At 41.5% G+C, this 68,189-nt stretch overlaps 1 protein-coding gene across 1 annotated transcript; it reads right to left on the reverse strand.

Annotated features, from left to right (window-relative positions):
* Positions 1-19,669: 19,669 nt before the first annotated feature.
* Positions 19,670-60,502, reverse strand: FAM91A1 (family with sequence similarity 91 member A1). The gene is made up of 24 exons (XM_066265718.1): positions 60,187-60,502; positions 54,042-54,126; positions 52,328-52,479; positions 50,631-50,688; positions 49,870-49,937; positions 49,231-49,344; positions 47,965-48,055; positions 47,519-47,581; positions 42,951-43,057; positions 40,912-40,950; positions 40,284-40,396; positions 39,812-39,927; positions 38,189-38,301; positions 37,775-37,861; positions 34,971-35,103; positions 32,731-32,879; positions 30,930-31,064; positions 30,677-30,790; positions 29,857-29,929; positions 27,992-28,141; positions 25,893-25,997; positions 25,293-25,416; positions 23,763-23,832; positions 19,670-22,540 (listed from the first exon to the last, which is right to left on the reverse strand). Exons 1-24 carry the CDS (start codon positions 60,256-60,258, stop codon positions 22,355-22,357), a joined length of 2,517 nt encoding a protein of 838 aa, XP_066121815.1. The 5' UTR covers positions 60,259-60,502; the 3' UTR covers positions 19,670-22,354.
* Positions 60,503-68,189: the final 7,687 nt, after the last annotated feature.

Genomic DNA, 68,189 nt, shown 5'->3' on the forward strand with positions numbered 1-68,189 from the left:
AGGAAATGGAAACTATAGGAAAATAACAAAATTGTAGAACTGAAAAGCATACTATCTACAATAAGAATTCACTAAGTGGGCTAAATAGTCCATTGACAATGACAGGAAACAGAAACTTAAAGAGCAACAAAAATGGTCTAATCTGAAAAACAGAAAAACATTTAGACAAAAAAAGAATAGAGACTGTGGACAATATTCAAAAGTATGAGGTACATGGAACCCAGTGAAGAGAGGAGAGAACAAGATGGAAAAATATCTGAAGAAATAATGGCTGAAAATTTTCCAAATTTGGTAAAAAAAAAATACAAAGAAAGCCAGAAAACTATTTATTTACAGATTTAAGAAGCTCAGCAAATAAACAGGATAAATACAAGAAAAATGCCACCAGTCACATCGTAGTCAAACTGCTGAAAGCTGAAGATAAGGAGGAAATGGGGAGGCAGGCAGAGATAACAATTACCTACTAGGGAAAAACAATCTGGCCCCCAGCTTCTCAGCAGAAGCCAGGAGGGAAATGGTGGTGGTGGTTCTCTTTTTTTCCGTGCGAGGCAGGGAGAGAGAGACTGAGAAACAGAAATAGTACGTGCCCTGGCTGGGGCTCGAACCAGCCACCTCTGTGCTTCGGGACAACACTCCAACCAAGCGAGCTATCCGGCCAGGGCTTAATTTTTTACTTTAATGTATTGGTTGATTTTTAGAGAGACGGAGAGAGGAGAGGGAGGAGGGAAGCATTCGTTTGTTGCCCCACTCAGCCTTGGCTGCTTCCCGTGTGTGCCGGACCAGGGGATCGAACCGCACCCTTGTCGTCGTTTCTGGATGATGCTCTTCACTGACTGAGGCAGTGATATTTTTAAAGATTTTTTTATTGATTGATTTGTTTTTGAGAGAGAGAGGAGGGAGGGAGAGAAAGAGAGAGAAATGGGGAGCGAGGAAGGAATGGGAACCATCAACTCATAGCTTCTCATGCATGCCTGGGGTTTGGAACTGGCAACCTCAGCATTTCAGGTCAACGCTTTACCCACTGCGCCACCACAGGTCAGGCGAAGTTGAATACATATATTAGGCACAGTAAGAGGTTCACAACAATAACTAATAACATAGAACAATTATAACAATATACTGTAATCAAAGTTATATGAATGTGACCTCTCTCTCTGTGTCAGAATGTAACCACCCCGTTATTGTGATGATGTGAGATGCTTCCGTGCCCACGTGATGAGATGGAGTGAGGTGAATGACATAGGCTTTGAGATGTAAGGTTAAGCTATTACCGACCATCTGACGATAGGTAACAAGCATTTTCCAGTTTCTCTTTGGTGCATCTGAATTGCCAGCATCATTACGCTTGTGCTTGGAGACCATTGTTGCGTAAAACAGTGGTTACTTGGACACAAGACAAGTCAACTTCATGATCTAGAGCAGTGGTCCCCAACCTTTTTTGGGCCACAGACCAGTTTAATGTCAGAAAATATTTTCACGGACAGGCCTTTAGGGTGGGACGGATAAATGTATCACGTGACCAAGACAAGCGTCAAGAGTGAGTCTTAGATGGATGTAACAGAGGGAATCTGGTCATTTTTTAAAAATAAAACATCGTTCAGACTTAAATATAAATAAAACGGAAATAATGTAAGTTATTTATTCTTTCTCTGCGGACCAGTACCAAATGGCCCACGGACCGGTACCGGGGGTTGGGGACCACTGACCTAGAGGACTAATGGGGCAGGGACCATACAGTGTGGAGACATTGGATAAAGGGCTGAATCCCATTCCGGCCCCGAGAGAGTTCATCACACAACTCAGAACGGTGCACAGTTTAAAACTGATGAATTGTTTATTTCCAGAATTTTCCATTTAATGTTTTCAGGCCTCCATGGGCTATGGGTCACTGAAACTGTGGATAACAGGGACTCCTGTAGTTAAAAATTCAGGATGAGCCCTGGCCGGTTGGCTCAGCGGTAGAGCGTCGGCCTGGTGTGCGGAGGACCCGGGTTCGATTCCCGGCCAAGGCACACAGGAGAAGCACCCATTTGCTTCTCCACCCCTCCGCTGCGCCTTCCTCTCTGTCTCTCTCTTCCCCTCCCGCAGCCAAGGCTCCATTGGAGCAAAGATGGCCCGGGCGCTGGGGATGGCTCTGTGGCCTCTGCCTCAGGCGCTAGAATGGCTCTGGTCGCAACATGGCGTCGCCCAGGATGGGCAGAGCATCGCCCCCTGGTGGGCAGAGCATCGCCCCATGGTGGGCGTGCCGGGTGGATCCCGGTCGGGCGCATGCGGGAGTCTGTCTGACCGTCTCTCCCTGTTTCCAGCTTCAGAAAAATGCAAAAAAAAAAAAAAAAAAAAATTCAGGATGAGATCATCCTGGATGGGCCGTAAATCCAATAACAAGTGTCCTTATATAAGAGAAGAGAAAGGTGATGTGGGACACAGAGGCAGAGACTGGAGCGATGCAGTCACACGGCAGGAAACCCTGGAGCCCCCAGACCCCAGCAGAGGCCGGGATACCCTCCCCTAGAGACTAGGACAGGGCACAGCCCCGTCAACACCTCGATGTCCAATCCCAGCTCCCCGACTATGAAAACAAATTGCTGTTGTTTTAAGCCACCAGTCTGTGCTAGTTACAACAGCCCCAGGAAATGAATACAAGGACCATATATATCACTCTCCAAGGCAATTTGGGCTGAAATGATCGTTTCTGGGAAGACTTCAGGTGCGGACAAAAATCATCACACGCTCCAAGCCAGTGATGAAAGGAAAAGCTGTGAGAGGAGACGGTGGCCCAGACCTGTGACAGGGACATGAAGGACAAAGGAGGCTCCTCGTGTCCTTCGTGTCCCTGCCAGGAGCGGAGTTAAGCTTCTTCATGGCTTTTCCCAACAGTATAAAGTAAGGGGCCAGTCTGTACTCCCCCATTTCCTGTGCCATCTCTGTGTACCGAGCCTTGAGATGCAGCGCGCCAGAGGTGAGCACAGGGGTGGACCAGACAAGCCTATGTCACAGGACTCATGGAGGTGAGGGGACTACACAGGGACAGAGGCAAGCAGACTGCGGCGTGGTAAGTGTTATGAGAGCCCACAGGTCGTGCTCCTGCCCCAGACGTGGGCAACCTGCAGGGAGGTGGCGGACAGCTTGCATGTGCGAACAAGAGGTCACAGTGCACAGGTAACCACAGCATGTGCAGAACATCTGCAGACAAGTGTGCAGGAATTCGCAGATGGTGGAGTACAAGGGCTGGCCCCTGGCAAGGTAGGGGTCTTGGATTAGGGAGGGAGGAAGGGAGAAGGAAAAAGGGAGAGGAAAAAGGAAGGAAGGAAAGCCCACCATATGAGACAGAGTCCCTCCATAGGAGCTGGTGAGAGGAAAGAACGGGGCAGAGGGGGCAGGGGCAGAGGCAGGAGAAACCGGGAAATGAGAGTGAAGTCCTCTTGCCCAGGGCCCCATGGTGAGTCAGTCAGGATACACGAGGGCCCAGGCCTCCTGAACATTCCTGCTATCTTCCAACTCTCATCCGCCACACATGGGCAGGAGGCTCTGCTCTACAGCGCCCTCACCTGGTGACCCCGGATGATAGGTGCTCTGCCATTGCAGCCTCATTTGTGACAGTGACAGGGGCAAGGCCAGAAACACACATGGCTGCTGCTCACATCTGATCAGCCAAAGTCCAGTGGCGGGGTCTTCACTTGAAGGAGGTGGGAAGTACAACCAGCCATGGCCAGAAGAGGAAATGGGACCTTCGGCACAGCCATGGCCGGAAGAGGAAATGGGACATTCGGCACAGCCATGGCCGGAAGAGGAAATGGGACATTCGGCACAGCCATGGCCGGAAGAGGAAATGGGACATTCGGCACAGCCATGGCCGGAAGAGGAAATGGGACATTCAGCACAACCATGGCCGGAAGAGGAAATGGGACATTTGGCACAACCTTATGGCCACCATTTTGGTGGAGCCACAGTTTGAACCCAGCCTCCTACATCCCAGCCCACACTCCCTGCTCTTACCCTCTCCTCCTCTCTGTCAAGTAATCATTTTTGGAGGAAAAATTGAAAACAAGGAAGAATTTATTATTTGGGCCGTTCATTCCAGGCTACTTACAAAATAGCCTAACTAAATGACTTGCAAATTTGGTCTTAGGTTGCTGTCAGGATCACCAATACATTGCCCCAAATAGCTGGCTGTCACTCAAACTCTGGATCTAATGCAGCCTATTTCCCCAAAGCAACCCCTATGGAATGTGTTGTGTCTTTATAAAACGATCCCTCAAATTCACCAAAACATATGAAGTCCTTTTAGGTCATTTTTTCTTTGCAGATATTCATTGGTTTAGATATTTCACCTGGATTTAAGAAAAGGAACAATGGCTACTCAGAATGTATTTATCTGGCACGTTTGTTCCCAAGCAAAAGGAAATCATCTCCATTTAAATCCTTTATAAGCCTGACTGGGCAGTGGCGCAGTGGATAGAGCATTGGACTGGGATGCGGAAGGACCCAGGTTCAAGGACCCGAGGTCGCCAGCTTGAGCGCGGGCTCATCTGGTTTGAGCAAAGCTCACCAGCTTGGATCCAAGGTCACTGGCTCGAGCAAGGGGTTACTTGGTCTGCTGAAGGCCCGCGGTCAAGGCACACATGAGAAAGCAATCAATGAACAACTAAGGTGTCGCAATGTGCAACGAAAAACTAATGATTGATGCTTTTCATCTCTTCGTTCCTGTCTGTCTGTCCCTGTCTATCCCTCTATCTGTCTCTGAAAAAAAAATCCTTTATAATTCTTTTTTTAAGGGGGATTGGGGAGAAGAACATCTTAATTTTAACAACAGAATTAACCCAATGTAGTTAATTAAAGCTGTTTAGGCGATAAACCACTACAGGAATACGCACATCTTACACTTACCTTACTTTGTTCCTATGAGAAATAGAGAATTTCTCAATAACCCTCTTCTCCAAAGATAAAGATATTTGTGGACAGGCAGGCTGCAGTTATCCACCATAGAGCTTTTAGGGACCAGTCACCAAATTTGCTTTTCTCAGCCTTCTTCAGAGTGGGACTTGGTAAACAGTTGCATTCCCAGAGTGACTGCCCTCGGAATGCCTTCTTTCACTGAGGGGGACATGGAGCCCCACCACGGCCTGAGGTCCCACCTTGAAGGCCTGGTTCAGTGCCATTCCACCCGACTTCCGCGGGGCACAGTGGGAGCAGCCGGATTTGATAATCACATGGATCAGATTGGGCAGGTGCCAGCTGTCACATTAGGCCACTCACCAACCCACTTTGACATTGGTTCCTCCTCTGTGGTGTGAGGATGCCACCATCATGAGGTTGTGGGTGGTGGGTGAAGGGGGTGACCATAAACCAATTCTGTTCTTTTAATTTTTTTATTTTCCAATTACAGTTGATACACAATATTGTATTAGGTTCAGGTGGACAGCCCAGTGATTAGACATTATATAACTGATGATCGCCCTTATATTTCCAGTACCCATCTGATACCATACAGAGTTGCTACAATGTTATTGACTATATTCCCTATGCTGTACTTTACATGTCCATGACTATTCTGTAACCAATTCATTTTATTCTTCTGAAAAGAAAATCTGTGCTGTCCTCACACAAGTTGAGGGTTCCAAGAGAAAGGAGGCTTAAACAGTGAAATACTGCCACCCCCAGGAAGAACAGTGCCGGCGACGGAAACTGAGTTCCTAAAGCTACTCAGGCCCTCAGCAGCTGGACCAGTACTTTAAATGCCAACATCTGGACTCTGAGCCCTAACACCAACACGCCAGGGACTTGGATGGTGACGTTTTAAATGCCAGCAATAAAAACATTGGCTTGTCTTTTTGTTTTTGTATTGGGGACGCAGCAGGCACAGAGATGCAGCCCTCAGATCCTGCTTCAACAGACTTGTTTTCTTGCAAAGAGGGTGGTTCTCTGGCTGCCTCCAGCTGTTAGCTCCTACCAGATGGGGCCCGGGCTGCTGTCTTGTCAGGGCAGCCCCCAGCCACTGACCGAATAAGGAGAAAGAACATCTAACAGAGAAAGAGCGAGGTGGCCACTCGTGAAGCGGCATAGACAGATTGGGACAAGCCCCCACAAAGGCCAGCTTTTTAAATGGCAACACCTACCACCACAGTGGCTTCTTTTGTGGGTGGTTTGTTGTCTCCAAAGGTTTTTAAAAAATCAATAAACAACATATGAAGAGGCCGGGAGGATGTTTTAGTGTAAACGATCAAATTCCACCCTACTCTTGGCAATCACCCATCAAAACCACAGGAGAATGAGAAACAATGAATCATTGATAAAACTAAGAGGTTTGTCACCAAACCACAGTACACGAAGATGGGAGGCAGATACGGGGGAGAGGCAGGTGGCTTGGCAGAGCCGACAAAGGGGAGGGAGTTCAGCAGAAAAGAGAGTTCATTATAAAGAGTACTGAGGTGAAACTGGATCCCTTTCTCACACCTTATACAAAAAGTACCCTCAGAATGGGTGCAAGACATGAGAGGGTGTAGGACCTGAAACCAGGAAACTTCTAAAGAAAATACAGGCAGGAAACTCTCTGACATTGGGCTCAGCAATCTCTTTTTGGCTATGTCTCTGCAGCCAAGGGCAACAAAAGCAAAAATGAGCAAGTGGGACTTGTTCAAACTAAGACTTTGCACAGCGAAGGAAACCCACAAAGCGAAAAGGCCACCTGCTGAATAGGAGAAAATATTCCCAAGTGATATTCCTAGAAGGGGTTAACATCCAAAGTATATGAGGCACTCATACAACTTAACACCAAATAAATAAATAAATCCAATTAAAAAATTGGCATAGCACCTGAATAGACATTTCTCCAAAAAGGACATACAGATGGTGAAGACACGAAAAGATGCTCAACGTCATGGATCATCAGGTAAATGCAAATGAAAACCATGAGGTATCACCTCACAGCTGTCAGAATGACTACAATCCAAAAAATAAATAAATAAAAAATTAACAAGTGTTGGTGAGAATGTGGAGAAAAGGGAACCCTCATGCACTGCTGGTGGGATTGTAAATTGGTGTAGCCAGTATGGAAAACAGCATGGAGCTTCCTCAAAAAAAATTTAAAACGGAGTTGCAATACAAGTCAGTAATACCACCTCTGGGTATTTATCTGAAGAAAACAAAAACAGGCCCTGGCCGGTTGGCTCAGTGGTAGAGCGTTGGCCTGGCGTGCGGGGGACCCAGGTTTGATTCCTGGCCAGGGCACACAGGAGAAGCGCCCATTTGCTTCTCCACCTCCCCCTCCTTCCTCTCTGTCTCTCTCTTCCCCTCCCGCAGCCAAGGCTCCATTGGAGCAAAGATGGCCCGGGTGCTGGGGATGGCTCCTTGGCCTCTGCCCCAGGCGCTAGAGTGGCTCTCGTTGCCGCAGGGCGACCCCCCCGGAGGGGCAGAGCATCACCCCCTGGTGGGCAGAGCTCGCCCCCTGGTGGGCGTGCCGGGTGGATCCCAGTTGGGCGCATGCGGGAGTCTGTCTGACTGTCTCTTCCCGTTTCCAGCTTCAGAAAAATACAAAAAAAAAAAAAAAAAAGAAAAAAGATAAAACAAAAACACTAGTTTGAAAAGATATATGCACCTCTGTGTTCAATGCAGCATTATTTACAACAGACAAGACAGGAGAGCAACCTGACTGTCCATCCAGAGATGAACGGATAAAGATGTGACATATATACATTGGCGTATCGCTCAGCCATAAAAAAGAATGAAATCTAGCCATTTACAACAACATGGATGAACCTAGAGGGTACTATGCTAAGTGAAATGTTATTAAAAGACAAATACAGAATGATTTCACTTATACGTGGATTCTAATAAAGCAAAACAAAAATGAATAAACAAGATGGAAACTGACTCACAGATACAGAGAACAAGCTGATGGTTGCCAAAAGGGAGGAGGTTGGGGAGATACCTGGTATGATATTTAAAAAGGAAAAAAAGCCTGACCTGTGGTGGCGCAGTGGATAAAGCGTCAACCTGGAAATGCTGAGGTCGCCGGTTCGAAACCCTGGGCTTGCCTGGTCAGAGCACATATGGAAGTTGATGCTTCCAGCTCCTCCCCCCTTCTCTCTCTCTCTGTCTCTCTATCCTCTCTCTTCCTCTCTAAAAATGAATAAATAAAATAAAATTTTAAAAAGGAAAAAAAGAATATTGAATTTTCCCCAAATTCCATCTCTTCTGCATTCAGCTAGGATAAGAAGAAACTGACTTGGAACGGCTAGGGGGCGGTGAGGGGCACAGGGTTGAAGAGAACCGTTGCGTTCGAGCTGGACACCACCTCCCATCCTGGCACCCAGGCCCGGCAGCCACGCCTGTGCCCAGGCAGGTGACCCACGGCTCCTTCTCCGGAGCCTCTCCTGAAGCCAGGAACAGCCACGTATCCCCACCGTCCCACTGCTGCTGACAGGTCACAGCGTGCAGACCCACAGAAAGCCCCCACAGTACAATTCAGAGGTTATAAATAAACAGGGAGATCTGTATTAGGGTATCAATTTCCCTCCATTTAATTTATAGATTCAATATAGATGAAAAATCCCTGCAAGCTTGTATGTAGACATTGACAAGCTAATTTAGAAACACCTATGGAAAGGCAGAGGAACTAAAAGAGCCGAAACAAACTCCAAAACAAAGAGTTGGAAGACTCACACTCACTAATTTCAATGTCGTATTAAAAGGCCAGACACATTCATCAGTGGAACAGAGCAGAGAGCCCGGAAATAGACACATGCAAATAACGTCAACTGACTGTTTCAAACAGTTTTAATGAAGTATAATTTATATAGGACAAAATTCACTTAAGTATACAACACAATGATTTTTTTGTACAACCATCACAACCCAATTCTGGAACATGTCCAGCACGCTGAAAAATGCTTTATGCCCATTAGAGTCACCCCCCATTGCCACCTCGGGCACCCACCCATCCACTCTGTCGTCAACGGATTTTTGATAAAGGCGCAATGACGTTTCAATAAAGAAAGAATAGATTTCTCAAAAATCAGTGCTTTATCAACTGGATGTCCATATGCACAAAGACACTTCGAAATGTACCTCACACCATATATTAGAATTAGCTCAAAATGGATCAAAGACCTAAACATAAAACCGTAACACTTTCAGATGAAAACAGCAAAGATCTGCATGACCCTGGGTTTGGTGATGAGTTTTTAGATAACAGCATCAAAAAAGCACAATTCATTAAAGAAAAAAAAACTAATAATCTAGATTTTTATCAAAATTTAAAACTTTTGTTCTTAAAAAGACACTATGAAGACAATGAAAAGCCAAGCCAGACTGGGGGAAAAAGTGTGTGAACATGTCCCTGTATCTGATCAATAACTTCTATTCAGAACCTACACTGAACTCCTACAACTGAACAACAAAACCCAGTTTTCTCAATATGGGCAGCAAAACTGAAGAGACACTTCACCAAAGGTCTATGGGCAAGCATATGAAAGATGGTCAACACCATTTTTCATTACAGGAATGAACATTCCAGTACCACTGCACAGGAACTCTCAGTCATTGCTGCTTAATGCAAAATGGCAGTCATTTTAGAAGACAGTCTGGCAGTTTCTCATTAAAAAAAAAGTCCCTTACGCAGACTCACAATCCCAATCCTAGGTATTCACCCACGCCAAACATATTATGTTTATATTAAAAACCTATACATGATATTAAATAACCAAACCATTATACATCCATACAATGAAGTACTCGGCAATGGAAAGGAACAAGTTACTGATTCACACCACATGGATAAGCTTAAAATATATTGTGGGCCCTGGCCAGCTAGCTCAGTGGGTTAGAGCAACATCCGGAAATGCCGAGGTTGCAGGTTCGATACCCGGTCAAGACACACATGGGAAGCAACCAATGAAGGCACAGCTGAGTGGAGCAGCAAGTGAATACCTCCTTCTCTCTATAAAATCAATTGGTAAAATAATTTAAATAATAAAATGTAGGCCTGACCTGTGGTGGCGCAGTGGATAAAGCGCCAACCTGGAAATGCTGAGGTCGCCCATTCAAAACCCTGGGCTTGCCTGGTCAAGGCACATGTGGGAGTTGATGCTTCCAGCTCCTCCCCTCCCCCTCTATCTCTCCTCTCTCTGTCTCTCTCTCTCTTCTCTCTAAAAATGAATAAACTTAAAAAAATAAAATAAAATAAAATGTATTGTGGTGTGCAAAAGAGGCCAGACTCAAAGACTATAAATTGTATAATTCCACCACTTATTTGACATTCTGGAAAAAAGCAAAACTATAGAAATGAAATGGATCATGGCTGCTGGGGGTGGGGAGCTGAGTGCAAAGGGGAATTTTTAGGGTGAGGGGCTGTTCTGTACAGCACCAATAATGGGCCCCGAACTATACACTGTAAAGTCCACACAGAGCGAATTTTAAACCAAATGGGATCCTAACTAGAATGCCGAGTGTGACAAACAAATGTTTTACAAATGTAGGACACAGCCTCAATGGAGGGCATGGGGAATAAAAGAAGCTGGACTAAGTTACCTGGAAAATGGTACTTTGAATAAATACTATCGCAAGGGTGCCACTTAAATATCCTGAAACCACTCTGTAAGGATTCTAGGGCTGAACACAGGAGCAAATAAACTGCAGATCAAAGAAACCAAGTTTCTCACTCTCGGAAAGAAGTTACAAATAAACAAGAAGATAAAACTAGAATGAACCTTGAGGTGCTAGATGAGTCAGTTTAACTTAATGTTTACTTAATAGATACACAGACAGATCTAGACATGACAGAGCGCTGTGCACCTGTATACTCGTGAGCACGTTTATATCTGAGCTCGACTCACTGCAGAGGCGTAGAGGCAGTGGCAACAAGCACCCCAACGCCCAGATCCTGGTTTCCAAGTACCATTCTCCAGTGAAAGGAACTGGGGAGATGACGTCAGAGTAATGGCGGAGTAGGAAGCGATACCGATAAATCTCCCCCAAAACTCAACAAGATCTTCAACCAGAAACAGAAAAACCTATACTTGGAGCCTCCAGATGCTTCGCAATACACCCGAAGGTATGGTCGAGTGAAAAATTGGCTAAATATATAACCAAACCCCGAAGGAAATAGGGAGTAAGAAATGCTCCGCCTTCCTCACTAACCTAAACAGGGCGGCTTTCTCTGGTAACTGTGAATATAGAAACTGAGGCGGGCAAAGGGGGTGAATAGATCCAGGCCGCGGCACAAACGGCCGGACCAGGCTGTGGCACGCAGATCCAAGCCGAGGAAAATCTGATCCTGTGGCAACCCGGGCAATACAAGCTAACACTCGCGCCAAACCCAAACAAAGAAAGACAAGCGGAACGGCCATTTTACCCGATCCTGGTCGGTGCGCAGTTAGTGGAAGAGAGATTTCTTCCTAAGCCCCGGAAGTGGGTACCCGTGTTGCCCCACGGAGAGGCAGGGTCAGAGGCCTTTCTGTGGGCCAAAAGCAGAATCTCTGGGCAGCCCCAGCGCCCTGGGAAAGCCGCGCATGGGAGGGAGCGAGAACTAATTCCAACGGTGGAGATTTTCCGTGCTGGAGGGTGTTTCACTCAGAGGGAAACGCGGCCAGCCTCATATCCTGGTGTGCGCACGCAGATAGGAAGTGAGCGATTCCTCCGAGTGCCTCGGCAGTGCGCGCCCGTGTTATCGCACAGAGGGGCAGAGTCAGGGGCCTTTGTGTGGGCAAAAGCGGGATCTCGGGCCGCCCCAGCGCCTTGCAAAAGCCACGCACGGGGACGGAGCGAGAGCAAATTCCAACGCTGTAACTTTTCCATGCGGTTGGGGGTTTCACTCAGAGCGTGAGACTGCTGGCCGGATATCCTGGTCTGCGCATGCAGATAGTGAATGAGAGTTTCCTCCAAGCGCCCCGGAAGTGGGCGCCTGCCTGTGTTACCGGACAGAGTGGCAGAGCCAGAGGTCTTTGAGTGGGCGGAAAGCCCGCCTGATTATGCTAGCAGCTCTGACTGACTGAGCCTTACCCAGAGCCCTGTGCTGAGTGGAAATAGAGTGGGGAGTTGCCAGCTCTTTGAGCCTCTTACTATCCAGGCAGAAGCAGCAGCAACCCCATAGCTGGATTATCAGGCTACTAGTTGAGGAAGGAAAGACTAGGAGAAAGGCTCCAGGAACACGGACTCTCTCACTGTCGGAGCCTATGAAAGCTAATGAGCCTTGACTCCCAACGAGACTAAAGCACAATACATGACATTGCCATAGAGACTTATCAACTGCAAACCTCTACCTGAGCGTGCCAAAGGGGCAGAACCCGGGGTACAGAGTCACCGACCAGGAAGAGGGAGAGAAAAGAAAAAGCAAGAAGATAACCTCTCAAAATCAAGAATAATCTGCAGACTTTATAACCTATCCCATTTTATTATATTTGTTCGTTTCTCTTATCTTCATTCTTGATACTTTTTTCTTCCTCCAATATGGCCGATTAACTCTCTGCCGGTCTTACTCTCTCCTCTCCTTGAACTACACTACCCATAAGTGTTACATCTCCCATTATCTTTTTTCTCCTCTTCCTTTCTCTCTCTGAGGGTTGCACTCCAAAACCCTTAACTCTCTCTCTCTCTCTCTCCTTTCTTTTTTCTTCTTTTAGTAGTTCCCTCTTTTTTTCTTTCTTTTCTCCCTCTATATTAGTTTCTTCCTTTCTCCTTTACATCTCCTCTCATTCAAACCTCAATAACAAACAAATTCTCTTATCTGGGACTCAAACTTATGTTTGTGGCATTTTGGGGGGTTTTTACTTCACCTTTTTAACTCACTAGCAGTGCTCCCATCCCTGGCTATTTTATCTAGTTCTTGTTCCACTAAATACAATAGTATTTTTTTAATTTGTCCCCCATTTTTCTGTTTTTCTCTTATTCCTCTCATCATAACTCTTAGACAACCAACACCTAAAAGCAAATCATTTTATTCTTGACCCAAATTTTTTCCTTATTTGCTTTTTGTGGGTCCATACCCCCCCTTTTTTTTTTCTTTTGCCCCTTTATTACTTTTCCCCAATTCAGGCCCTCCATCACAGGCATTGTTCGTTATAATTCACAGTTCACCACAAGATTTTCTCAAGAAAAAGGGGAGAGGAGAGGAAAAAAAGAGGGGGGGAATAATTTCCTTTTTAAAAAAATTTTTATTTTATTTTTCTTTATTTCATTATTTTTTTAAAAAAAAACAACTCTTTTTGATTTATTATTTTTTTTAACTTTTTATTCTTTATTAAATCTCATTAATACTATCAACAAAACCACCCTCAGATGCCATTAAGGAAGAGAAAATCGAATATCATGGATACAAAAGAAAGAGAGGTAACACAGCTAGATGAGGAAAAATCTATGGAGAAAAAATTTAATATATTGGAAACCTTGGAGCTAAATGACAGAGAATTCAAGATAGAAATCCTAAAAATCCTCCGAGATATACAAGAAAACACAGAAAGGCAATTTAGGGAGCTCAGAAAACAACTCAATGAACACAAAGAATATATGTCCAAAGAAATTGAAACTATAAAAACAAATCAAACAGATGAAAAACTCAATTCACGAGCTGAAAAACGAAGTAACAAGCTTAGCTAATAGAACAGGTCAGATAGAAGAGGGATTAGTGAAATAGAAGACAAGCAACTTGAGGCACAACAGAGAGAAGAAGAAAGAGACTCAAAAATTAAAAAAAAATGAGATAGCCCTACAAGAATTATCTGACTCCATCAAAAAGAATAACATAAGAATAATAGGTATATCAGAGGGAGAAGAGAGAGAAAATGGAATGGAGAACATACTCAAACAAATAATAGATGAGAACTTCCCAAGCCTGTGGAAAGAACTAAAGCCTCAAATTCAAGAAGCAAACAGAACACCGAGTTTTCTTAACCCCAACAAACCTACTCCAAGGCATATCATAATGAAATTGACACAAACCAACAGCAAATAAAAAATTCTCAAGGCAGCCAGGGAAAAGAAGAATACAACATATAGGAAGGCCCATTAGATTATCATCAGATTTCTCAGCAGAAACTCTACAAGCTAGAAGAGAGTGGACCCCAATATTTAAAGTCCTGAAAGAGAGGAACTTTCAGCCACGAATACTATACCCATCAAAGCTATCCTTCAAATATGAAGGAGAAATAAAAACATTCACAGATACAGAAAAGATGAGGGAATTTATCATCAGAAAACCCCCACTCCAGGAATTACTAAAGGGGGTTCTCCAATCAGATACAAAGAACAAAAAAAAAAAACAGAGCCACAAGTAAAAGCTCCAAGAAGAACACAATAAAACCAAATTTAAACTGTGACAACAACAAAAAGAAAGAGGGGGAGAAGATGGAGATTAACAGTAGCAAAGGAGGATGGAGTGCAAAAGTACTCACAAAATAGTTCGCTACAATGAACAGGGTAGGGACCCTTTTCATTACTCAAAGGTAACCACCATTGAAAAAACCACCACAGAAGCACATGAGATAAAAAAGATAGCAACAGAGGAAAGATGTATGGAATACAACCAAATAAAAACAAAAGATAGAAAAACGAAAGAGAAGGATCAAACAAGACACAAAACTAACAGAAAGCAAGATATAAAATGGCAATAGGGAACTCACAAGTATCAATAATTACACTAAATGTAAACGGATTAAACTCACCAATAAAAAGGCACAGAGTAGCAGAATGGATTAAAAAAGAAAATCCAACTGTATGCTGCCTACAGGAAACTCATCTAAGTAACAAGGATAAAAACAAATTCAAAGTAAAAGGCTGGAAAACAATACTCCAAGCAAATAACATCCAAAAAAAAGCAGGTGTAGCAATACTCATATCGGATAATGCTGACTACAAGACAGGAAAAGTACTCAGAGATAAAAATGGCCATTTCATAATGGCTAAGGGGACACTGAATCAAGAAGACATAACAATTCTTAAAATATATGCACCAAACCAAGGAGCACCAAAATATATAAGACAGCTACTTATTGATCTTAAAACAAAAACTGACAAAAATACAATCATACTTGGAGACCTCAATACACCGCTGACGGCTCTAGATCGGTCATCCAAACAGACAATTAACAAAGACATAGTGGCCTTAAACAAAACACTAGAGCACCTGGATATGATAGACATCTACAGGACATTTCATCCCAAGTGACTGAGTATACATTTTTTTCCAGTGTACATGGATCATTCTCAAGAATTGACCATATGTTGGGCCACAAAAACAACATCAGCAAATTCAGAAAAATCAAAGTTGTACCAAGCATATTTTCTGATCATAAGGCCTTGAAACTAGAATTCAACTGCAAAAAAGAGGAAAAAAATTCCACAAAAATGTGGAAACTAAACAACATACTTTTAAAAAATGAATGGGTCAAAGAAGAAATAAGTGCAGAGATCAAAAGATATATACAGACTAATGAAAATGACAATACGACATATCAGAATCTATGGGATGCAGCAAAAGCAGTGATAAGAGGGAAGTTCATATCACTTCAGGCATATATGAACAAACAAGAGAGAGCCCAAGTGAACCACTTAACTTCCCACCTTAAGGAACTAGAAAAAGAAGAACAAAGACAACCCAAAACCAGCCGAAGAAAGGAGATAATAAAAATCAGAGCAGAAATAAATGTATTAGAGAACAGAAAAACTATAGAAAAAATTAATAGAACAAGGAGCTGGTTCTTTGAAAAGATCAACAAAATTGACAAACCCTTGGCAAGACTTACCAAGGAAAAAAGAGAAAGAACTCATATAAACAAAATCCAAAATGAAAGAGGAGAAATCACCATGGACACCGTAGATATACAAAGAATTATTGTAGAATACTATGAAAAACTTTATGCCACTAAATTCAACAACCTAGAAGAAATGGATAAATTCCTAGAACAATACAACCTTCCTAGACTGAGTCAAGAAGAAGCAGAAAGCCTAAACAGACCTATCAGTAGAGAAGAAATAGAAAAAACCATTAAAAACCTCCCCAAAAATAAAAGTCCAGGCCCTGACGGCTATACCAGCGAATTTTATCAAACATTCAAAGAAGACTTGGTTCCTATTCTACTCAAAGTCTTCCAAAAAATTGAAGAAGAAGCAATACTTCCAAACACATTTTATGAGGCCAACATAACCCTCATACCAAAACCAGGCAAGGATGGCACAAAAAAAGAAAACTACAGACCAATATCTCTAATGAATACAGATGCTAAAATACTAAACAAAATACTAGCAAATCGAATACAACAACATATTAAAAAAATAATACATCATGATCAAGTGGGATTCATCCCAGAATCTCAAGGATGGTTCAACATACGTAAACCGGTTAACGTAATACACCATATCAACAAAACAAAGAACAAAAACCACATGATCTTATCAATAGACGCAGAAAAGGCTTTCGATAAAATACAACACAATTTTATGTTTAAGACTCTCAACAAAATGGGTATAGAAGGAAAATATCTCAACATGATAAAGGCCATATATGATAAACCATCAGCTAACATCATATTAAATGGCACTAAACTGAAGGCTTTCCTCCTTAAATCAGGAACAAGACAGGGTTGTCCACTCTCTCCACTTTTATTTAGTGTGGTACTAGAGGTTCTAGCCAGAGCAATCAGACAAGACAAAGAAATAAAAGGCATCCATATCGGAAAAGAAGAAGTAAAGGTATCACTTTTTGCAGATGATATGATTCTATACATCGAAAACCCCAAAGAATCCACAAAAAGACTACTAGAAACAATAAGCCAATACAGTAAGGTCGCAGGATACAAAATTAACATACAGAAGTCAATAGCCTTTCTATATGCCAACAATGAAATTGAGAATGAACTCAAAAGAATAATCCCCTTCACGATTGCAACAAAAAAAATAAAATACTTAGGAATAAACATAACAAAGAATGTAAAGGACTTATATAATGAAAACTATAAACCATTTTTAAGGGAAATTGAAAAAGATATAATGAGATGGAAGAATATACCTTGTTCTTGGCTAGGAAGAATAAATATAATCAAGATGGCTATATTACCCAAAGCAATATACAAATTTAATGCAATTCCCATCAAACTTCCAATGACGTTTTTTAAAGAAATAGAGCAAAAAATCATCAGATTTATATGGTACTATAAAAAACCCCGAATAACCAAAGCAATCCTAAAGAAAAAGAATGAAGCTGGGGGCATTACAATACCTAACTTCAAACTATATTATAGGGCCACGACAATCAAAACAGCATGGTATTGGCAGAAAAATAGACACTCAGACCAATGGAACAGAATAGAAAGTCCAGAAATAAAACCACATATATATAGTCAAATAATTTTTGATAAAGGGGCCAACAACACACAATGGAGAAAAGAAAGCCTCTTCAATAAATGGTGCTGGGAAAACTGGAAAGCCACATGCAAAAGAATGAAACTGGACTACAGTCTCTCCCCCTGTACAAAAATTAACTCAAAATGGATCAAAGATCTAAACATAAGACCTGAAACAATTAAATACATAGAAGAAGACATAGGTACTCAACTCATGGACCTGGGTTTTAAAGAGCATTTTATGAATTTGACTCCACAGGCAAGAGAAGTGAAGGCAAAAATTAATGAATGGGACTACATCAGACTAAGAAGTTTTTGCTCAGCAAGAGAAACTGATAACAAAATAAACAGAAAGCCAACTAAATGGGAAATGATATTTTCAAACAACAGCTCAGATAAGGGCCTAATATCCAAAATATCCAAAGAACTCATAAAACTCAACAACAAACAAACAAACAATCCCATAAAAAAATGGGAAGAGGATATGAACAGACACTTCTCCCAGGAAGAAATACAAATGGCCAACAGATATATGAAAACATGCTCATCTTCTTTAGCTATTAGAGAAATGCAAATCAAAACGGCAATGAGATACCACCTCACACCTGTTCGATTAGCTATTATTAGCAAGACAGGTAATAGCAAATGTTGGAGAGGCTGTGGAGAAAAAGGAACCCTCATCCACTGTTGGTGGGAATGTAAAGTAGTACAACCATTATGGAAGAAAGTATGGTGGTTCCTCAAAAAACTGAAAATAGAACTACCTTATGACCCAGCAATACCTCTACTGGGTATATACCCCCAAAACTCAGAAACATTGATATGTAAAGACACATGCAGCCCCATGTTTATTGCAGCATTGTTCACAGTGGCCAGGACATGGAAACAACCAAAAAGCCCGTCAATAGATGACTGGATAAAGAAGATGTGGCACATATACACTATGGAATACTACTCAGCCATAAGAAATGATGACATCGGAACATTTACAGCAAAATGGTGGGATCTTGATAACATGATACGAAGCGAAATAAGTAAATCAGAAAAAACCAGGAACTGCATTATTCCATACGTAGGTGGGACATAAAAGTGAAACTAAGAGACACTGATAAGTGTGGTGGTTACAGGGGGGAGGGGGGAATGGGAGAGGGAAAGGGGGAGGGGGAGGGGCACAAAGAAAACAAGATAGAAGGTGACAGAGGACAATCTGACTTTGGGTGATGGGTATGCAACATAATTGAACAAGATACCCTGGACTTGTTATCTTTGAATATATGTATCCTGATTTATTGATGTCACCCCATTAAAAAAATAAAATTATTAAAAAAAAAAAAAAAAGACTAAAAAAAAGACTAAAAAAAAAAAAAAGAAAGGAACTGGGGCCCCTTGAACAAACAGCTCATTCCTGGGCGGGCAGCCAGGCAGTATCAGTAGTGCTACAAAGAATATGGCTTAAAAAAACAGATGAGGGCGTATCGAAAGAATTTTGGAGCAGATCTCAAAGTGTTCCCAACAACCAAAGCAGAAACAATTTGCACAACCGAATAAAAATAGTACTGGATTTTAACCTAAAGTGTAAAATAAATAGGATCATATAAATGATCAAATAAACAAACAGAAGAAACAAATCTTTATGAAACAGGCTATATAAATTCTGCCCCCTCCCCTTGAGTGTGGGCGAGAGTTAGTGATTTGCTTCTGAAGAGAGACTATAGAAAGCAGAAAAAGGGCACCTTTAGTGGAAAAACCCAGCAGACACCACCTCTAACCAAAGGAGACACATCACCAGCAATGCCCAATGACATCATGTACCCCACGACAGGATACAGTGTGGAAGGGTACTATCACCTGTGTGCTATTTTTCAAGATAAAGCATCACCTCAAATCTAACCATGAGAAAACATCAGAAAAACCCACATTGAGGGACATCCTACAAAATAACCAAGCAGTAGCCTTCAGAGTGTCAAGGTCATGAAAGACGGAGAAACTGTCACAGATTGGAGACTACAGAAATATTAATGTTAAATAAATGCAATGTGGTATCTTGGACTAGATCCTGGAACAGAGAAACATTAGTAGAAAAATTATCAGAAAAACGAGTCTATAGTTTAGTAAATAGTATCATGAGTGTTAATTTCTCAGTTTTGACAGATGTGCCCTAGTTTACATAAAGTGTTAACATTAGGGGAACATCTCTGGACTATACTTGGAACATTTCTGTAAATGTGAAATTATTATAAAAAGCTTCTTTTTAAAAACACCTACAGGAAAGCCACAGCAGCATGGCATTTAAATTACAAAAGGGAATTAGAGAAGATTATACACACTTTCTCAGTAACTTGATCAACACCACAGTTTATTTGTAAACATATGATATGTGTCAATAATCAAATTGACAACACTTTAGACATTTCATTTTATCATATTAACATCAAACCAGAAAACAATCCACTGACTTTACAGTTTTGGTGCTTTAAAATCTTTAATACAAACTGTATTTGAAATACTGAACATAAAAGAGATGAATGGCAGAGAAAACTGAAAACATCAAATGAAAGAAACCAATATTCCAAAAAAATACAAAATCATTTTATTACATATTTTAAAAGAAATCAAGAAAATCAGATGATCATCTTTGTAATAAGGTAAGCTGCAGTTCTTCAGACCCATGTGAGGGTGAAATTTAATACCACACGAATTTCACGTCCTTTTTGATACCTTTTCTTTCTTAGTTTCTAAGGAATGTTTGCCATGAGTTAAGCTACATTAAGGGAGGAAAATATGGGAGGTAGCAAAAGCCAATGAAATTATTTTAAATATCTGCAAAAAAAATTGGATAAAAATTATTTCCCAAATCATCTTTGGCACCATAGTCTCTATTTTAAATTTACCTTATGTTGAAATGGGTCAACACAAGATTTACGAGATGCATCTTTACATGAGCTAACATATAAATGTCACAAAGCCAAATTCATAAAAAAAAGCAAAAAGCAGCATTCCCATTTCGCTAACAGCTCTAAAAATGTAGATTTCCCTCCTTAAAAGTGCGAGGTCTTCAGCTGGGAAACACAGAAGGCAGCGGAGTCGGCCATGTGTTTTTTTCAGAAACCTTCCCTAAAATTCATGATCATTATTAGGTTCTATTTCTTCCTCTGTTCTCTCTCAAAGTAATGTAACAGCAAATCACTCCCATATTTTACGTTTTAAATTCACCAACTGGGTTCACTGCCAATAACTACAAATGTATGATTATTAGTGTACGTGTCACTGCAATAGACTTAGATGGCTAATACAGGAATAAATAAAAATAACTAGTTATTTCAAACAAAGCAAATGAAAATGAGATTAAAGAGCCCTGATCAAATAAAATATTTACAACTTTCGGTTGAAAAACTGTAAAAGTTACATATATACCTAATAACACTAGGAATGTACAATATCAATCATTGAAAAAATAAATGAGTGATTCACAGTCATAAGAAATTATTTTAATATTAGTATGTATTCCTTTTATAGACAAACATTTATAACATACACTGGTTTCTACCTCATGTAAGAGCAAGTAGAAAACGAGACATCAACCACATTTCCCGCACAGCTCTGACTGCGCAGGTGGCCTCTCCCGGACAGTCAGCCGCAGGAAGGCCATGGTGTGGAGCGCATGGTTCTGTCAACAGTTTTTACGAAGGCATGTATTTCCAGAAGTATATTAAAATCCACAAGATCAGTTCTATAAATAGCAAAAATTACTCAGCAAAAATGTTTAGATTTTAACAGTCCTACATTTTCTAATGCTTTAAGTGTTTTAGATACATGTTGGACCAGTTAGCTTGGTTACAGTTTTAAACTAGCAAACCGTTATCCTATGAGAAGAGCTAAACTAAACCACAACACTGCACAAACTTCCCAAGGTAACTTGAAAAATCTAAAACGTAATTCCAATTATTCTAATTAACATTTGTGACACTAATGGGATCAATGATGCAAGAAAAATTTTGAAACTGCTCAATTTTTCTTCGTCATTTCCTCCCAAACTATTCACATAAATTTAAAATCCAAATTGCCTAAGAATATGTCTCAAAGTAGGCTTTTCACTAACATTTTGATCAGAAAATGTTGCCTTAATGCTTTTATTATATAATTCTAACCTAAAAATCACAATCCTTGGTTTGAGAACATCAAATTCAATTTTGTAACAATTCATCGGTAAAGCTATCGAACAAAAAACAAATCACGGAGAAAACGTGCAGCGGCCACATCTATGAGAATGGAAAATAAAATCCATTATTCCAGAAAGACTCTATGAAAATACAAAGCCCAAAGTGAGTAACAACAGAAGTCTACATAGAAACGTTGTTTAAAAATAGAATGTATTCCAAAGCTTCTCATGAGATGTCAATGAATAGTCAGTCTGGATGAAGACCTTCTAAATCACGGTGAAGGTGTACATAGCCATGCTGGTTAACAACCTTCAACAATGTTCACCTGACACTTCGTCCACAGCCGGGACAGGGACTCCTGGTGCCCATCACACCGTCTCTCAACACTGGATAGTTACTCCTTTACAGTTTTGCTACTTTAAGTACCAAGAAACCTTTGCAGAGAAAGAGTTCCGTCTCTTCCCATGATCCCCAAAAGGGTAGGTAACAAAATATAAAACTAAACAAGATTTATGTTTGATAAACTAACATATAAAATTATCATTGCAATATTCATAGTGACTGCTTATAAACATAACAGTCATCATAAAGCCTATAAAGTATATCCTCAGTTTTATAAAAGAAATGCAGATTGTCTCAAGGTAAAAAATACAGTGCAGGCTGCTAAAAAGCTCTTTGTTGCATCAGGTGCACGGATAAGGGACACGTGTCGTCAGAAAGCACGGGCACGGTCCCCTGACGTTCACCACCAGGCAAGTGGGCACTGCTCTGCAGCAGCAGGAGGCTTGTTAGTGGTGGGCACTATAAAGCTAATGTTAAGAAAGAAAAAGGCAGGAAGTGTGAGCAACAAAAGCTGTAACCAAATTATTGCAAGTTGAGACTGGCAATACGAAGTGAGGAAGGTGACCGTCCACTCCATTCTGACAAGACGCCATCTTTAAATATTAAGTTCTTTGCAGGAAGTGGAACTCCCAAATCGGCGTGGGGTGACTGGGAAGGCAAACTTGAAAAGTTGGCCTCTGTGTGAATGTCCAGCGTTGAAGCACCTTCCTGAAAGATCAAGAAACAAGACAATAGTTCTCTATTCAACACTCCACCAAAGCACTTAGTAAGCCGAGGAGAAAAACAGAAGTGTTGACGGAATGCCAAGCACTAACAGAGACGCAGAGAACTACCTCACACACCCCGATCATCAATGACAGGTACTACCACATGCAGAAACGACTAGTACGAGTTAGATTATGATCAGTGCTCTGAAATCCACAGAAAGAATAGGCTGTGAGACTACGGGATAAGCAAAGGTTCATTCTAAGACCATCTCTAAGCACTCTCACACGGCATTCAGCACCAGGACCCATCCACTGGCAGGCTCTCAAATTCACATGCTCAGCACAGACCTCTCCCCAGATCTCCAAGCTCAAACATGCACCTGACCTCTGCTCTCGGGAGCTACACACGTGCCTGCTGTTGCTCTGCACACCCAGTGCTTTCCTGACACCGGGCCTTTGTGCCTCCTAGCTCCGCCTGGAAGACTCTTTTCCTTCCTTTAGGCTTCAGATTATATTATCATCTCTACCTATTTAAAACAGCTCTACCTATATCAAATCTGTCAGATTTGAAAGTCTGGCTCTTTCAAAGTATTTACTGAAATCTGTAATCACTTTTGTCTTTCAACTTTACTGGACTAGTGTCTCACACAACACTGTAAGCTCCATTAGTGCTTTAGACATCAGTGTGCCCCCAGCATCTGGTAGGGGCTCTGGCAGAGTAGATGCATTTATTGAAAGAATGAATGAAACAAAGCTCCAAAATATTAATTTCATCATGCTGAATCAGATGTTCTGAACAGAAATACTCCATTCTAGAAGTTTATCTACAAATTCAGTCGAAGGTATCCTCTCTTTCTCTGGGGGCAGAGACACAAGAAAAAAGGCCAGCGCCCTGGCTCTCATGACCAGAGCAGACACTAGAGACTCCCTGCAGTTACTAACGGAGTACCAGACCCAAGAACCAGCCCCGTATGATGCATGGCCAGTAATAACAGATGCTCACACGCTTGTGCGGCACGAAGCTCTGGACAGAGCGGAGTCCAGGCCTAGACCCTGGAGACCTGGCTGACGAAATCGGGTGCAATCAGGTTACTTCCTGAACCTCGGGGTCTTCCCCTATTTCATGTCTTACTGCTGTGGAGACTCAGAACAAACATGGAAGTGTTCTGCACTTAAAGCTCTATTCTATACAAACACCATTTCGATCTTTTGGGTTTTGTTACCTGGAATGAGTGAACAAAGTTCAGGACTTGTAAGGAGAGTTTTCTACTGGAATGTAAGAGGTTTTGAAGGCTGAAATAAAAAGGGGAGGAAGTTTAAAACAAATATAATGGGGCAAGGACTAATATCTAAAAAGAGTTTTAGTAATTTAAATGCATTTATATATGTATATACATCCTGATTAACCACATTACAATTTTTATATCAACAAAATTTTTGACTCTTTTAATAATACAGAGTAACAGTAAATAAAAAAGACCATTTTGGCCTGACCAGGCGGTGGTGCTGTGGACAGAGCGTCAGACTGGGATGCTGAGGACCCAAGTTCGAGACCCCAAGGTCGCCAGCTTGAGCGCGGGCTCATCTGGTTTGAGCAAGGCTCACCAGCTTGAACCCAAGGTCGCTGGCTCAAGCAAGGGGTTACTTGGTCTGCTGAAGGCCCCCAGTCAAGGCACATATGAGAAAGCAATCAATGAGCAACTAAGGTGTCGCAATGTACAACAAAAAAGACCATTTTGAAATAAAACCTCATATAGAACCATATATAGAACCTCATATAGAACCTCATATAGAGTATAAAATTTACTCTTAAAAAAGTTTAAACTGTTAGCAAATATAAACATTAATTAAAAATATTTTTAAGTAAAAATTTATGCACTTTGAGGAATGGCAATTATGAAGTCTGACAGCTTTAACATACATTAACCCACCAAATATGTTTAAAATATGTAAATAGGTAGATAACGATTATAGTGGCAATCTTTAAAGTTGTCTATTATTTCCATTCTTTTATTCATGTCTGTTATTTTATTTGCAGAGGGTAGTTGTTAAAAATTACTTGTCAACTGCATACCTTTAATCTTCCGCTATAATCTACACTAAGACAAATGAATTATTTATTATCCAACTTTGTTTTCCTAAATAAGGAAGTCCAGCAGCTCTGTGGACATCCCTCCCCAAGCCCCCCACTACGACAGTCAGATTCAATGTCACCTTTCCCACTAACCCAGACAGTCTCAGAACTCATACGCCCCATCTCAGCAGCCACGACCAAGGGAGCAGAGGTGACAGAGGTGAAACCTACATGGCAGCTCTGACAAGCAATACATACTCATTTTAGAAACTGTAGGTATTGAACAAAATTTTGAAAACTACCCATAATTCCACCACATGACGTAACTACCATTTACATAACTTGAGTGTGTGTATTGAAAGAGAAGTCCACAAGAGAAAGTCTCCGCAGACATGTACATACTTAAAACAACCAGGTTCATACTCTCACACAAGCGTTCCCAGTTGACCACACCCTCACCAAATCTGAGTTCATTCTAATTAACCAAAACATGTGCCCAATTGGAGGTATTCAAGTTTAATTTTGAAAAATATAGCAAAACCCTTCAACTAACAAACTTTATTTAATCAAGAAATAAACAGAGGCAATTACTATGTTTATGTGTGAAAAGAAAGTCTAGAAACAAACTCTGACGTAAAGTCCCACAGAGCCAAAGACGACAGTGACTAGAAATCCTCACCTCTCTCTGCTGCAAAGGCCATGGGCAGCGATTTTCCTGCAAACCTTCCGGTTTAGTTCAGAACTAAACAGTGGAATTCCAAAGCACAGCTCGAGAGGAACCCAGTCTGCCTCTGCTGTGGCAGCTACAAGACATATACACTTATTAATCACAAGTCTTATGGATTAAGACTGGCCAGGGTTTGAGGTCCCCGGGTTTTCAGATTCCTCCCACCCACCAATGGGCTTAGAGGGCTCTGTGAGCTCCGGGTGGGGGGGTCTCAGTGAACCTCTGAAATAGGAAAGAATGTTTTTTGAGTATGAACAAGCTTCTGAGAAGGTACTAGTTTTCATCAGATGCTCAATGTGGTCTTTTACCCAAATTGCAAAGTATCTACAAGATGAGAGAATTAACCAAAATATTTTAACACAGGAAAAATGAAACAAGTCATTATTTTCAGGTCATATTATTCTAAATACATAAAAATGTTTCCTAGAATATTCTTAAAAGGCCCATTATGGATAATACAAGCAGACAAATAACAACTGAATGACTTTAACAAAAGAGTTAAACTTAAGAAATTGGTCTTAGATTAATTGCAAATAAGTTTTCAAATCTTACCAGAGTTTTGCTTAGTTGCCGAATCGATACTTGCTTCCTCAATGACCATTTCAAATGACTCTGTACTCCCATTTACATCTGAACCAGAAGCCAAATCAAGTTCGCCTTATAATTTAAGGAGAGACGCAATATTAAGATTTGAGTTGAAGCTGTCAATAACTCAGTCCTAACATAAAAGAGGATTTAGGCAACAGAAATGACAATGGAAAACAATGAATAGTCCTTAGTCTTAAAGTAGTTGTTCTCACCTGAGCGCAATCTTGTCCCCCAAGGGACAGTATGCAGTACAGTATTTGGAGACAGGTTTGACTGTCATGAACAGAAACGGGGATGATACTGATATCAGTGATGCTAAACATGCTGCAATGCACAGGGCAGTCCCGACAACCAAGAATTATCCAGCTCAAAACGTCAACAGTGTGCAGGTTGTGAGCCCCTAGCTAAGGAAATAAGGATTCAAAAGGCTGAGGAGAAGTTTAGCCTTTTAGTGGGAGCATTTCTATCGCACGGAAATATGTATTCTAACTCGATCCTCTTCACAATTCTTTTTGACTTCCCATATCTTTCAGCACGTGAGATGCTCCTACATCTCACCTACTTCTCTACTCTCATCTTCTACTAGTTCCCGATAAATCCCTTCTTTTGGCTAACTAACACAAGCCACTATATTTCCTGATGCCCTCTGCCTGAAAGGAGAATAGCCTTCTGCTATCCTCCAAATAAATAACAATCATCTTTTGTGTAGGTAACCCATTTTTCCAAATTCAGTTCAATCCACCTGCTCTAAAGGCCTTCTCTGACAGCTCAGCGGGCCGAGACAGGCCTCTCTGTGCTGCTTCAGCACTGTGACCTGACGTGGGCCCCATGGCAGTCCTTTGACACTGCACAGCGGCCGGTTCACAAGCCTGTCCCCTTGCCAGGGTATTATTCCTTAGGTCTTTACAAATCTAAATGTCTCCAGCACCTACGCAGATACCCGTAAATGTCTGTGGAATGAATGAAATAAAACATGAAACAAAACCTGCCAACCCTCAGCTTTCTTCTCCTGGAAAATGCCCTGTGATACCTGGTAGCCAACTGCTGAAAATTACTATTAGAAAAATAATAAATATAAAAACCTGCTATAAAAAAAGTTACCCAAATCCTCTGGCCAAAGGTAAACAAATCAGGAATGGATACCTAACTCAGCGGGAGTCCACCCAGTCCACTGGATGGCTAGCAACAGATAGTTCCGAATGACTTCAAACTAAGAAACTTTAGGAATACAGTCAATTCATGACAGACAACGGAACAGAAAGGCTTCCTTGAGTCACGGACCAGAGACGGCACCATGGCAACCACAGCCGCATACCAGCCAAAACTGTGGCAGAGCAAAAGCAATTAGTAAGCATGAAAAGGTGACTAGAAAACAAAATTTTAAATTTAAAAGAAGAAGACAGCTTAGGAAAATTAGCCATTGTCAACATGCAGGGTAGACTGGAGACAGAAAGCAGAATGAGGTTGAAGACTAAGAGGAAAAGGATTGCTTCAAGAACAATGACTCAGACCAGAATGGCAGTCACAGGGAATTAAAAAATAGAGAAGGAAAGAAATGGACACCAGAGACATTTCTAAAGACTAATTCACAGAACTTGGAAACAACTGGACAGAGTGGGCAAGGAGAAGGTCGACACAAGGATCGAATTTAGGCCTGGGCAACAAGACAAGGGTGCCTTTGACAGAGAGAAAGGAGGAGAAGGAAGAAGTGTTCATTCTATTTTGGAAATATCTTTGCAAAGAGATGAACATTCTTGAAAGAGATTAACAAAAGAACTTAGTTTAAAGCCCGTAAACAGACTCAACAGTCAAGGGCTACCACCTAATCACCATTCTGTGCCCCAATCCCAGGTCACCTTTTCGTCAGTTAGGCACTCAGTATTTTCTCTGAACAACTGATACTTGTCCAAATGATGTCACAGACTCTTTTCTCATACTTCAGTGAAGAAACATTATTAAATAATTCAACATCCCCACAAAGGTCTCCCTGCCTTTTAAATATTAAGATTGTGATCAACTCAATACCAATTACCTTCATTTAAAGAACCCAACTATAGGCTAACCTCTCTCATCAGAAGCATCACTGAGTTTCCTGTTTGCAAGTTGGCTCGAAGCATTCAACATGGTGACATATCCACAAAAGTGCCGCAAGTCCATTCTGTTCCTCAGTATTTGCAATGCTTTATGAACACCCATACTGACACGAGTAAACTCTAAGAACAGAAGTTGACATCAAATTATAAGCGAATAGCTTTATAAATACACAACATGAAAAACTTAAAATACACCTTTTTATTAATTCTTAGAACTTTTATATTTTAATCTATCAAGGCTGATTCCAATGAAGAATATCTGTGAACATAAAAGGATATAAACATCTATTTATAGCCTTCAGGGTGCATTTGTAATCTCAGAACAAATTACCCGCTAAGTAAGCAAACCTAGCCAGCCAGTCCAGAGACAAAGTCTCTAGGCTTTTCTTTGTGGTTCGATTCCACCTCAATTGCTTAAATACACACTGCACTTTAAAAATATTTAAGAAAAACAAAATTACTCTTATTGAAACTAAAGCTAACATACTTGAGATTACAGCCCTAATAAATTACTTATTTTCTCAAAATCTTATAAATATACTGATACATGAATTTACAAAAGAAAAAGATGCTCCATATCCAAATATGAAGATTTCGATTTTTTTATAATTCACACAATAATTTCCCAAAGCAAGAGATGAATCAGTTCTTGAACTTTTATAAATTTTAAGATCCTGTTGTCACCACCCTGTATCATCAGATAACAATTTTTCCCCCCACAGAATTTATAAAGTATCAAAGTTTAGTTGCAGACAAGTACTTATTTCTGAAAAGTGGCTATTTTTTAGAAGAGAATACTCTCCTCTCCAAATGTTGTACACACTTACTTACAACAGCCAAAAGGAGCACTCAATTCTGCATCCAGCCATGTGAACAGGACAAGCTCTATAGACCCTCAGCCTTTCCCCACTTTGGGGGCGGGGTTGGTGGCAACCACATTTTGAAAGAACAGTAAGTCCTTACATAAATTAACATCAGTTAAATTATTTGAACCATTCACTATTTTCCTGAAATCTAAGCAATATGGCTCTAAAAACCAGAAAAATTGATTACAGAACAGCATGGAGCAGGAAATAAAAGTGCTATCTAAATACATATTAGGTTTTGATCAGATAGTATTCCTTTTTTGAATATATATTTTCTTAATATTAGACAGAGAAAAGGTATTTTCTATATTAGACAAAAGAAAGAATGAATTCATTTTTATAGACTTTCTTTGCATCTTTATCAAATATTACACTGCACATCCAATTCTACAAAGAGGTAACATCAAACAGGGCTTTCTCCCCATGATTCTAATGAGTTTAATTTAGCTCAAAGTGCAATCCACTCAAATCCTCTCAAACAAAAAATAAGATTTAACAGGAAAAAAAAGCTGAAACAGGAATACACATGAGTGCTCTGTAAACTGAAGTAGGGTACAAACATTCGTTAGCATCCATCTCTAAAGTCACTAGAAAGTTCCTGAAAGAAAACCAGTGTGTAACACTGGAAAGAGGGAGACTGACTTTCTAAGAAAATTCTTCCCTGTGACCTGCTGCAAATAAAGAAACAATACAAGGAAACTAAAAGACTAACCACACAGAAAACCCAGTCTTCCACCTAGGTGGATGCCTGTGGTCCAAGACTGACCAGGATCCCTTCAAAGGTCCTGAGTCTTCCTCTACTCACAGGGAAAGGCACAGGACAGAAACCACCTTTCATCCACACTCCAAACACCGAATGGTAGGACGCTAAAAATTTTAAGCAGCTACTTCCTACTATGTTTTTCACTGAATTGGTGACAAACATTAATAATAAAAGAAGTCAAATAACTACAAATCAGAATGAGGTACCTCCTTGTAGTTCTGTCTCATCAAACGGAAACGGGATGTGGACAGTTTCTCCTGTCCCGTGCAAACCATATCCCTGAACGTGAAGAAACAGAAGTTGAAAGGTATACGAGAAACCTATATTTCTAGCAACAGATATTCAAACACTAAATAAGATTGTGCCATGTGGTACTATATTCCACATTAATACTCCATCAAAGTACTTTCAATAATTTTTTCTCCAGCAAGCAAAGACAATCTTAAGTCTGTATGAACCTAGAAGGCAATGTGTACGGGCTACACTGAAAAAAGGAGGCTAATTTAACAGGTAAATCAGGCGTTAGCCAGGTGGAGACTGAATGAGGTCACAGGGGGTAGGCAGTTCTGAGACAAAGTGGTGAAAACACCGGGCACACCACAGACTAGGAGGGTGCACCTCAAAAACCTGCACTGAATGATGTATATTCAAAATTACTTGTTGCAATATTATAATTATTACAAAATTGGAAGCAACTAACATACAATAGGGGACTGGTTAAATAAATTAATGTATATATTTTCAGCTGCAAAATAATCAAGAAAAAAGAGAAAGCGCTTTATAAACTAAAACAGAAAGAGCTCCCATCACTAAGTGGAAAAAGCATGGGACACATCAGCGTGCTGTTTCCACTGTCAGCACACAGCCAGACACAGGCCAGGACCGAACCCTGATCTGATTCTGTAAGTGTCAGCTTCACACATTTCAAATTACTGACATCTGACTGTGACTCAGCAGAAAGATATACATATTACAATCTGTCAAAGAAAAATCCAAAATGGATTGTTTCAAATAAAGTAACTGTACCTGAATCAAAACCGCTGAATGTGTTAAAGCATCATTCAACATTGTGAGCACATTTGATGTAGGAACCACCCCTGGGTCATGACCCCAAGATGTTATTAGTAATCGATCATAACCCTAGGGGAGAGAAATGAATAAAAGATAAAGTGGCATTTTAAAATATGGGGGAAAAATTAAGTTATCTGTAATACCACTCATCAATTTCTACCTTCCTCAAAAATAATTAAAACAAGAAAGCAGATCTCACACAACATACCTGGAAAATATCTGGCAGTTTTCGAAGTCTTGTACCTTTAGACAGAAGAAGAGATGGTGGTCCCTGCCCAGTGATATGGTAAATGTACAGTTTAAACCAGACAGAGCTGACTTCTGGGATAGCTGGGCCGATATGCTACAATCAGAAAGCAGGTGAGGTCAAGTTGTAATACCTATCTACGAAAGCCAAATTTCACAAGTGACCAAGAATAGTCATATTAACAGTTAATGCCTCATATAAATGCTAATTGCTACTATCCTTATAAAAATAACTTTTAAATGCTCTGTTCAAATAGCTTCAATTTTTATCCTAGAACTGAGAAAGCACATCTTATCACTGTCATTAAAAGAATGGGCTCTAGACCTGGCCAGCTGACTCAGTGGTAGAACGTCAGCCTGGTGTATGGAAGTCCCGGGTTTGCGTCCTGATCAGGAGAAGCGACCATCTACTTCTCTACCCCCCACCTCCCTTCCTGCAGCCTTGAGCAAAGTTGGCCCTAGGCCCTGAGGATGGCTCCACGGCCTCGCCTCAGGCACTAAAATAGCTTGGTTGCAGAGCAATGGAGCAGCAGCCCAGATGGGCAGAGTATCACCTGGTAGGGGGCTTGCTGGGTGGATCCTGGTCGGGGTGCATGTAGGAGTCTATCTCTGCTTCCCCACCTCTCATTTAATAGTAATAATGAAAGAAAATAGAGAATTGACTCTGAGATAGACCACTGAGGTTTGTATCTGGGCTTCATCCCCTCAGCCGTATCCCCTTTAATAAGGTTACTTAAGCTCTCTGTGCCCTCATTTTGCTCTTTTGTAAGGTAGCAAATAAAATATCTACAGTATAGGGACACTGTATGGTTGTTTAAAAAAAGTTTAAACAGTACTTGATATATAGGTAAGCTCTGAATCAAAATATTCATTATTACTATTACCATTAACCACACACAATTTCTCCCAAGAGGGACTATCCTCCCATTCATTTACAGCACAAGTTCCTGCTATCCCTGGAGACTGTGTTAAAGAACAGGAGGAAGTATGTGGTGGGATGTGATTGGAGGGGGCACAAAAAAAATTACTGAAAAAGGATGGTAAATGCAAACCTATAACCACTCTCGTTGAACAGAGGACAAATGTGGGGCGAGGGTGTGCTCCCTGAGGCACCTGGATCCGCAGAGGTGACAAAACCAGCCTTGCACAGAACCCCTTCCTTTCATCTACACCTTTAACCCTTGCAGGTCTAGGAAACCTGGCAGGATGCAACAATGCGCAGAGCAACACAATCCCCTCTTTAAAAATGGTGCAGACCACAACGTCCCTGCTGAGTATACAAATCAACACAACTGATTTATTTTTAAAAAGTAAAAGCCAGAGTCATTTTCACGAGTAAATTTTGAAGAGACCCAGAGTTCTACCTTTCCAGTACAATCTTTTCTTCTCCATTGATTTAGTATCATAGCCCCGTTTCTAAAACATTTCATTTCTCCTAATTAAATCTTATCCCTCAAAGTGATCCAGACTCCCTTCTTAGAGCATCCAAAAATGTTCTTTGATGGACTTCATTCAAGAAGGAAATTTTAATCTGCTGTGTCACAAGTCACTAGATGACACATAAATAAAATACCAATTATACCTCACAAATTGAATGTAACATCTTACAACAGCACAAAACACAATACTGCTCCCTTGAGTCTGCGATTTGAATCTGGTATCGGCACATGGAGAATGAACCCATCAGACTGTTAACCTCTTCTCCAGAGTGTCACCATGAGGGAGAAAATGCCAGCGCCGGCCTTCTCCCCGGGGGTCTGTACCTGAGGGGTGCAGCTGCTGACAGGCCGGATTTCGTTGGTGAGAGGAGCCATGGAAACGAGGAGTGTATAATTCTTGTTGAGAACTCTGCTGCAAGTTGCAGGGTCCAAACCAAGAAGGCTCTCGCAGCGTAAGAGATCCAGAGGAAAACCTGATGGTGACCAAGCACAGAGAATGAGACTGACAGTACGAAACAGAAATGTCCCAGACAAAATCCTGATTCGCTACCTCAAGTTTCAAGCCTTTTTTTTCAAAGGTAGACTTTTAAAAGTGCCAAATTCCCTAAGGGACCACTAAGACACTTTCATGACTTAAAGCTAACAGTCTTGATTCCTGGTCTAAAAAGATAACTGTCTACTGGTATTTCCTCAGGCCTTTACTTTCAGAGATACGGCTTTGCCATTCTTCCTCTCCGTCCCCAGACCGCTGGGGCAGTGGCGAGCTAAGAGAGCCCGAGTCTCCAGGACAGCCACGGCCTCCCGCCCCCGACTTCCGACCTCCACAGGAGCACCACGGCCAAGTCCTGAATTCAGCACAGGAGCAAGTTTCTTTCTCACCTAGAAATATGTGTCCTACAGTGCTGGCCCACACAGCATGAATTCACTCGGCACGCAACAGCTGTTAAGAATTCATCTTCTTATCCCTTCTAGAAAATACCAATCCTACTTACTAGCTAAAGAGATATTTAAGGTTGAAAGAAACTTCAGATAATAGTGTTAGCCTATTTTCTCTTTCAAGCAAGATGAATCTAAAAAAATACACGAGCTGCTGAGAGGGTCGAGAAGCCCTGAGCACAACCAGGGCCCGGATCTCAGTTTACCTTCAGTAAAAGACAAGACTGATTGCAAGGCTGGGGCAGAAGTATAAGGCAAGATTATTTTGCCAGGAAGTAAAAATTCACTCAAACAAAAATTTTTTTAAGATAAGAGACAGAAGCCAGCTTAAAGGAAATCCCACTGGCAAAGTCTTGAGACGATTGCAGCACAAAAATAATAAAGAGACAGGAACGACTAATTATAAACCACTGAAACAATAAGGATTCACAAATTCATACTGAGAATATAAAAGTATGCTTAGTCCCAACTGTCAAATACAGAAGTGCTAGAATTGGAAAAAAATAAAGAATGGTCCAGGCAGGAATCATCAATGGATGTCAAATCCAGGAAGAAGCACTGAGGAGGAGAAGGGACCTAAATCGTCCAAAAGTGTCTGACCAGACAGCTTACCAGCTGCAAGGTGGACGGAGAGACACAGAAAACACATGAACTGGTGACCAGTGGGGGGCAGAGGGAACCCATGTGCTGCCAGATGTCACTCCCTTAGGAGATCACATTACTTACGGTGATATCCTAGACGTGAATGCATAACCCCAACCTAATCACGAGGAAACAGCATGTATACCCAGGGTGAGAAACTTACTAGCAAAACCAACAAGAAGGGACTATATTCTCAAAAAATAGAAATGTCATAAAAGACAAAAAAAAAAAGGTTACGGATCTGAAAGAATGAGTGAAATGCCATGTTACAGTGGTGCTAAGAATTCATGAGGTCCTAAGATGCAACTCTCACCAATGTTCAAGGACATGAGCTAAATGCTCTCACTCCAGTGCTCAAGCCACCACACCTTTCAAAGAACACACTCCTGGGTGCCATTCCATAACGAAGCCTACCGAGTCAGAGGCTGAAATCCTGATACCATCAGCTGAACTAAACTCTGACAGTGCACTGTAGGCAACAGCCACACTGGAGCTCGCTCATAAGATGAAAATTGCTACTACTTTCTTTAACTCTTTACAAAGAGGTTATCTGTTCCCTTTATTTTTTAAAGTAAAATTCTTTACAGTAAATAAATATTCCAGCAGCATTTGAATAGGAAACTACTGTTTATTACTTTTATACAATGGAATCGTTCATTCTTGAAATTGGATGCCTCCTACATTAACTAAATTTTGGCATCTGTTCACCCTTCAGAACTGATGACTGTCCAACTACTTAAACAAGTTAATGCTCCAACCCTTTTTGTAGGTACTAGTTAAGTTTAAATACTACAAACATCAGTGGCACAGAGAGGAGTAAAAGCAAAATAAGGCAAGAAACAGCTGACAAGCAAAGAAATTCACAAAACAAGCCTCTAGCTGTAAATTTAGTATGTTTACACAGAATGTATTAAGTAGGTGACCTATTTAATTTCTTAGAAAGGTGTTCTGTAGGATCATGTCGAGATCAAGCACACATCCCGTACCATAATTGGGCTGGTCTGGCTGTGCAGTTTGTGCAGCTAGATCCTTATTATGACGAAGAAACAGTATCGTGTTTCTCAGAGTAAGTGCATGGTCAAAGTATCTCTGAGCTTCTCCTTCGCCAGTGCTCTGCACCTAAACCGGGAGAAAACAGAATGTCCAACAAACACGACTCGGAACACCATACATTCTAACACGTAACCATGTACTAGGGATATTAAGACATTAAAAGCCATTAAATCAAAAATTTGCCCAGGTAACACTGAAACAAATATTAATCTCGATCGCTACTGATTTTCCATTTGACTACATCTTTGAAGATTATAGAAATTAACAAATAAAACAATTATAGCAACCAAATAATGCTAAATCATACCATGACATAAATGTCCCATGCATGATTCATATAGGCCCTATGTTATAGAGTACTTAAAAACCTCTAAGAGTTATATCCCATCTCATCCAGTAAAGTATCCCAATCCACGGTCATCAGTTGTGCCTCTAATTATCATTACCCTCTTCACAATCTTGTATTTGGTTACAAAGGACAAGAGAGTATGTGATTCAACATGGTTGTTCACCATTGCTGAATATACAGCTTAAATCCATCCAACAAAGGTTTACTGAGTCCCTCTTACCTGCTCTGTGCTACGACTTGTCTAGGATGTGAGGCGAGAGTACTGAACAAAGTCCCTGCCTTCACTGCGCTTACATTTCTTTTTTTTTTTTTTTTTTTTTTTTGGTATTTTTCTGAAGCTGGAAACAGGGAGAGACAGTCAGACAGACTCCCGCATGCGCCCGACCGGGATCCACCCGGCACGCCCACCAGGGGCGACGCTCTGCCCACCAGGGGGCGATGCTCTGCCCCTCTGGGGCGTCGCTTTGCCGCGACCAGAGCCACTCTAGCGCCTGGGGCAGAGGCCAAGGAGCCATCCCCAGCGCCCAGGCCATCTTTGCTCCAATGGAGCCTTTGCTGCGGGAGGGGAAGAGAGAGACAGAGAGGAAGGAGGGGGGTGGGGGTGGAGAAGCAAATGGGCGCTTCTCCTATGTGCCCTGGCCGGGAATCGAACCCGGGTCCCCCCCGCACGCCAGGCTGACGCTCTACCGCTGAGCCAACCGGCCAGGGCCGCTTACATTTCAATGCCTGCTCTTCCGACCCCAAGTCAGTCATCTGTTTAACATGTAAAAACACATACATCCCAGAAACAACATTGAACATGGAAGGACAGGTTTGAAAGGGGAAGTAACTAAATTAGATTTGCATTAAACAAGATCAACCAATTAGTTTAATCAAGATAAGGTTCCTTAAAAAACAGCTAAGAAATGCCTGAGCAAGTGGTGGCACAGTGGACAGTGTCGATCTGGGACACTGAGGACTCAGGTTCAAAATCCTGAAGCCAATGCCTTGAGCATAATACAGTACAAAAATCAGGAAACAGATGAACTGGGGTGATCAAAATTAACATCACCAGCTTGGGCATGGGATCATAGACATGACCCCATGGTCATTGGCTGGACTTGGGTAAGGGGTCACTGATTTGGCTGGAGCCCCTGGTCAAGTCACTATGAGAAGAGATCAATGAACAACTAAAGTGCCACAACTACAAGCTGATGCTTCTCATCTCGCTCCCTTCTTATCTGTGTCTCTGCCTCTATCTCTCTGTCTCTATCTCAAAAAAAAAAAAAAGGCCAGGAAACCACTTTTAAAAACTAAACTTTGCCTGACCTATGGTGGTGCAGTGGATAAAGCATCGACCTGGAATGCTGAGGTCACTGGTTTGAAACCCTGGACTTGCCCGGTCATGGCACATATGGGAGTTGGTGCTTCCTGCTCCTCCCCCTTCTCCTTCTCTCTCTCTCTCTCCCTCTCCCCTCTCTAAAACAAATAAATAAAAATCTTTAAGAAATTTATTAAAAAAACAAAATCACTAAACTTCACACTAACAGGCTTTCCCAAGAAAGACTGTGTGGTAAGAAAGAATACAGATAGAGTAAAAGGGAAAAAAACGAGGGAAGCAGAACTGAAAATGTGTAAGAATATAATAAAAATGTACTGGCAAAAGATGATATACAACAGGAACAAGGGTTAACAAGATGTTAAAAGTATTGAGAGAAAAATGAAAATTTAAAAGTAAAAGAGATCAATTAATAACAAGGATCATCCCAAATCTACTTTTATGCTAAGAAAGTAAAAATCCTATGGAGAAGGAACAGTGAAAAACGTTACAGGGAAGTCTTTTTTTTTTTTTTTAAGATTAAAAGGAATTTATAAAATCATCAGAAATTCTCTAAACAGCCCACTTAATACACAGAGTTCATCACTAATGCACAAAAGGTCACAATTAGCACACAGATCAGGCACACAAACTGCTGGCACAAAAAGCAGAGGATAGAATAAAATACCCGGAGCATGAAGACCAGGAAGGAATCAGGACTGAGAGCTCAGGGCAGCCAGGCCGTCCTCACAGGAAGGGGAGGCAGTGGGGAAAAGTGCAGGGCAGGGCAGAGGTAGCTTAGAGCTGTGAGCACACGAAACACAGCTTATCCTTGTGTTGTGACTGATTCATTATTGTATTCGTTTCCACCTGAATAACTGTAAACCTACGTTTGCCCCACCCTTTATGGCTGAGGTCTTAGAGGGAATATAAACAGGATGCCCAGAACCAGAAACACGGTGACAGATTAAGACATATGCGAACAAAAGCTTCAAATGAAACTGTTTAAGAAATCTTCAAGAAACACACCAAAATTAACTAAAAAATAAATACAATGCCCTGACAGCCCATTATAAGCAATCTAAATTTACCTTTTCTAGTTCTACAAGAAAGCTGTCCAGAGACTCGTCTGAGAGTTTGCCAACCTCGAACATGGTGACTGCATGGCTTTTCAAGTTCTGCGATAAAGGAGCAACAACAAAAAATCTAAAATGCATCTTGGTGCCTTTTCCAAGTCATTCAAGTCCTAGTTCTCCCTTTTCATGCTGAGCACAGCATCTCATAGGTATATAAACAGAAGGGTGGGTGAGGTGAGAGGCTGAAGCTTCCAACCACAAAACCAACCATCCTAAACCGCTACTGCACTTCTGTAAGGAATATACAACAAAGACAGGTATGTTTTCAAGAATAAATCTAGTACTTAAGAAAGATACACAGGCATTGAACTATTTTATATCTAATCTTTACTTTACACATTTTTCTATTTAAACAAGAATCTGACTTACTGGTGAAAGATTGCCCATCATTAAAAAGGCAGTGAGTGTTGAGTCAAACAGAAATGCAATGCGCTTCGTATATCCCGTGGACAAACTCAAACTGCTCACACTGGCTGTGTCAGCTGAAAAACAAGTGCAATTTAAACTCAAGTAAATAAAAAGTATTCTTTGCTTATCATTTGGAATGAGAAAATATTTCATTTTGGCTTTATTTAATAACCAGAAAGTACATTATTAAGTCTAAGCAATATTGTCAACTTAAGAGGTCACAGTACTATCTCTAACATAAAGTAAAAAAAAAAGTATTTTAAATGCAGTCATTTTTGTAGTCAATTTTTTGAAAAGCAGTAATAAACCAAGATTTGGTAACTGTCAGATCAATAGGACTAACTACCTAACCTCCTCAGACAAGTCACCTGGCTGAGGCAGCAGAGCTGAACGGGAGCCCGTATGGGGCTCCTCCCCCCGACAGAAAACCACAGGCGGCCTCTGTATCCCGTCCGCACTGCCTCCCCTGTGCTTAGCCCGTGCAATGGCATTCCCTCACCAGCTAGCTCTTATTCAATCTTTGTCTAAATATATTATATCATCTTCTGATCAGGCGGTGGCACCGTGGATAGAGCACTGGACTGGGATGCAGAGGACCCAGGTTCGAGACCCCAAGATCGCCAGCTTCAGTGCAGGCTCATCTGGTGTGAGCAAAGCTCACCACCTTGACCCTGAGGTCGCTGGCTTGAGCAAGCGGTTACTTGGTCTGCTGAAGGCCTGTGGTCAAGGCACATATGAGAAAGCAATCAATGAACAACTAAGGTGTCACAACATGCAACGAAAAACTAATGATTGATGCTTCTCATCTCTCCGTTCTTGTCTGTCTGTCCCTGTCTATCCCTCTGACTCTGTCTCTGTAAAAAAAAAAAAAAAGGCCCTGGCCAGTTGGCTCAGTGGTAGAGCATCGGCCTGGAGTGCAGGAGTCACGGGTTCGATTCCCGGCCAAGGCACACAGGAGAAGCACCCATCTGCTTCTCCACCCATCCCCCTCTCCTTCCTCTCTGTCTCTCTCTTCCCCTCCTTGCAGCCAAGGCTCCATTGGAGCAAAGTTGGCCTGGGCGCTGAAAATGGCTCTATGGCCTCTGCCTCAGGCGCTAGAATGGCTCTGGTTGCAACAGAGCAACGCCCCAGATGGGCAGAGCATCACCCCCTGGTGGGCATGCCTGGTGGATTCTGATCGGGCACATGCGGGAGTCTGTCTGACTGCCTCCCCGTTTCCAACTTCAGAAAAATACAAAAATAAATAAATAAAAATAAAAATAAATAAATATCATCTTCCCCCTGAGGTTTCTCGAACCTCTCTAGGCAGTAAGGGGGCTCCTTCCTCTTGCTCCCCTCAGCACTGCAACATTTCTAGCATCTGTGGTTATACTGCCTTCTCTCCCCTTGACTTAATTCTTCTTGTCAATGTTACATACCCTTAAGACTCACACAGTGCCCAGCATATTAACTACTCAAAATTGCGATGGAATGAGTGGAATCTAGAACTATAAAATAACTAAGTCTAGAGAGTGCACTCTAGGAATGTACGTGCAACACATGCCACATCTGTAGAGAAACTCCAAATTAAACAGTGCTGCTAACCTTGATCTTCTTGACTATTTGTATCAGTGTCAGTCGCAGACGAAGCTTCTTGGATAGGACTCCTGCTCTCTCCACTGTCCCATGAGAGGAGCATCTTCTGTGGATCTAGGGTACTCCTGTTAGAAGAAGTCATTCGCTCTGTAAAAGTCATCTACGTGAGCTTATCTGAAAGCAGCTACTGAAATCAGTACTTCAAGTATGAACATCTACGAACAAGCCCAAAACTGAGATGTAGCCCCAAAGTGCTGTGCCCTCATAGAACACAGGTTCTTAATTAAGACCTCTGCTTATTTTTTCTGGGGAGAGGGTTCTTAGTTTGCTCAGATTTTAAAAAAAGATTCACCACACATACAAGATTTTTAAATATATAGGTTTCACCTCAAATGACAGGGTGAATAAGTAAAATTTCTGTACGTAAAAGTGTTTTTCCCAAAAGAAAGCTTGAATATCGCATACTAAATAAACAAGTTACTTTAATCTGTTTATGGATGGAACATTTCGCCATGATGAATGTAGCTGATCCAGATTTATTACTTGTCCCTTCTTATGAGCAAAGCCCAACCGGCAATACATTGACACAGCATTCTGAAAGAAACATACATAGGAAATGAGCATTTAAAGTAAACCAGACCTCAGAATCTTTGTAGACAAAATTATTATCACAGACTGGGCCTATCATGATCCTGAAACATTTTCACCCCATAAGCAGGAAAACAATTCTCCGTCGGCCCGTTCCTCCCTGTAGGTCTCACGAACGTGGAAGCAGGAAGCAGCCAGATCTCGCCTGGCCCTCTCCAGAGTTATTCCAGGGCAGAGCTGTTGCTTTAATCATCTCATTACAAGACGCCGACCAGCCTGCCTCTGGCTCTGCACAGAAGTGGGGGTGCTCCCTCTCGCTCCGTGGGTGGTACAGTGAGCCAGGGCCCTTAGTTTGCTCTCTTTATCCTGGAAGCACCCTTTACTGAGCACACTTCCTCTGACAGCTAAAACAATCTCATCGCCTCCGTCTCTTGGTAGTTTTTCAAGACAAAAGTCTATACTAAAATCCATTCAATATTTACATTGTAAATGAAAAAAAGAACAGTATAAAAATTACTTACCTTAACCAGGGATAAGTCTATCTCAAGGACATTTGCAAGCTGAAAAATAAAAAATTGTTTTACATTCTTAGAATCAGCATATTATATAGTTGCATAGACACTTTAACCATAATCAGCAAAATTTTAAATTATGAATAACTGAAAGACTGAATAAATTTTGAAATCAGAACTTTCTTCCTTCCACATCTTTAAGATGCTTAGAGCAGTACAAATCCAGGAAGTGAGCTTAACAGTTTAGGATTCCTTCCTCTTTAATTTTGTCTCATTTAAAATAAGAAAACCTCTAGAGCAATCAACAATCTACAGTCCTTTTGCTATATAGTCCCATGATTCTTAACGACAGGGATACAGTAGTCTGAGAAATGCAACATCAGCTGACTTTGTCGTCGTGAGACATCACAGAGCGCACTTACACAGACCCGGATGGTGCAGCCACAACTGTAATAGCAAGTGCTACACTTTACCCGGTGGGCAGCACAGTAGGTCTGCCTGCACCAGCAGCACCACAAACACGTGAGTAACTGAGTAACTGCAGGTTAAGCTGACAACTGGTTTTTCTTTCTGTAATGCAAGTGCCTGGATTAAGCTTTGATTTCAGAGGAACTCACTTCAATGAAGGCTACCAACCACAGGACTAGTTAGAGCAGGGTAGTAAACCTTTTTATACCTACCGCCCACTTCTGTATCTCTGTTAGTAGTAACTTTTTCTAACCACCCACCGGTTCCGCAGTAATGGTGATTTATAAAGTAGGGAAGTAACTTTACTTGATAAAATTTATAAAGCAGAGTTACAGCAAGTTAAAGCTTATAATAATAATTACTTACCAAGTACTTTATGTCGGTTTTTCATTAAGTTTGGCAGAATAAATCTTTATAAAACAACTTACTATAGTTAAATCTATCTTTTTATTTATACTTTGGTTGCTCCGCTACCACCCACCGTGAAAGCTGGAATGCCCACTAGTGGGCGGTAGGGACCAGGTTGACTACCATTGGGTTAGAGCAGGGGTCCCCAAACTGCAGCCCCAAGGCCATTTATCTGGCCCCCGCCGCACTTCCAGAAGGGGCACCTCTTTCATTGGTGGTCAGTGAGAGGAGCACATTGACCATCTCATTAGCCAAAAGAAGACCCATAGTTCCCACTGAAATACTGGTCAGTTTGACTTGTTCTTTATTTTAAATATTGTATTTGTTCCCGTTTTGTTTTTTTACTTTAAAATAAGGTATGTGCAGTGTGCATAGGGATTTGTTCAGTTTTTTTTTTATAGTCCAGCCCTCCAACAGTCTGAGGGACAGTGAACTGGCCCCGTGTAAAAAGTTTGGGGACCCCTGGGTTAGCCAGGCCACCTGCCCCGCCCCAGGTGCCTGTGTTTTAGATCTTGATTTCCAAAACTGACCATTGGGCTACATGCATTAGAGAGCTGAATATCAATAACTAGCATCTGGTCTACTCCTATCTTTCTGGACTTCCCATCCGCAGGAGTGCACACTCCAAGGCCTGTGAAGTAAGAAACTTGCTTTCTTCAAAGATTCCTAAGAGTTATGGCTGAAGGGCATCTGCAATTCTGATAAGAACCACAGGGTAGGTCCAGAGGTAGCTGGTTAGAAAGGGGGAAAGCACAGGGAGCACAGAGTGCCCCAGGCTTTTCCAGCCGACAGCATTACTATACTTGACTGAAACAAGACATTAATTCATTGTGCTCTGTATGACCTCAGGAAGGCCACCATGTCACTAGGCCACAGGAATTTTTCAGCTCCATTATAATCTCATGGGACCACTGCTATAAACCTGGTCCCTCCCTCATGTTGTTACACGGTCCAATACTGTAAAAATAAAGCCCTATAAAAACATATTTACCAAATTTTATACATGCAGAAAGTAACTTAAGAAAGTGACTTGAGGATATTAATAGTCCATGATCTACCCATGTATGGATTTTAAGAACATTTAACCACAACATTAAATACTTGTACCTATTCTAAACAAACCTAACTTATCACCTTGAGGTTAAAGTCTTGACAGGTGTCGGTACACTCACCTCTGCAACATTAGTATGCTCATCTATCGAAACAAATATCTTATAGAGTAGTGTTTCAAAATAATCACCTTGCACTCGATTCATCACAAAACCTTCAAGAGGAGGAACTAAAATAAACAAAATACTTTTCTCAGTAATACAATTTTAGAAAACAAGAAAGTATAATTCAAGTATCTATTCAAAAAGAGAAACCTCTAACTTAAAAGACTGAATTCAGTTTTTGATTTATTTTATCCACTCAATAGGAAGTTTTTGAGGACTCCCAAAGGTGAGGTCATATACAACCCTGCCCACACAGGACTCAGACTGGACGGAGGGTAGAGCACACATCCCACAGAGAGTAATTCGATCCGCAGAGCCAGAGGAAGTGCCGGAGGACATGGGCTTGGTAGGAAGGCAAGGGGGCAGCGGGCTGCTTCAGAATCGGAAGGCATCAGTGGGGACAGGGCCACAGCAGAAAAGCAAAGGGCTGACTTACTGGGCTACACAAAACCCAGGCGGGTGGCAAGCACCGGCTCTCTGCCTTTGTCCTATCATCCCCACTCCATCCGGGGGGGGAGGAAAATTCCTCTGCGTGACTGCCACCCATTTTTTACCAGCAATCACTGGTACACGGTGCCATTCGGGCTTTCTAGTCTGTATCCTCCTCAGTGGGAAGGTCAAGACCTTTTGCAGCACAAGAGACTGCCCAGGCTTTGCTCTCCACTTGACAGTTTATTCATACTCACTTGTTTCCATCTCTTCGGTCCAGATGCTCTAATCCAATTTAATAGACCACTCTGCCCAGATGATAACAGAGGCACTAGGCTTGCCTGACCAGGCGGTGGCACAGTGGCTAGAGCACTGGCCTGGGACACTGAGGAGCCAGGTTCAAAACCCCGAGGTCACTGGCTTGAGCGTCGGCTCATCCAGCTTGAGTACGGGATCATAAACATGACCCCATGGTCACTGGCTTGAGCCCAAGGGTCACTAGCTTGAATGAAACCCAAGGTTGCTGGCTTGAGCCCAAGGTCACTGGCTTGGCAGGAACCCCCCAGTAAGCTTCTGATCTCTCTCTCTCTTCCTGTCTGTCCCCATTTCTTTCTCTCTCTCTCTCTCTCTCTCTCTCTCTCTCGATAAAGGGGGGAAAAATAGAGGCACCATGCTTTCCTTTGCCATTCTGCCCTGCGGGCACATTTCCCATGAAAATATTCTGAGAAGGCCGCATGCATCAACCATAGCAGAATTTGGGTATTCCTGTGTCCCCTGACCCTAATATCATCTAATTGTACCCCAATCCTAAATTATTCCCAACAGAGACAAATCAGACAAAATGAAGGCACTGTGAAAACCCAGTGTACATTTCAGGATAGGTTATTCACCTCAGATAGGGATCTTATTTTCTAAGTTGGTGCTACCTACATTTTCAGTCACCCACGTATTTTTAAGGGCCAAAGGTTTCTTTTTATTTTTTCTTTAATTTTTCCTTACTGATTTGAGAGAGAAACACTGATTTGTTGTCCCACTTATTTATGCATTCATTGGTTGATTCTTTTATGTGCCCCAAACGGAGATCAAACCCGTAATCTTGTCATATCGGGGCCACGCTCTAAGCACCCAGCCAGGGCTCAAAGGTTTCTTTCTAGAAATATTTTAGAATTCTCACATTTGATATGATTAATTCTTTTCCTACACGGTCAGTTTTATAATAATAGTAATAACACTTATTGAGTGCTAGACTACTGCCAGGTACAGCACTTTGCATATACAGTTTCACTCAATCCTCTTAACCCCACGATTGTTCACTACTCCACCTGTATTTTAGAGATGAGTAAACCACGGCACCAAGAGGTTAGAAACATACAGCTCACAATTAGACAAGAAGAACGAGGCAACTCTACACAAAGATATAATTCCCAATACATATTAAATTAAAAAAAAAAAAAGTATGAACTAGAGTACACCATCTGTAGAAAAATAAAACCCCACACAAAATGATATTTATACACATTCCTGTGTGCTTCGGTATGCTTTCGGAAGAAGATACAAAAACTGACCAGTGGCTGCTGAGAGGAAAACTAGACAGCGAGGGTCAGTGTGAGAGGCAGATGTTTTTGTAGATTCAGAATTTTGTATCATTACTGCCTACATAAAAAATGTTAGTAAAAATAAAGATATAAAGAAAAAATACCTAGGAATAGCTAAGAAATTTATAAAGACACAAGGAAGGCCTAGCTTTAACAAATACTAAAGGTTACCCTAAGTCACTGTAGTAAAAATAATACGGTCTAAGAATAAAAATACATAAATAAATAAATAAATGTATGAGAATCAATCAAATGTAGAGGAAAATTCAATGTACAACAAAAGTTATGCTTTCATTCAAAGGTAATGTTACTGAAAAAACATGCTGGCATTTCTCCAAATATTACTGATTATTCAAACTGAAGGAAAGAAAATTGGACCTTTATTTTACATCAAATATGAAAATAAATTCAAAATTACAGGGTAAATATATATGACAGAAGTTTTTAAGAATTTTTAGACTATTTATACATCCTAGAGAAAATCTATCCAAGCACAACAGAAATCTAGAAGCCAGAAAGGGCAGACATAGAACGTGTAAGTATTAAGTGTGATGATGGAATAAATAGATTTTACTTAGCCATAGGGCCTTCATGACTATTCTCTTTAAAGTGGTCCTCTCCCCACATTTATCTGTTCCACCTCCCACAGTAGTTGTTTCTGTTGAAATGAATCTGGACTGCTTCCTTTGAAATCACCTTCAGGTGTCTTCTGTACTGAATTTGATGGCTTCCATGTTATCGAACTGCTTTCCTTTCAGTGGGTTATTCCCATCTGGGGAGCAGCCAGAGGAGCATGGTGACAGCAGTTATAATATTTGGGTTTTGTCTGTGCCACCAAACATGCCAGGTACCGTGTGAAGCATGGCAGAATGACACTGCAGCAGAGAAGCCTCACTCAGCCCCTCTCTGAGGCTGCCTCCCAATCTCAGTGCTAATGTGAGTCAATGTTCCAACTACCAAAATGGGCTGAAACAAACTCATCAAAGACCAATCTTTATAGGTGGATCTTAACTGAGTCAATGTCAGTTTATCAAATGAAAGTAGGGACCAGAGTAATATTTTGTATTTCCCATGGTGACGGGAAACCACTACCATCTCTGTCTTCTAGAAATCAATTCCTTGTCAAAACCTTTCAAATTTTAAAACCAGTATTTTATTTGTTATAGCATTCACTATACCAACCAGATTTAGTATTTCATTTAGTTTTGTAGCTGTCTCCCAAGCTTAAAACAGAATTCATGTCTATATGTGGCTCCAAAATGCATTACCAAAGAATCACAGACACCTGCTAACACAAATAAAATAAACATCAGGACACACTACAGCAGGCTAGCCAGTCAAACTTCAATACTGACATGACAGAGTATTTTTGTAATAAGCCCTATCACCAGCCAACTGTTAATAGTAAGGCCATCACCTGGAATTTGTTTTTTAATACTTTATATTTGATTATACAAATATTAAATATCTTAGTATGGTAAAAGATACCACAAACAACAATAGCTAAAATGTCTGCTGGAATACATACTTGTAACACATAATCTAAATATAACTAGTTTTTCTACAAATTGGTAATCTAACCTACAGAAAAAAAGCTCCAGCCTGACCAGGCGGTGGTGCAGTGGATAGAGCGTCTGACTGGGATACAGAGGACCCAGGTTTGAGACCCTGAGCTCGCCAGCTTAAGTGCGAGCTCATCTGGTTTGAGCAAAGCTCACCAGCTTGGACCCAAGGTCGCTGGCTCGAGCAAGGGGTTACTCAGTCTGTTGCAGCCCCATGGCACATATGAGAAAGCAATCAATGAACAACTAAGGTGTCACAATGAAAAACTAATGATTGATGCTTCTCATCTCTCTCCATTCCTGTCTGTCCCTATCTATCCCTCTCTATGACTCTGTAAATAAATAAATAATAATAAAAAATTCATTCTCTGTTCAAAAATTGTAGCAAATCACTGGAAATTATCTAAATGACCAGCAACAGGGAAATAATTTAATGAACTGATATACCCTTAATTGCAAAAGAAAATACACAAGGGCCTTATTATTAATTTAACTTGGAGAGGTGGGTGAGGTATGAAGAGAGGAGGAGATGAAGACAAAAAGGACAGAAGTGACATGAAACATAAGGCACAGATAAGTGGGAATGAAGAATACACAATTCTATGATGTTACTGAATACATGTGAAAACTGTGATGCCCTGAACAAGGACTAAAAGGTGACATAAACTTATAAAAACAATAATTTGATGCAGGATTATAAGAAATTTATCTCAGATTTCTATTATTTTAACATTGTGTGCACATCAAATAATATAAAAACAAAAATAAGGAATAGAAGTAAAACTACCATACTATGTTACAGAGTAATGAGAAAAAAGTATCTTTCTTTAGAAAATTCTAACATCAAAAATCCTAGAATGATTTGTGTCTCACACTTTGGAGTGATAAACAGTCCCCAGAACCATTCAAAAAACACTGAAAAGTATCAGCACATACTTACCTGCTATACAACTGTCATCAGATATTGGTACATCCAGATAAATAAATCCTTTGTTATATAAACCTACAGAAGCAAATGTAGTCTTTTAGATGGAATACTGAACTTTTTTTAAAAATCTGATTTCTGATTTTCTGTAGTAAAGATTCATACAACTGAATGCCCCGTGAAAGAGAAAAAAGTAAAATAGAAGAATATTTTTAAATCTCAGCTTCCCTCATTGCTCAGAACCACAAAATTTTTGACTCATTTATATATATAAATTGCTAGTGGCTGTGACTTTTTACAGCCACAGTGGAAAAGAATGGACTATGGTCACATTTCACACAATAACATGCCTCTAGGATATATTTCTATTTTTACCTAATTAACAAATAATTGCTATTAATTGTTGATGGCTGAAAACAAGTTTTTATGTTGACAAAAAACCATTTCTACTAACCACTTACTATGTACTACATTGTAATCTAGTGATCCAGAGAGCTGAGGGCCTGCGTCAATGATCTTATCGACAGCGCATTTCTCGGGCAAAGAGCATATCTAAGAAAAGGAAAACATTTTCAATTAAGTTCTGTCCAAATTAACTAATTCATCTCTCCTCAAATCTATTCATGTTTAAACCAATGATTAGATGTCATCTGTTGAATGAACTACATATTTTTTTCATTTAGCACTCCAGAATACTAAAAAAAAAAAATCTATGCACATAATGATCATCAATTAAGGTGCCCAAAGATGCTACCTACAGAACTCAGAGAACACAGTAACTATAAATAACAATACTCGATGATAAGTAATAAATGTTCATTAATGAACAATAATTACACACCTCTGAGTTGGAATCTGATCCACTGTGACACTGAACCTCTCCAATATAAAGCGGACTGAAACACCACATGATTATTAAGAAGCTCACTATCTTACGACGTAGTGTGACAGCTCTGTTGGGAAGTACTTATACTGAAGCAAAACTGCTAAGTGTCCCACTCACCCGCTGCACGTCCTCTGGGATAAAGTAAAATGCGAACAAACAGCAAGTCCACTCACTCTCTCACAATCCTGCAGCCACACAGAGCTAGGACCAGTCCTAGGGCCCTTGTCTGTCACCCACCTTTCCTGTATCAAAGCTCTTCTAAAATATGTAGGGCTTGTACCAAATGCGGTCTGACCGCTGAGAGTGCCGCTTCCCTTCGTTGACTCTCTCGCCCTCCCACAGCCGACCATGTGAGCAGAGCAGTTCAGCACAGAGACTCGGAGGACAGGTTCCGGAGGAAGTCCGCGCTGAAAACCGGGACCTCTCCACTGCTACGCTGTGAGACATCACTCCATCTCTTTGGGCTCACCTTCCTCATCCGTGGGGAAACAACACCTCTCGGCTTGTTATGAGCATCAACTGAGACGACACCGATGCGCTGGGAGAGCACTGCGGGCACCCAGCACATGGCACATGCTCAGAAGTGCCAGCCAATAGGACCATCTGTTCGCCTGAAACTGGCTCCCCAATTAAAATCCCCCATCACTGCACATGTACCAAGTCAAGTCCTCCTCATTATTAAAGAGGATCTCGGGAACCCACCAATAAACTAACTAAACTAAGATCATTTAAAATGTTGAATTTGTTTGTCTTCAGGAAAAGCAGTGTTACTTTTTTAAAAACTGAGAGAACTATGACTAAAAATAATTTTTAAAACAGAAATACTTTTTAAGATAACTACCTTTATGTCATCTTCTGTGATATAGCCAGCCTGCACCACCCACCACGCCTCTATGCCAATCTCCACCGGCTTCACTGGCAAAAGATCACGGGCCGTTTTCCTTCGGAAAAATTTCTGCAAGAGCACAATCCGCAGTCAGTCTAAATTTACTACTTTGTCTTCTACCAATCCTATAGGACTGTTTCTAACAGGCTATTACCTCTTTAAATTCTCATTTTTCAAAATCTGTTATTTTACATATACTAAATAGAGAAAGTCAAACTCAAAGACTAATCATTCAACCTGGATCTAAATCCAGCAACCAAAACGAGACCCAAGATATGGAGATGCATTCAGCAAAGTGCACTCATTTCCCCACCATGTAAGCCCTGGAGCAGAATGGGCAAGAAAACGGACCAGTGGACCAAAATTAATTTTTAAAAATAAACTACACGTTTTATGCCTTCAGTTGTTTTAATTAAATAATCACTTAAGTTATAGTCTAGCTCTAGAGAATACCAAGGAGTTTTTGTATTGTTTCTGTATTAAGCATATTTTATTAGATCAGAGAAATTACAATTCATTATTTCTAACACTTAAAAAATCAATTCAGCTGAGATGAGGCGGATGAGAAACGAGGAAGGGGAACGGCTGGCTTACTTTCGATGATCTGCACTGATTCATCAGATCGATGTACTGGTTTCTTCCGATGCCAAGGAGCCTTAGACCTGCAAGGAAGGGCCTTTCCTTTAAAAACTCTGACTGCATCTTGAAATGTGAGTACACTCACAGTCTTTTAGGAACAAACCCTTGGCTTTGGTTCATCTTTTGATTACTGGCAGGCAATATCCAATTAAAAAGAATTCTTGAAACAAAATATAAAAAAAAAAAACAGAAGAATTCAAGCTAACACTTTTGACAATGCTAAATGAAAAAATTTTTCAAAAGCAGAAGTCCTCCCAATTTTAGGAAGTCTAAGTGCACTTGTCAGTAAAAGTTTTTTCTTATACAACAGAACTATGTCACATTTCAAATATATACTTCATTAAAATAAACATAATAAAACCACCAAATTTTGTTAGTAACAACTGAATCATACTGAAAAAATATTGTGTTACAGGTTTTCTTCCCTTACTTGGTACACACCACAGCTCAAGTATCAGAAAGAACTTCATTCTCGGCAAATATATAGACTAGTTCTATTTTCCTGATTCTAACACTCCAAGATAGTCCTCCTTAGACATTTAGACTGAATCTTACACTTGGTTTGTATCACTTGATAAAATCCCCATTCACAATGATACTTGCTGTTCTCATCTTTTGAGTTTCAGGTTAAAACACACATTACGATACCAACACAATAGCATGCATGCACAAAGACACACTAAACATTACCTCCTTCCTCATAATTTAATACTTACAGTCGGCAGCAGTAAAATTGGGCAAAGAATCATAACTTTTTTCACTGTTCATGATGTCCTTTTTAAAGAAAAAAAAATTTTGAAATGCAAAACGTCCTTAGATAAAAATATGTATAAATACATATTTCTATAGCCAAACAGAGAAACAATTATTATTTCATGCAGCACTGAGAACAGAGTTTGCGACCTAAAGCATGCATGCCACATAGTGACACTTCACACGTGGTCTCACGCTAGTAACTGAAGATGAGACTTTCAGGTGTGGGTTTCTCACAGCACTCTGTGAGTCCCAGAGCTGCCCTGAAGCTTCTGGCCCGTGGAATCCGTGCAGGGATACCTCTCTGAGAGCTCAGGACTTCAGCCTCTCCAAACTTCATACCTGCTCCTAGACTCCTGCCCCAAGAAGAGGCCGGCCAAATGTGTGAGAGCCCCATCAACACGCACCTAAGACATGCACTACCAGCAAAGTGTTTAACCACTTAGTCATCTTGCTCTCAGGAGTCTCAATCGGCTGCAGAGTTAAACTCAGTATCCAGCATCTGCCAATTCCCATCTGTTTTTCCACTAATAAGCCAAACTGTTTACTGTGGAGATAAGACCCATGGTCAACTCAAAAGCGATACCCAATTACGTAGGACAAAAACCAGGCAGCAGCAAGCAGATGGACATAACTGAAAGCTGGCTAATGGGACAAAACCTCCCTCTGTTATCTCCCCCAAACTTGCGGACAACACCAGAGAAACAGTCCGGAAGACAGCACCCACGGCTGCACTTCTGACTAGCAGCCACCTGCATTGTGCCCTCTGGTTCTCAGGAGAGGGCTGGCAGAAACCTGGGCTGTCGGGCTCAAGCGTTACCCCGTTTCCTCCAAACTCGGGACACCGCAGACAGGGGACTGCAGCATGCCCACGAATAAGGGGCTTATGGGGATAAGCAAAGGGAGCTCGTGTAAAGGAAGCCACATGATAAAGGAGCCAGCCTTACTGCTCCTACAGGATCCCAAGTCCTTTAGTTCTAGGCTTCTCTCTGTTCTTAGAGTGGCCAGTGAGCACAGAACAGGAGCGCTCAAACAGAAGCAGCCAACGAATACTAGATAAAAACTGCCACTCTTTACATAAAGCTCAGTTTTAAAAAGTATGTAACTGGTATTACAGTTATTCAACAGAGGCCTTAAATCTGCTTTAGGGGAAAAGGCTAACAACTGAAAGTTAATAATTATAGAAAGATTAGCAGCCAGGGCAACTAAAACAGTTCTTTTTCTGACACATGTAATGTTAGGTCTATATTATCATTTATTGTTGCTACAGTTAGTAAACAGCTAAATACATTAAGTTTCTCTGAGCTGAATGTTCAATTCTGTCACCGACACTTTTAACCTTATCTATGCATTAAAAGCAATAAATCTTATACAGACTTTGCTAACAAATGATTGATTAATGTTATAAAAGCATAGAGTAAACAAGGCTGTCAAGAACACAATAAAAATAGATTATTTCCCACTGTAAAAATATTGATAACTACAACTACTTGTACAAGTGTAGCTAAAACAGTTAACTTGTAACCATCAGATCCTTTTACACTATAAACTCAGAAACAACACCCACTGTTGTTGAGAGCTACAGTGGTCACCATCTGCAAAGTGTCCCTGACATGTCGTCCCACCCACTCCCAAAGGTTCAGGTTCACTGTGAACTCACCTCCATAATCCCAGTATAATAGGAAAATGGTGTTATCCTCAGACCCTTGACCATAATGTCCGATAAATGGTAAGGGTACAGCATGAGATGGTCTCGGCTGTACTTGAGAAGGTCCTCATAGTATTTGCGTTCATCTTTCTTGACATGTTTAACTGGGGAAAGAAGGAAATTCTCCAGGTTTTCTCAGGGGTCTTACACTTACATATAATTACAAATGCAATGAGAAAAACTTTAAAAAAATATTAATCAAAATTTAATATTAATTAAAAAGAAAAGTATATAAATTGGAAGAGAACAAATAAAATAAGTTGGAACAAAGAAACAATTATATCACAAGAAACAGACTTCAGAATAAAGTAAAATGTATAATAGAACAGATAAGCAGAGAAATATTTCTAACCAAATCAAAAAGCTAAGAAAGCAACCATGGAATGTCTCCCCAAAAGGTATAAAACATAAGCTATAATTCATCCATTCCCTACTATGTTACTTTATAAGACAGCCGCAGGGAGTGGTAGTTTTCTATAAAACCAAGTTTATTTTTAAAAATTACTGGCTGGTTTTTGTGATTTAAATGTAAAAAGACATCTGACTTCCATGGAATAAACTTAAAAAAAATCTCTCTCTGAAATACTATGCTTGAAAACAAGAGTAGCAGCACATGGGAAGGAACACCAGCAGGACAACAGAACCAGCGCTCAGCAACCTCATTAGGCAACAGTCAAATAGCAACAGTACTGAAATTTCTTTTGAGAGCCAAATTTCTTAAACTATATAGGTAGGTACATTGTTATTAACTTAAGTAGGGTGCTCCTAAGCTGGCCAAAGAGCCGCATGTGGCTCCTGAGCCGCAGTTTGCCGACCACTGGAATAGACTAATCAAAGGAACCTGACAAATAAAAAGCAAACACTAAAATATAAAACTAAGTTTAAAAATTGTTCCAATATTATAAAAAAAGTCTTAATTAAAATTATATTATTTGTAAAATTTATGGAGACAAAAACAAAACTCAAAGTAAAAAATTATTATGAACTAATGTACTTCTTTTCTGGCACATTTTCTTATCTAAAGTGAAAAGAGGGCATTTGAATCAAGATTAATATTCTCTAGGCCCTGGCTGGTTGGTTCAGTGGTAGAGCGTCGGCCTGGCGTGCAGGAGTCCCGGGTTCGATTCCCGGCCAGGGCACACAGGAGAAGCGCCCATCTGCATCTCTACCCCTCCCCCTCTCCTTCCTCTGTCTCTCTCTTCCCCTCCCGCAGCCAGGGCTCCATTGGAGCAAAGTTTGCCCGGGCGCTGAGGATGGCTCTGTGGCCTCTGCCTCAGGCGCTGGAATGGCTCTGATTGTGGCAGAGCGATGCCCCAAGATGGGCAGAGCATCGCCCCCTGGTGGGCGTGCCGGGTGGATCCCGGGCGGGCGCATGCGGGAGTCTGTCTGCCTCCCCCGTTTCCAACTTCAGAGAAATACAAAAAAGAAAAAAAAAAAGATTAATATTCTCTAGGTAAAACAAATCTATTCAAGACTAAAAAATACTTTTCATCGATTTAAAGAGGAAAATCTACTTGTTAATGTAAATAGTTAGGTGGGATGGGTCAGTATAGTTTCTTAAAATCTACACAGGGAACGATTTCAGCACTATGGAAAGATAGGGTTTAAGAAAATGATAATCCAGCAATAGTCAATTTGATGGCAACGTAAAAATGTATCTACTCACCTAAGTTATTTCTGTAGCGTAACTGATTGCGGATACTGTACAGGACAACCTGCTTCTCATACTCTCTCTGTGAATTCCCAAGACTCTAAAAACAATCAAATAGATTTTAAATAGCTTTTAAACTATAGTACTTTTTCCCCCATAAAATTTCAAAACCATGCCCCTAATTTTATCCTGGAATCTCTAATTTGCAGAATTGAATAAAAAAGACTTTCTTAAATATTATAGTACTAACTTTCTGTTATGATTTTAGCAAGAACACAATATGCTTATTTTCAGTCTGTCTTTTAAAAAAAAAACTTACTGAAATTATCTAAAGTATTTAGCATCAAATAAAAGAACAGTTTGAGAGCATAACTTCACTTAAGTAAACAAAGCACTTAGTTCTCTTTATAAAGATTTTCTTCCTGATTGTCCCCAATTTATGAGTGTTGGATGGATGGATGGATGGTTTCTTGCGTCTATATTTATTTAAACTTAAGAATGGCAACTGAGGACAAATCCTTGTTGATAATTATTTATCACCGAGGGACATGATTATTAAAAATTAAGATTCTGGAGAATGCGTATTTTAAATATACTTATACTTTTTTTTTTTTACAAAGACAGAGAGAGAGTCAGAGAGAGGGACAGACAGGAACGGACAGACAGGAACAGACAGACAGGAACGGAGAGAGATGAGAAGCATCAATCATTAGTTTTTCGTTGTGACACCTTAGTTGTTCATTGATTGCTTTCTCATATGTGCCTTGACCATGGGCCTTCAGCAGACCAAGTTAACTCCTTGCTCGAGCCAGCGACCTTGGGTCCAAGCTGGTGAGCTTTGCTCAAACCAGATGAGCCTGCACTCAAGCTGGCGACCTCGGGATCTCAAACCTGGGTCCTCTGCATCCCAGTCCGAAGCTCTATCCACTGCACCACCGCCTGGTCAAGCAATATACCTCTATACATTTTTTAAAATGTTTTATTTGATTTTAGAGAGAGATGGGGGGAGGGGGGAAGAGAGAGAGAGGGGCACAGAGGATAAAAGCGTCAGCCTGGAACACCGAGGTCGCCGGTTCAAAACCCTAGGCTTGCAGAGTCAAGGCACATACAGGAAGCACCAACTCTCTCTCTCTCTCTCCTCTCTCTAAAATAAATAAAATCCTAAAAAAAGAAAAAAAAAAGATTACTTCTTTAAAACATCATCTCCTTATGGTCATTTAGACAATGAGAATTCCAATATATTTTAATGATCAAAACACTCACAAGCTGTGCACTTAGTGTTTGAAACTCAAAGTTGGGTTCTCATGAAAGCAAAGAATACATTGGCCTGATTATAGTCAAATTATATTCAACATGTAACCATAAACTTAATTTAATATGTGACTGCTATCCCCCTTCTAATTATTAGGTATAATCTTTCCAACGCGCTATAAAATAAAATTAGACATCTCAGGAAACTAATGACAGAAAGATCAGAGGGTTCAGTTATTATACTTCTTACTCATAGGTTTTGAAAGCCAAGGTAAATATCCATATACATACTTCACTAAGGCAATCCTCACAAAACAGATGAAACACTAATATGAACTGACAAATAACTGGAAACACGACTGGGGTGTATTTTAAGAAAAAAGAAATGTGAGAAAACCACAATCTTTCTTCCTGCAGCTAGATTAATTATTATAGGTTAAACCACAACTCACACTGTAGTCAGAATGGATATTCTTATATTATTTTCATCCATTTAAACATTACAAGTAGTTAAAATAAAATTCATTGTAGGGAAACTATTCTACCATCCACTATGTAGCACCAAAGCTAGGGTAAGTATTGAAGATATTTAGGAACATTAAGTCTTTCTGTAAAACTTTTAAAGGGTCTCCTCCAGCTCTGATGACAAATAAAAGCCTTTTTTTCTTAGGGAACACACATACACACAGTAGACAATTTGCTAAAATCTTAGCAAATTTCAAACTTGAGGAATTAGTTGCCCTGTTTCAAGAGAAATCCCTTCATTTATCTTAACTTACAACCATTTTCTCTTTCCAACTCCAGAATAAAAAGTAAATGAAGTCACTCATACAAAATATAAGGGTCCAGTATTTATAAGCTAATTAGAGAATACAATATCAATTAAATATCTAAATCTTTCCACAAGACATTAAGTAATGACTGGTCCTGTTTAATACATGTATGTGCACACATATACCTGAGAACTACATTAAAAATTGATTTTCTTCTTCACTGCCCACTACATAAAATATAATTGCTTTGTTCACAAAGATTCATTGGCTTCTCTCCCACTCCCACCTCAAATTTCCCACCATTCATGTTTCAAAACACTGCTGCCACTACAGGAGGCAACTAAAGAAAGGTCATTTCACTCCCAGACAGTGCTGACCCTGCAGAAACTCTGACCAGGTCTGACAAATGGAGCTGGGTTGCTTATAAAAGGACCGCTAACAGATGAAGAGGCAACACAGGCACTGGCTATGAAACACGCACCATCACATCATCCTAATAGCTTTTGCTCCTACAAACCCCAATCTCAGTGTGCATCTCAATAAAAGTACAGATTTTCTTTTTACTGATCCTTCTTGGATCAGTACAGAACCTCATAAGACAACTATGATCAAATAAAACAACTGTGAATTGCTTTGAGCAATGAATACAAGATACTGATAAACTATGTATATACAGTGTGTCCATAAAGTCATGGTGCACTTTTGCTGGTCACAGGAAAGCAACAAAAGACAATAGAAATGTGAAATCTGCACCAAATAAAAGGAAAACTCTCCCAGTTTCATACATATTCAGTGCAGTTCGATGTGGGCTCACACACAGATTTTTTAGGGCTCCTTAGGTAGCTATCCCGTACAGCCTCTACAGACTCGTCACTGACTGATGGCCTACCAGAACGGGTTTCTCCACCAAACTGCCGGTTTCCTTCAACTGCTTATCCCACCGACTAATGTTATTCCTATGGGGTGGCGCTTCATTATAAATGCGCCGATATTCACGTTGCACTTTGGTCATGGATTCAAATTTAGCGAGCCACAGAACATAATGAACTTTCCTCTGTACCATCCACATCTCAACTGGCATGGCCATGGGCTGCTCCACTGTATACATGGTGTTACGTCATAATCTGCGCATGCGCATATGCTGCCACATCATCCTACAGAAACTGGGAGGGTTTTCCTTTTATTTGGTGCAGATTTCACATTTCTATCGTCTTTTGTTGCTTTCCTGTGACCGGTCAAAAGTGCAACATGACTTTATGGACACACTGTATTTTTAAATCCCGCAATGATGACCCGACCCACAACTTTCTATATATCTTTTAAAGTCCAGTATAGCCCATAAAACATAAAAATAATTTATCTTATCCATATAAAAATAAGTTTTAAACAACACTTGAAATAACCTTTTTTATTATTATTCAGTGAGAGGAGGGGAGGCAGAGACAGACTCCCACATGTGCCCTTACCGTGATCCACCCAGCAACCTCACTAGAGTGTGTTGCTCTGTTGCTCAGCAACTGAGCTCTTCTTAGCACCTGAGGCTGAGGCCATGGAACCAAGCTCAGCACCAGGGGCCAACTCGCTCCAATAGAGCCATGGCTGCAGGAAGGGAAGAGAGAGAGAGAAAGAGAGAACCAGGAGGGGGAGGGGCGGAGAAGCAGATGGGCGCTTCTCCTGTGTGCCATGACTGGGAATCGAACCCGGGACATCCACACACTGGACCAACACTCTACCACTGAGCCAACCAGCCAGGGCCTGAAATAATTTTTTTTTTTAAATCTTAATCCCCTTCCCCCAGCTTTCAGAACCAGATGATATATGAGTCATTTCCAAATTAAATTTATCAAAAGTTACTAGAAACTCTATCAAAGTACTAATCCTTTCCACATAAGAAATACTCTCCACTTTTACACTGCATGAGCTTTCATTTAGCTTCTGGGAACAAATATCTCAGACTGATGCCAACATTCATTCACTCCAAAATATTTACTAAAAGCTTACTAAGTGAGAGGTGCTCAAAACACAAAAGCAAAACAAGTAATGTAACCTGAAAATGCAACACAGGGGGTTAAGTGCTATGGGAGTATAGAAATACAGTACTGTACTGTGGTAATATTTGAGTCAACTGATCCAAATTTAGGAGGTCAGGGAAACCTTCCAGGAAGAGTTAATATCTGAGATTCAAAAGAAAGCTACAAGTAATCAACAGGAGACAGATAGTGACAGAATTGGGTTTGTATTTTACAGAGCTCATCCCAGTGTAGTGTGAAGAATGGAGGAGCATGCCCTGCTCTGAGGGCAAGACACCAGAGACAGAAAGCTGCTGCAGTAATCCTGGTGGGGCCTGACCTAGGGAAACAGTGGCAAAGCCAGAGAGAGAGAGAGGAAGTAACTTGTACAGATAGGCTCTGCAATACTTCTTTCTGTAAGTGGAAACTTATCCTAAGCTAAACAGCTATTCTTTTAAGTGATCTTACCAAATTTTTTTTAAATTTAATGTCATGCTTGTACCTAATTTTAACACTGTTCTGTGATTATTTTTAAGAGTCATGACTAAGGCTTAGAAATGTTTTTATCAATACTAATTAAGGTCAGTTATTTCTGTTGGACATAACTGAATCGTTCATCTTTCTTCCATTATGCTACATTTATTTCTGCAAAAGGAAAAGTAGAGAAACAAATGGAAACAAAGAAAACGGGCTGTGTTGGTTCTTCCAATTGTCTTCAGATATGCCACAAAACCTAAAGAACAAGAGTGTCCACCAAAGCCTTCATTTAAGCTTATCAAGATAAATCTATTCCCTCAGGTGTAGACCTTTCCTTTTCCAGGTCAAGCTAAATGGCACATTGGCAGCCACTGACAACTAAGAATTCTGAGTTTCTTAAATTTATCTTTCTACTTTCCTGTTTTCTTAAAATCTTAAAAGTGAAAGCATTATCTCTGCCACATGATGCATCACCAAACCTTAAATTATTCATTTCCTAGAACTAAGTTTCCAAGCTGGGAGAGGAGGCAAAATAACAGTCCATACACTATCACCTCCACCATCCCAGATTTTCCAGATATAACTTCCCAGCACCAACAGAAAACAGAATTTCACTCTGAACCAAGCAGGACAGAATGAACTTGAAAGTCAATCTAAGATCAGAGAAACTGCCTCATATGTAGCTTGTACCACTAATTTCATATGATTTTACACCACCTGTCATGTTATATATTTAGTCATTTACTATCTTTCTTTACTAAAATGTAAATTCATGAAAGCAGGGTCTGTCGGGAACAAAGCATACCACGCAGTAGGTATGTTAAACAACTGCATAAAAATTAAACGCAAGCATTTGAGAATTAACTCACGAAAACCTCCTATCACTCTTGCTGAAACGCCTCTCATAAACCCATCTTGCCATGAGGATAAAGTCCAGCAAACAAAGTACAAAGCCCCTTGGGAATCTGGCTCTGACTGCTTTTTCAGCCTCATTTGCTACCGACTCCCACGCACTCCCAAAACCCCAGCTCCAAACAGATCGCACTGTGTCTACACCTCCGAACAGCAGTGACATTAAATAGCTTGCTGCTCTCAAAACACGCTTTTACTCGTCTGAGCCCTTTCAAATGACTTTCCCTCTCCCTGGAAAACGTATTCCCTTTGTGCGCCTTTTCAGGCCCTAAGTGCCTCCCCCACACATCCTCGCCACACTCGCGGGACAGACTCAGACCCCTTCCTCTGTGCGCCCACGTACACGATAACACCGGCACGGAAGAGCTGCCATCACCTGTCACGCAGGTACTCGTCTCTCGTCCCCTTCCCAACGGCCTTAAGTTCTGGGGGTCAGTGTTTTAAACCTCGGTTTCGCAGGCGCCTAGCCCAGTGCCCGGCTGGATGGAGGCTGCAGGCAAAGGCGCCAGGCGAACGCAACGTAGGATGCCATCCCCTCCCTTCTAGCCACGGCCCCATCCTGCTTCGGTGGCACTAGAACGGTCCCCTCCTCATCGCTGGGCTGCGGGTCGGGTTTCCCGAGACCCTGACGAAGGGAAGGGCGGGAGGGGGTCAGCCGAGCGGCATCAGCCCCGGCCCCGCGGGCGCAGCGAGCAGGTGACGGCGGGGCGGCGCCGCGGCCCCAGGTGGCGGCCGTACCTGCCTCACGTTGGCCGGCAACTTGCTCCACGGGTAGTTGTGCCGGATGTGGAACTCCACGTCTATGTTCATGATGCCGGGAGCCCGGGCCGGCGGCGGCGGCGGCGCCCCCCACCGCGGCCGGAACGACGCCTCCCGCCTGCCCGCCCTCGGCCTGTCAGGGGAGCCCGCGGGAGGCCCCGCGCCTCACACCGCCGATGACCCCGACAGCCCCATGGCCAGGGCTCCCGACGGCTCCGGGCCACCGGGCACAGGAGCAGCGGAGACAGGCAGCAGAGCAACCTCAGAACCTCCAAGTTTCTTCCTAGTTTCGACCCGCCGGAAATGGCTTTGGGAGTGCGTCACTTCCGCCCACTGGCGCGAGGCCGGAGGGGCGGGGCGGTGGGCTGGCCTCCTGCCCCGCCCCGGGAGGCGGGGCAACGAGGTAGTGCTTGGAGGTACCGGGTAACCGCCCCCCTGCCCACCCACCTTGTCTCCCGCTGTCACTTTCTGGATGAATTAAAAGAGGTTCTTGGCTTTGCTTTGCCATTGTTGGATGACCCACTTTTCCCAAAATGTGAACCCCGGTGGCCCAAGAGCAGGCGGTGACAGGACCAACTAGAGAAGGGACCATACTAGCTTCAAATCGTGCAAGAGCCGTGAGAGCCCAGAGGGCTTCTCCACAGCCAGCCCCTGACCTGGACCTCTGGGCACCACCGCCTTGTGAGTTTCTGCGCCAGGGCTTCCCCTCATTGAGCGAGAATCCGGGAAGGAGCAGAGCAAAGGTGCGGTGATCTTTCATCCCTTCCAGGGAGTAGCTGAATCTTGTGGAAGAGAAACTTTGGGATCTACTTCAAACAAAGATCCAAATTCTTAAAATGTAGAGACATTCAGGGAGCTCAAATATTATACAAGCTGGTGCTGACAAAGGGGAGAGGCCCAAGGGAATCTAGGAGATAAAGACCCTCCTATGCAGCCTTTAGTTACTGCTTTCCTCTGCTCTGTCCTTACAGAGGCCTCCAGAGTCACTTTTTCAAGGACGAAATCTAGCCTATCTTAATTTCAGTTCTAGTGAGATGCTTGGGAACAATTTCTTCCAGAATTTGTTACACTGGCTTAGCAAACCCATGGCCAATGTTACTGGCAGCAATCACAGACAAGTTCAGTATTTTTGCAACTATTTTTCAGTTTTAAACAATGTTTTCTTATACACCTACACTTGTATACTCAGAAATTTTTATGAGATGCCTAGTCCACATCTCAGCAGCTGGCCTAACACATAACAGGAACCCCATTGTATCTATTAGGTTGAAACAAATGTGGTCCATGCTGCCCTTGCATACATGCATTGGTCTCAGGTTATCCAAATAGAAGAGCCCACAACTAAGTGCATTGAATCCTGAGTTTACTTTCACCTATCATCATAGCTAAAGTTAATAGAACTCTGACCATGAGACGTTTATTCAACAAATATTGACTACCTGCCTGCTATGTAGAAAGCCCTTGACTTGTAATAGGTTGCTCTTCCTCACAACCTAATGAAAGGCTACACTACTACTATTCTTATTTAATAAAGGAAACAGGCATGGTGGGGCTGCTTGACTTGCTCACAATATCACGCAGGTGGTAGTCACAAGCCAAACTGAAGCCCGAAGCTCTCTGATGCCAGAGCCATACTTCTTCTTTTTTTTTTTTTTTTTTGTATTTTTCCAAAGTTAGAAACAGGGAGGCAGTCAGACTCCTGCATGTACCTGACCGGGATCCACCCAGCATGCCCACCAAGGGGCGATGCTCCGCCCATCTGGGCTGTTGCTCCATTGCAACCAGAGCCACTCTAGCACCTGAGGAGGAGGCCATGGAGCCATCCTCAGCGCCCGGGCCAACTTTGCTCCAATGGAGCCTTGGCTGCGGGAGAGGAAGAGAGAGACAAAGAGGAAGGAGAGGGGGAGGGGTAGAGAAGCAGATGGGCTCTTCTTCTGTGTTCCCTGACCGGGAATCGAACCCGGAACTTCCACACGCTGGGCCAATGCTCTACCTCTGAGCCAACCGGCCAGGGCCCAAAACCATACTTCTAATCCTTTATCTTATTCTCCTACTGAACTGTTTTGCCTCCTGTTCCAATTCTGTTAATGTTCATTTAAAGTCAATGACATAAGTCTCCCTCAAAAATAATTTGTAATGATTCTAAGTATAGAACCCATATTCTTTCAAAGTCTTTGATTTAATGCAATGCAAGTAACAACAAAAATTAAAGTGAACATCATTTTTAAATCCCAGTGAACAATTATTTTAGCTAAATATAACACTTAAACAGATGAACATATGCTAAATTCATCTTTTTACCAACAAATATTGAATATAGTGTGGACACATCTAAAACTATGAAAGTAGCCGGGAGGGGTGGAGGTGACGCACAGCGGGAACCCTATTGTGTCTAGTGGGTTTAAACAAATGTGGTCCATGCTGCCCTTTGCATAAATGTATATCAATAAGATGCTGAATCAATAAGACATAGACCTTTGAAAATTTAACTAGAATTTGAAAAGGTAAGATTCTGACTCAGTAGGTGGAATAGAAAATTTGAAAAGAGAAAAGACTCAACTTAGTGAGTAGCTAAGAAAGGCAGAATTTGGAGGAGGAAATGGTAATAATGGGTCAAAGCTATGTAGGGGAAGAACCCAAACGACAGGCCCCTCAAGCCCTCCCGAGTAGGAGCTGGTGACAGAGTTTGGCTTATGAAATAATACAGGGTGCTAATTCAAGTACTGATCTGCCTCATTTCCCCCAAGGTGACCTGCCCTTGAGAGTTTGGGAACAGCAGGTCAGAGAGACCACAGGTTTACCAGCAGGGCTCAAAGGCAGCTCTGCTAGGAAATTCAGGAACATGACTGCGTGCACCCCACCCCCACCCCCCAACACCAGGAAGTGCACACAACTGCTCATTGGGCTCGACATGTAGCACTTATTGTATCATGGAACCTTTTTGGTAAACAATAATGGCTATCCCTTTAGGTCAGGCCCTGGCTATTTCTGCTTCATTAGACCTTCGCTTTTCAAATTCCAGAGGGGTCAGACCCTGCAGCGTTAGCAGCCCTTTCCCTGAAGCTGACATGCAAATAAACCGGGTGGGTAAACAATGTGTTCAAAAACACAAGGGCAATGAGATTCAATCTGATCTGACTTGACCAACTTAGACTAAGGAAAATTACCCAAATGGCTTGGGCAAGCCTGCCCTTCACAAAGACCACAGAACTAGTTCATTCCTGACATTCCAACCAAAACAGTGAGCGGAAATAACCTGAAAGCAGGGACCACAGAGTATCACTTTGTGTGTTACATAGAATAATGGCCCCCACAGGTGTCCTTCTGTGTAACCTGAGGCTGTGTTACCACACGTGGTAAAAGGAACTTTTTAGACATGATTAAATTAAGGATCTTGAGACGGGAAGATTATCCTAGATTGTCTGAGTGGGCTCAATGTAATCACAGGGTCCTTATGACAGGGAGGCTGGAGAGTCCAGTCAGAGGTGGAGATGTGACAATGATGCAGAGGTCAGCGTGACTTAGGGCCACAAGGCAAGAAATGTGGGCAGCTTCTGGAGCTGGAAAAGGAAAGAGATTCTCCCCAAGATTCTCCAAAAGAATCACAGCCCTGCCAACTCATTTTGGGCTTCTGATTGCCAGAACTCTTAAGATAATAAATTTGCGCCATTTTAAGCCACTAAATTTGCAGTAATTTGTTACAGCAGCAGTAGGAAATTAATATACTCTCCCAACAATAAAATACTCCAACACCCCAACTGCTGATGCATTAAACTTCATAATTAAATCATTGTAATTTAAATGATTTAAATGTAAATTTCCTTAGGAAGAATAATAGCTTTTTAGCCATATTGCTTTTTTTTTTTTTTTTTAGTATACATCATGTCTGTTCCTGAAAGTAAGTTTGAAAGAGAAAGAGCTCAGGGATGAGGCCAAAGAGTCACCTGTCAAGGTGGAAACGGTGTCTAGAGAAAAGAAAGGGGAGAAAGCCACTGGAAACATTTTCTATTTCACAAGGTCAAGCCTGGGCTTGACCTTGAAGGCCTTGGGTTTCCCTAACATATATGCACTGATCCAGGAGTCCCCAAACTATGGCCCCCTGAGGCCATTTATTGAGCCCCCACCGCACTTCTGGAAGGGGCATCTCTTTCATTGGTGGTCAGTGAGAGGAGCACTGTATGTGGCGGCGCCACAAAGCATGGGCCTCACTCACGTACAGTACTACTTCCGGTGACGCGGGACGCACCCGTCATGGCTCGGAAGCGCGTCATATCACTTGTTATGGCTAGCAGTGATAAATATGGAACCAGACATTGACCATCTCATTAGCCAAAAGCAGGCCCATAGTTCCCATTGAAATACTGGTCAGTTTGTTGATTTAAATTTACTTGTTCTTTATTTTAAATATTGTATTTGTTCCCGTTTTGTTTTTTTACTTTAAAATAAGATATGTGCAGTGTGCATAGGGATTTGTTCATAGTTTTTTTAATAGTCTGACCCTCAACGATCTGAGGGACAGTGAACTGGCCCCCTGTGTAAAAAGTTTGGGGACCCCTGCACTGATCTGTCTCATGAACCAATTCATAGCGCCCTGATGCTCAACAACATGGCCTACCTTGTTCTGACCTAATGGCTTTTGCCCTTACTAATCCCATGGCCTTGAATACAGACTTTTCCCCAGACTTTGCGTAGCGGGCTGCCTTCATTCCGACGTCCTTGGTCATGTAGAGTGACCTCCTCCAACTTCTTTGCCCAACCTGCCCACTTCTCCTTCACCTCTCCTTAACATATTGCCTTTCTTTATTTCCTTATTTTTTAAAAAAACACAAGATTTTATTTATTAATTTTCAGAGAGGGGGAGAGAGAGAAGTGGGGGAAGAGCAGGAAGCATCAACTCCCATATATGCTTGACCAGGCAAGCCCAGGGCTTCAAACCCGGTGACCTCAGCATTCTAGGTTGTCACCTCATCCACTGAGCCACCACAGGTCAGGCTATTTATTTCATTCTTTACAAGGAGTCACTTTCTGCCAGTATCCTACTTGGTTTCTTGTTTACTGCCTGTCTCCCCAGCAAGAATATAATCTCCATGAGGAAAAGACCTTGTCTGTCTCCTTCGTCAGTCTATTATCTCTAGTAGTTAGAATTGTGCCTCGCACACAATAAGTGCTCAGCAAATACCACTGAATGTATTAAATGAGTGTTATGTGACACCAGAGCTCCAAAATGTCACCTTCTCAGGTGTCTTCCCTGACCTTATTCAAAACTGTAACACATCTCCAGTCCTCCTCAGCCGCCTTCCCTGCATTATTTTTCTTCCTAGCCCTTATCACCATCTTAGTATGACATTTAATGATTTACATTGTTTTTAAAATTATTTGTCTCTCCCATTAGACTAGAAGTACCTTGAAAGTAAGGGCTTTTGTCTGGTTTGTTCTCTGTTGAATCCTCAGGCTTAGAACAAGACATAGTATTCATTTAATAAATATTGAATAAATAAACAGATGTGGCACGGGGAGCAGAATCCAGATTTGGGAAGGGAACTGTCTTGAAAATGTGAAAATCCCACAGCATGAGACCCCCTTTCCCAGAGGACAGGAGCTGAGGGCAGCCACCTGGCTAAGACAGAACAGGGACTTTCTCATGGGCCACGTTCTCCACCACTCCCACTGCCTGTTATGGACGCTGAATGTTGTGAAAACCATCCTCCTTGCCCTTTGTCTATTTTGTAGTGCAGAACTATTTCTGTACCCTTGCCTCTCTTGAAAGGAAAAGAAATGAAAGCTAGACTAAAAGCTGTCCATCCTCTCTTTTTTTTTTTAGCTGTCCATCCTCTCTTGCATTATACACTTCAGAAACATATTTGCAATTTCCTAAACATACCATCCTGTTTAATCTCTTTGCAAAATACTTCTTTCTGGAACACCTTTTTCTCCTTCTTTACCTGGAGAACTTCTCATCTAAAAATCTGTGAATGGAGTACTGAAGAATCAGGAGGCAAGGATCGAGAGGTGAGAAGGGGAAAGATCATGTGGGACCATTTTTTTCCTATATTATAGAGCTTTCCAGGATTTTCTCTTTTCTGCAAATGGTGGAAAAGAATTGAAGAGTTACAAGTCTGTTTTAGAGAGAAGCAGAGAGATTCCGTTGCCATAAAACCTGTGAAAGAGGCCCTGGCCGGTTGGCTCAGTGGTAGAGCGTCGGCCTGGCGTGCAGAGGTCCAGCGTCGGCCTGGGTTCGATTCCCAGCCAGGGCACACAGGAGAAGCGCCTATCTGCTTCTCCACCCCTCCCCCCCTCCTTCCTCTCTGTCTCTCTCTTCCCCTCCCGCAGCGAGGCTCCATTGGAGCAAAGATGGCCCAGGCGCTGGGGATGGCTCCTTGGCTTCTGCCCCAGGCGCTGGAGTGGCTCTGGTCGCAACAGAGCGACGCCCCGGAGGGGCAGAGCATCGCCCCCTGGTGGGCAGAGCGTCGCCCCCTGGTGGGCGTGCCGGGTGGATCCCGGTCAGGCACACGCGGGAGTCTGTCTGACTGTCTCTCCCCGTTTCCAGCTTCAGAAAAATGCAAACAACAACAACAACAAAAAAAAACCTGTGAAAGATTAATACTATGTATATTTATGTAGGATGTTATATTTCTGGCACCTGAAATCAGTCTGTGTTTAGAACATTTGTGGTGTGATGTGAAAAGGAACTTTCCACTATCAAGCTATGTCACCTCCACGGGAATGCTGAGCAATTGTAATACGGAAGATACCCCACTAGGGGCTGATCGCACACAACATTTCTTACCTAAAACCTGCAAGCTCGAATTGACTTTCATCCAAACCATTCTCTCAGGCCTAAAACCCCTTGACATTCTTTCTCTATTTTGTCTCCAATGTCTTGATAGCAGCAAATACCATGGATTCTTCCTTGGAAATTGATGCATCAAGGACAGCTGGGCAGTGGTCCAGTTGAGGTTTGTACAACTAAAGGCCATCATGGAGCCTGAAATTTTGTGCTCCTTAGTAGCTCAGGTAGGCAGCATAGCTACAAAGCCTGATTTATCTTTGCTTGAATATACAGGATTTTCCCAGTAGCCATGATTAGGAGTAAAATCACTTTGAGTGAATGGGATTTGTGAATTCTACAGTAGGTATTCAATTTTATTTTTTAAATGAGGTTGGACTAGCTAAAACCTTAACAGGTGAAAGGAATGAAGTTATGCAAGCCTTTAGAAGTGAGAAGGCAGCTGGAGAATTCCTCTTTCTTTCTCCATTAATTCATTAAATTATTTAAGTAAGTGTGTAAGATACACAATAAAAAATGTTAATGCCACTTTTTTTTTCTTTTCAATGAGGGAGAGAGTAGTCCTAGGAGCATGGGAGTCACCTGAGAAGTTTTTAAACTACTAATGTCCAGGATTCACAGCAGAGCAATTGTATCAGAATTCCTCAACTGGAACCCAGGCATGCACATTACAAAATATTTGTAGGTGACTGAAGGGATGACAACCACTTCTCAGGCATGTTCGGGCTTCAGGTGCTTAATAAGCTTTTGTTCAGATAAACTCATAAAATGAAGAGTTTGAACAAAGAAGGCTTCTAATGTGCCTTCTAACTCTACAATATAATTATATAGCCAACTAAAATACATTTTTTGCATATGCAAAATAATTCCCCCAATCTAGGCTTTTTTTTTTTTTTTTGTACAGGAATTAAGCAGGCATCTGCTCAACATTCATGTAGACAGAGGAAATAATGTTTCCACCCCTTGATAACCATTGGGAGAGCCAGGAGATAAATAAAGAATTCTACACCATTGGACTAATATGGAAATTATCTGAGTTCGTGTTACATGTAGGGCATTGGTCCACCTCAGATCTTTTTTAGCTTATTTGGGTGCATTGTCACGGTGGCTTAGAACTTGGCTGAAATGAAATCTCTATTGTTTCCTTCTACATTATGTCATTCAAACTCTATGCCTTTAGCAACACGTAATCTCT

Source organism: Saccopteryx bilineata, chromosome 3, assembly GCF_036850765.1.
Source record: "Saccopteryx bilineata isolate mSacBil1 chromosome 3, mSacBil1_pri_phased_curated, whole genome shotgun sequence".
Taxonomy (NCBI): domain Eukaryota; kingdom Metazoa; phylum Chordata; class Mammalia; order Chiroptera; family Emballonuridae; genus Saccopteryx; species Saccopteryx bilineata.

What these genes read in the sequence shown, in the direction of transcription:
- FAM91A1 (XM_066265718.1), bottom strand. Translation starts at nt 60,258, where the DNA reads ATGAACATAGACGTGGAGTTCCACATCCGGCACAACTACCCGTGGAGC. An exon ending in TAGACTTATCCCTGGTTAAG is followed by an intron (nt 40,397 to 40,911) that starts GTAAGTAATTTT and finishes TGTTTCTTTCAG; the next exon opens with AATGCTGTGTCAATGTATTG. An exon ending in TTCTTGTAGAACTAGAAAAG is followed by an intron (nt 35,104 to 37,774) that starts GTAAATTTAGAT and finishes CTCCCGGTTTAG; the next exon opens with GTGCAGAGCACTGGCGAAGG.